This window comes from Cetorhinus maximus, unplaced genomic scaffold (assembly GCF_964194155.1).
Source record: "Cetorhinus maximus unplaced genomic scaffold, sCetMax3.hap1.1 HAP1_SCAFFOLD_839, whole genome shotgun sequence".
Taxonomy (NCBI): domain Eukaryota; kingdom Metazoa; phylum Chordata; class Chondrichthyes; order Lamniformes; family Cetorhinidae; genus Cetorhinus; species Cetorhinus maximus.
In genome coordinates, this window is record NW_027596781.1 from 35,042 (window position 1) to 97,567 (window position 62,526).

The window sequence follows — 62,526 nt, forward strand, 5'->3', positions numbered from 1 at the left end:
CCCTGCAAACCTCCCGATCTCTGTAACCTCCTCCAGTCCCTACAACCCTCCCGATCTCTGTAACCTCCTCGAAACCCATACAACCCTCCCTATCTCTGTAACCTCCTCCGGCTCTAGAACCTACCCTATCTCTGTAACCTCCTCCAGCCCCTACAACCCTCCCTATCTCTGTAACCTCCTCGTCCCGACAAACCCTCGCTATCTCTGTAACAACCTCCGACCCCTATGACCCTCCCAACTCTGTAACCTCCACAAGTGCCTACAACACTCCCTATCTCTGTAGCAGCCTCCGACCCCTACAACCCTCCCCATCTCTGTAAGCTCCTCCAGCCCCTACAACCCTCCCCATCTCTGTAAACTCCTCCAGTCCCTACAACCGTCACTATCTCTGTAAACTCCTCCAGTCCCTACAACGCTCCCAATCTCGGTAACCTGCTCCAGTCCGTACAACCCTCTCTATCTCCGTAAACTCCGCCGCCCCTACAACCCTCCCTATCTCTGTAACCTCCTCCAGCCCCTACAACACTCCCTATCTCTGTAACCTCCTCCAGCCCATACAGCCTTCCCTATCACTGTAACCTCCGCCGCCCCGACAACCTTCCCCATCTCTGTAACCTCCGCTGCCCCTACAACCCTCCCTATCTCTGTTACCTCCTCCAGTCCCTACAACCTTCCCTATCTCTGTAACCTCCTCCAGCCCCTACAACATTCCCTATCTCGGTAACCTCCGCCGCCCCTACAACCCTCCCTATCTCTGTAACCTCCTCCAGACCCTACAACCCTCCCTATCTATGTAACCCCCTAGAGCCCCTACAACCCTACCTATCTCTGAAAACTCCTCCAGTCCATACAGCTATCACCACCTCTGTACCCTCCTCCAATCCCTACAACCTTCCCTATCTCTGTAACCTCCTCCAGTCCCTTCAACCCTCGCTATCTCTGTAACAACCTCCGACCCCTACGAACCAAAGAACTCTGTAGCCTCCTCCAGTCCCTACAACCCACCCTATCTCTGTAACAACCTCCGACCACTACAACCCTCCCTATCTCTGTAAACACCTCCAGTGCCTACAACCCTCCCTATCTCTGTAAACTCCTCCAGTGCCTACAACCCTCACTATCCCTATAACCTCCTCCAGTCCCTACAACCCTCTCTATCTCTGTAACCACCTCCAGCCCCTTCAAACTACACTATCTCTGTAACCTCCTCCAGCCCCTACAACCCTCCCTATCTCTGTAACCTCCTCCAGTCCCTACAACCATCCCTATCTCAATAACAACCTCTGACCCCTACAACCCTCGCCATCTCTATAACCTCCTCCAGTCTCTACAACCCTCCCTATCTCTGTAACCAACTCCAGCCCCTACAACCCTCACTATTTCTGTAACCTCCTCCAGCCCCTACAACCCTCCCTATCTCTGTAACATCCTCCAGCCCCTACAACACTCCCTATCTCTGTAACCTCCTCCAGTCCCTACAACCCTCCCTATATCAATAACAACCTCCGACCCCTAGAACCCTCCCCATCTCTGTAACATCCTCCAGCCCCTACAAACCTCCCTATCTCTGTAACCTCCTCAAGCCGCTACAACCCTCCCTAACTCTGTAACCTCCTCCAGCCCCTACAACCCTCCCTATATCTGTACCAACCTCCGACCCGTACAACACTCCTAACTCTGTAACCTCCTGCAGAACCTTCAACCCTCCCTATCTATGAAACCTCCTCCAGTCTCTACAACCCTCCCTATCTCTGAAACCTCCTCCAGCCCCTGCAACCCTCCCTATCTCAATAACCTCCTTCAGTCCATACAACTCTCCCAATCTCTGTAAACTATTCCAGTACCTGCAACCATCCCTATCGCTGTACCAACCTCCGACCCCTACAACCCTCCCAATTCTGTAACCTCCTTTAGTCCCTACAACCCTCCCAATCTCTATAACAACCTCCGACACCTACAACCCTCCCCATATCTGTAAACTCCTCCAGACCCTACAACACTCCCTATCTCTGTAACCTCCTCAAGCCCCTAAAACCCTTCCTATCTCCGTAACATCCTCCAGCCCCTAAAACCCTCCCTATCTCTGTAACCTCCTCCAGTCCCTACAACCCTCGCTATCTCTGTAACCTCCTCCAGCCCCTACAACTTTCCCTATCTCCATAATCTCCTCCAGTCCCTACAACCCTCTCTATCTCTGTAACCTCCTCCAGTCCCTACAACCCTCGCTATCTCTGTAACCTCCTCCAGCCCCTACAACTTTCCTTATCTCCATAATCTCCTCCAGTCCCTACAACCCTCTCTATCTCTGTAACCTCCTCCAGACCCTACAACCCTCCCTATCTCTGTCACCTCCTCCAGGCCATACAACCCTCCCTATCTCTGTAACCTCCTCCAGAACCTTCAACCCTCCCTATCTCTGTAACCTCCTCCAGACGCTACAACCATCCTATTCTGTGTAACCTCCTGCAGCCCCTACAACCCTCGCTATCTCTATAACCTCCTTCATTCCCGACATCCCTCCATATCTCTGTAACCTCCTCCACTACCTACAACCCTCCCTATCTCTGTAATCTCCTCCAGCCATTAAAACCTTCGCTATTTCTGTACCTTCCACCGGTCCCTACAACACTCACTATTTCTGTAAACTCCTCCTGTCCCAACAACCCTCCCTATCTCTGTAACATCCTCAATTCCCTACAAACCTCCCTATCTATGTAACCTCATCCTGTCCCTACAACCCTTACTATCTCTGCAACCTCCTCCAGTCCCGACAACCCGCTCCATCGTTATAAACTTCTCCAATCCCTACAACTCTCCCTATCTCTGTAAACACCTCCAGTCCATACCACAACTATCTATGTACCCTCCTCCAGTCGCTACAACCCTCCCTATCTCTGTAACATCCTCCAGCCCCTATAACACTCCCTATCTCTGTAACCTCCACCAGTCCCTACAACCCTCCCTATCTCTGTACCCTCCTCTTGTCCCGAAAACCTCACTATCTCTGTAACCTCCTCCAGTCCCTACAGCCCCCGCTATCTCTATAACCTGATCCAGTCCCTACAAGTCTCCCTATCTCAGTAAACTCCTCCAGTCCCTACAACCCTCACGTTCTCTGTAACCTCCACCAGTCCCTACAACCCTCCCTATCTCTGTAACAACCGCCGACCCCAATGACCATCCCAACTCTGTAATCTCCTCCAGTCCTTACAACCCTCCCTATATCTGTAAAAACCTCCAACTCCTACAACCCTCCCTATCTCTGTAACCTCCTCCAGACCCTACAACCCACCCTATCTCTGTAACCTCCACCAGCCCCTACAACCCTCCCTATCTCTGCAACCTCCTCCAGCCCGTACAACACTCCCTATCTCTGTAACCTCCTCCAGCCCCTACAACCCTCCCTATCTCTGCAACCTCCTCCAGTCCCCAGAACTATTCCTATCTCTGTAACCTGCTCCAGCCACTACAACACTTCGTATCTCTGTAACCTCCTCCAGTCCCTACAACACTCCCTATCTCTGTAACCTCCTCCAGACACTACAACCCTCCCTATATCTGTAAAAACCTCCAACTCCTACAACCCTCCCTATCTCTGTAACCTCCTCCAGACCCTACAACCCACCCTATCTCTGTAACCTCCTCCAGTCCCTACAACCCTCCCTATCTCTGTAAACTCCGCCTCCCTTACAACCCTCCCTATCTCTGTAACCTTCTCCAGCCACTACAACCCTCCCTATCTCTGTAACCTCCGCCGCCCCTACAACCCTCCCTATCTTTGTAACCTGCTCCAGTCGCTACAACACTCCCTATCTCTGTAACCTCCACCAGCCCCTACAAACCTGCCTATCTCTGTAACCTCCTCCACCCCTACGACCCACCCTATCTCTGTAATGTCTGCCGCACCTACAACCCTCCCTATCCCTGTAACCATCTCCAGCGTCTACAACACTCCCTATCTCTGTAACCTCCTCCAGTCCCTACAATCCTCACTATCTCTGTAACCTCCACCAGCCCCTACAACCCTCCCTATCTCTGGAACCTCCTCCAGTCCATACAACTCTCCCTATCTCTGTAACAACCTCCGACCCCTACAACCCTCCCAACTCTGTAACCTCCTCCAGCCCCTGCAACCCTCGCTATCTCTATAATCTCCTTCATTCCCGACAACCCTCCCTATCTCTGTAACATCCTCCATCCCCTACAACACTCCCTATCTCTGTAACCTCCTCCAGTCCCTACAACCCTCACTATCTCTGTAACCTCCACCAGTCCCTACAACCCTCCATATCTCTGTAACAACTACCGACCATTACATCCCTCCCAACTCTGTAACATCCTCCAGGCCCTACAACCCTCTCTATCTCAAACAACCTCCGACCACTACAATCCTGCCTATCTCTGTAACCTCCTCCAGTCCCTACAACCCTCCCTATCTCTGTAACCTCCTCAAGCCCCTACAACCCTCCCTATCTCTGTTACCTCCTCCAACCCCTACAACCCTCCCTATCTCTGTAACCTCCTCCACCACTACAACACTCCCTATCTCTGTAACCTTCTCAAGCCCCTAAAACCCTCCCTATCTCTGTAACCTCCGCCACCCCTACAACCCTCCCTATCTCTGTAATGTCCTTCAGCACCTACAACCCTACCTATCTCTGTAACCTCCTCCAGCCCCTACAACCCTCCCTATCTCTGTAACCTCCTCCACCCCTACAACACTCCCTATATCTGTAACCTCCTCCAGCCCCTACAACACTCCGTATCTCTGTAACCTCCTCCAGCCCCTACAACCCTCCCTATCTCTGTTACCTCCTCCAACCCCTACAACCCTCCCTATCTCTGTAACCTCCTCCACCCCTACAACACTCCCTATCTCTGTAAACTTCTCCAGCCCCTAAAACCCTCCCTATCTCTGTAAACTCCGCCATCCCTACAACCCTCCCTACCTCCGTAACCTCCTCAAGCCCCTACAACCCTACCTATCTCTGTAACCTCCTCCAGCCCCTTTAACCCTCCCTATCTCTGTAACCTCCTCCGCCCCTACAAAACTCCCTATATCTGTAACCTCCTCCAGCCCCTACAACACTCCATATCTCTGTTACCTCCTCCAGCCCCTACAACCCTCCCTATCTCTGTAACCTCCTCCAGCCCCTACAACCCTCCCTATCTCTGTAACCTCCTCAAGCCCCTACAACACTCCGAGATCTCTGCCCTTCTCCAATTCCGGCCTCTTGACCATCCCCCGATTCCCATCGCTCCACCATTGGCGGCCGTGCCTTCAGCTGCCTGCGGCCCTGAGCTCTGGAATTCTCTCCCTAAACCTCTCCGCCCCTTTCTCTCTTTCTCTCATCTTTTATGAAAATGTACGTCTTTGACTGGTGATGCTCAGTCCTAATATCTCCTTTTGCAGCTCGATGTCAATATCTGTCTCTTTTAGGCTCCTGTGAAACGCTTTGTGGTTGTTTTACTATGTTAGAAATGCTATACAAATGCAGTCATTGTTTCTTAATATAACTGGACTCTGATTGTAACAGATTCTGGCTAAATATTCATTCACCTGGGACTGTCAACCATGTATGGAAACCAATTCTTTAACCAACTGTTAGAATTCTCTCGGGTCGAATATTTAATCACATCTCAATGTGATTACCAGAGTTTGAATTTTGCCAACATCAGTTATTGGCCAGAACAATGGGAGGAGAAACTGTCAGGAGGTTTTTCCCCCCCCCTTCCCCCGCCCTCTAACCCCACCAAGTGCCAGTCTGCAATTTGTTCCCATGTTTTGCTTTCAGAGAGGCACTGACCCCTAGTTCTGCTATTAACACCTACTGATGTCTGACCTTCATGCCATTATTAACACCTGCTTTCGTCTTTAACACAATCATTAGCACTCCATTTCTCTTGTGTCCAACACATCTTTGTCAAATCTCACCTGATCTCTCACCTATCTCTGTCCTTCTATTTTGTTCCACCCAGCCCCCACTCTCTTAAACAGTATTAAAAAAACCCAACACATTTCTAAAACAAAAAGAGAAATACCTGGAAAAACTTTCTCCCTTGGTTGTGTATACATGCATATGTAGGATTAAGATTGACCTAAACTCATGGTAAACAAAGGACTTGCATTTCTCTAGCGTCTTTCCCCCACCTCAGGACATCCCGAAGCATTTCACAGCCAATGAAGGATTTCTTTTGCAGTGAGCTCTCTGTTATAAGAAACACAGAAGCACACAGCAAGATCCCACAAACAGCAATGTGATTATGGCCCCAGACCATCTGCTTTTTTACTGATGTTGTTGGAGGGGTAACGGAGCTAGTTTTAATTCTGTTCCCCTTGGGATCAAACCCCAGGTTTTCCAGAAAATGAAACAGGTTATCTCTATAACCTCCTCCAGTCCCAACAACCGTCCCTATCTCTGTAACCTCCTCCAGTCCCTACAAGCCTCCCTATCTCTGTACCAACCTCCGACCCCTACAACTCTCCCAACTCTGTAACCTCCTCCAGTCCCTACAACCCTCCCTATCACTATAACAACCTCCGACGCCTACAACCCTCCCCATCTCTGTAAACTCCTCCAGACCCTACAACACTCCCTATCTCTGTAACCTCCTCAAGCCCCAAGAACCCTCCCTACTTCTGGAACCTCCTCCAGTAACTACAACGCCACCTATCTCTGTAACCTCATCCAGCCCAAGCAACCCTCCCTATCTCTGTAACCTCCTCCAGCACCTACAACCATCCCTATCTCTGTAAGCTCCTCCAGTCCCTACAACCCTCCATATCTCTGTAACAACCTCCGACCCCTACAACCCTCCCAGCTCTGTAACCTCCTCCAGTCTCTACAACGCTCCCTATCTCTGTAACTTCCTCCAGCCCCTGCAACCCTCCATATCTCTGTTGCCTCCTCCAGCACCTACAACCCTCCCAATCTCTGTAACCTCCTCCAGTCCCTACAACCCTCCCTATCTCTGTAAACTCCGCCTCCCTTACAACCCTCGCTATCTCTGTAACCTTCTCCAGCCACTACAACCCTCCCTATCTCTGTAACCTCCGCCGCCGCTACAACCCTCCCTATCTTTGTAACCTGCTCCAGTCGCTACAACACTCCCTATCTCTGTAACATCCACCAGCCCCTACAAACCTGCCTATCTCTGTAAACTCCTCCACCCCTACGACCCACCCTATCTCTGTAATGTCTGCCGCACCTACCACCCTCCCTATCCCTGTAACCTTCTCCAGCGTCTACAACACTCCCTATCTCTGTAACCTCCTCCAGTCCCTACAACCCTCCCTATATATTTAACATCCTCCAGCCCCTACAACCCTCCCTATCTCTGTAACCTCCGCCGCCACTACAACCCTACCTATCTCTGCAAACTTCTCCAGTCCCTACAGCCATCACTATCTCTGTACTCTCCTCCAATCCCTACAACCTTCCCTATCTCTGTAACCTCCTCCAGTCCCTTCAACCCTCGCTATCTCTGTAACAACCTCCGACCCCTACGACCCAACCAACTCTGTAACCTCTTCCAGTCCCTACAACCCTCCCTATCTCTGTAACAACCTCCGACCCCAACAACCTTCCTATCTCTGTAAACACCTCCAGTCCCTACAACCCTCCCTATCTCTGTAACAACCTACGACCCCTACAAACCTCCCAACTCTGTAACCTCCTCCAGGCCCTACAACCCTCCCTATCTCTGTAACCAACTCCAGCCCCTACAACCCTCCCTATTTCTGTAACCTACTCCAGCACCTACAACCCTCCCTATTTCTGTAACCTCCTCCAGCCTCTACAACCCTCCCTATCTCTGTAACCTCCTCCAGCACCTGCAACCATCCCTATCTCTGTAACCTCCTCCAGTCCCTACAACCCTCCATATCTCTGTAACAACCTCCGACTCCTACAACCCTCCCAACTCTGTAACCTCCTCCAGTCTCTACAACACTCTCTATCTCTGTAACCTCCTCCAGCCCCTGCAACCCTCCCTATCTCTGTTGCCTCCTCCAGCACCTACAACCCTCCCAATCTCTGTAACCTCGTCCAGTCCCTACAACCCTCCCTATCTCTGTAAACTCCGCCGCCCCTACAACCCTCCCTATCTCTGTAACCTCCACCAGCCCCTACAAACCTGCCTATCTCTGTAACCTCCTCCACCCCTACGACCCACCCTATCTCTGTAATGTCTGCCGCATCTACAACCCTCCCTATCCCTGTAACCTTCTCCAGCGTCTACAACACTCCCTATCTCTGTAACCTCCTCCAGTCCCTACAATCCTCACTATCTCTGTAAACTCCACCAGCCCCTACAACCCTCCCTATCTCTGTAACCTCCTCCAGTCCATACAACTCTCCCTATCTCTGTAACAACCTCCGACCCCTACAACCCTCCCAACTCTGTAACCTCCTCCAGCCCCTGCAACCCTCGCTATTTCTATAATCTCCTTCATTCCCGACAACCCTCACTATCTCTGTAACATCCTCAATCCCCTACAACACTCCCTATCTCTGTAACCTCCTCCAGTCCCTACAACTCTCCCTATCTCAGTAAACTCCTCCAGTCCCTACAACCCTCACTATCTCTGTAACCTCCACCAGTCCCTACAACCCTCCCTATCTCTGTAACAACCTCCGAACCCTACGACCATCCCAACTCTGTAACATCCTCCATTCCTTACAACCCTCCCTATCTCTGTAACATCCTCCATCCCCTACAACACTCCCTATCTCTGTAACCTCCTCCAGTCCCTACAACTCTCCCTATCTCAGTAAACTCCTCCAGTCCCTACAACCCTCACTATCTCGGTAAACTCCTCCAGTCCCTACAACCCTCCCCATCTCTGTAAACTCCTCCAGACCCTACAACACTCCCAATCTCTGTAACCTCCTCAAGCCCCTAGAACCCTCCCTATTTCTGTAACCTCCTCCAGTAACTACAACGCTACCTATCTCTGTAACCTCATCCAGCCCAGGCAACCCTCCCTATCTCTGTAACCTCCTCCAGTCTCTACAACTCTCCCTATCTCTGAAAGCTCCTCCAGCCCCTGCAACCCTCCCCATCTCTGTTGCCTCCTCCAGCCCCTACAACCCTCCCTATCTATGTAACCAACTCCAGTCCCTACATCCCTCCCTATCTCAATAACCTCCTCCAGTCCATACAACTCTCCTAATCACTGTACACTATTCCAGTGCCTAGAACCCTCCCTATCGCTGTACCAACCTCCGACCCCTAAAACCCTCACAACTCTGTAACCTCCTTTAGTCCCTACAAACCGCCCTATCTCTATAACAACCTCCAACCCCTACAACCCTCCCCATCTCTGTAAACTCCTCCAGACCCTACAACACTCCCTATCTCTGTAACCTCCTTTAGTCCCTACAACCCTCCCTATCTCTATAACAACCTCCGACCCCTACAACCCTCCCCATCTCTGTAAACCCCTCCAGACCTAACAACACTCCCTATCTCTGTAACCTCCTCAAGCCCCAAAAACCCTCCCTATCTCTGTAACAACCTCCGACCCCTACAACCCTCCCAACTCTGTAACCTCCTCCAGTATCTACAACACTCCCTAACTCTTTAACCTTCTCCAGCACCTGCAACACTCCCTATCTCTGTTGCCTCCTCCAGCCCCTACAACCCTCCCTAACTCTGTAACATTCTCCAGCCCCTACAACCCTCCCTATCTCTGTAACCTCCGCTGCCCATACAAACCTCCCTATCTCTCTAACCTTCTCCAGCCCGTACAACCCTCCCTATCTCTGTAACCTCTTCTAGTCCCTGCAAACCTCCCTATCTCTGTAAACTCCGCTGCACCTACAACCCTCCCTATCTCTGTAACCTCCTCCAGGCCCTACAAACCTCCTTATCTCAGTAACCTCCTCCAGTCCCTACAACCCTCCCTATCTCCGTAAACTCCGCAGCCCCTACAGCACTCCCTATCTCTGTTACCTCCTCCAACCCCTACAACTTTCCCTATCTCTGTAACCTCCTCCGCCCCTACAACACTCCCTATATCTCTAACCTTCTCCTGCCCCTACAACCCTCCTTATCTCTGTAACCTCTGCCGCCCCTACAACCCTCCCTATCTCTGTAAACTCCTCCAGCCCCTACAACCCTACCTACCTCTGTAACCTCCTCCAATCCCTACAACACTCCCTATCTCTGTAACAAGCTCCGAGCCCAAAAACCCTCCCAACTCTGTAACCTCTTCCAGTCTCTACAACCCTCCCTATCTCTATAACCTCCTCCAGCCCCTGCCACCCTCCCTATCACTGTAACCTCCTCCAGCCCCTACAACCCTCCCTATCTCTATAACCTCCTCCAGTCCCTACAACGCTCCCTATCTCTGTAACCCCCTCCTGCCCCTACAACCCTCGCTATCTCTGTAACAACCTCTGACCATTACATCCCTACCAACTCTGTAACATCCTCCAGTCCCTACAACCCTCTCTATCTCTAACAGGCTCCGACCCCTACAACCCTCCCTATCTCTGTAAACACCTCCAGCCCCTACCATATCTCTGTAACCTCCTCCAGTCCCTACAACCCTCCCTATCTCTGTAACCTCCTCCGCCCCTACAACCCTCCCTATCTCTGTAACCTCCTCCAGCCGCTACAACCCTCCCTATTTCTGTAACCTTCTCCAGCCCCTACAACACCTCGAGATCTCTGCCCTTCTCCAATTCCGGCCTCTTGACCATCCCCCGATTCCCATCGCTCCACCATTTGCGGCCGTGCCTAAAGCTGCCTGGGGCCCTGAGCTCTGGAAATCCCTCCCTAAACCTCTCCGCCCCTTTCTCTGTTTCTCTCATCCTTTATGAAAATGTACATCTTTGACTGGTGATGCTCATTCCTAATATCTCCTTTTGCAGCTCGATGTCAAAATCTGTCTCATTTAGGCTCCTGTGAAAGGCTTTGTGGTTGTTTTACTATGTTAGAAATGCTATACAAATGCAGTCATTGTTTCTTAATATAACTGGACTCTGATTGTAACAGATTCTGGCTAAATATTCATTCACCTGGGACTGTCAACCATGTATGGAAACCAATTCTTTAACCAACTGTTAGAATTCTCTCGAGTCGAATATTTAATCACATCTCAATGTGATTACCAGAGTTTGAATTTTGCCAACATCAGTTATTGGCCCGAAAAATGGGAGGAGAAACTGTCAGGAGGTTTTTCACCCCCCTTCCCCCGCCCTCCACCCCCACCAAGTGCCAGTCTGCAATTTGTTCCCATGTTTCGCTTTCAGAGAGGCACTGACCCATTGTTCTGCTATTAACACCAACTGATGTCTGACCTTCATGCCATTATTAACACCTGCATTCGTCTTTAACACAATCATTAGCACTCCATTTGTCTTGTGTCCAACACATCTTTGTCAAATCTCACCTGAGTTTTCACCTATCTCTGTCCTTCTAATTTGTTCCACCCAGCCCTCACTCTCTTAAACAGTATTAAAAAAACCCAAAACAAAAACACAATTACCTGGAAAAACTAGGCAGGTCTGGCAGCATCGGTGCAGAAGAAATCAGTCAACGTTTCGAGTCTTCATGACCCTTCGGCAGAACCCAACAAAAACCCAACACATTTCTAAAACAAAAACAGAAATACCTGGAAAAACTTTCTCCAGGTATTCCTGTTTTTGTTTTGGATTTCCAGCATCCACAGTTCTTTCCTTTGACCATCACATTTCTACATCTCTTCAGCTCTGGAGAAGAGCCATACGGACTTAAAATGTTAACTCTGTCTTTTCTCTGCGCAGCGCACTGACAAACCTCCTGAGTTTTTCTAGCACGTTCTGTTTCTGCCAGGAGACACGTTGGATGTGCCCCCAAATCTGGTGCGAATACTGGGGGTTGGCCAGAATATCGGGAGCGCCCACCACCCAGTAACATTTAATGATTTGAGGTTGTCTCGGTCGGTCTGTTCCCTTTCTAGTGTTCACTTCTTAAACAGTTAAATCCTCAAGACGGCGGTGATGTCAACTCTGGAGGGTGGATGAGAAGCAACTCAGTTCAACGTACATCCTGGTTACCGTGTAATATAACTCACACGGAAAAAGTAGACAATATACCAGGGAACAGCTCCCTTAAGCTCAGAAGTCACAGTACAGTCGGGAGTCCAACATCTACAGACACCTTGTCGGATCAGCTCCAGCCTACAATAAGTCAGGCTGTTTGGAATCGATAACTGTAATCGTCACTATACGATTGATGCCTGATTAATAACCTTGCATTTGGACTATACACTCGAGCCTGAATCACGAGGAGTTATTTAACTGCATGCGCAGGTTTCCCCCAACACCTTCAGAGTGCAAATAAGACCACACAGTGGGAGTTGCCCCCGCAGGTTAGCAAGGCAAGGCAAAAATCAAACCAAAAACTAGGGATTATTTCTGGAGGGATAGAATTGAAAAGTAGGGAAGTGACGGTAAGCCTGCATCAAAACTTGTTTGGACAGCACTCAGATTACCACGAGCAGTTCTGGTCACCATATTACAGAAAGGACATCGAGATACTGGAGAGGGAAGATTTACAATGATGATCCCAGAAATGTGAGGGTAAACTCACATGAGTTTATATGAGGACAGGATGGACGGGCTGGGTCTTTGTTCTCTAGAAAAGAGAAGGCTGAGGGGGGTGACCTCATCGAGGTATTTAAAATTCAGAAAGGTTTGGATGGAGTGGATACAGAGGGAGTGTTTCCTCTGGTGGGAGGGGAGACCAGAACTAGGGGTCATCCATATAAGATCGTCACTAATAAATCCAATGGGCAATTCCGGAGAAACGTCTTTACCCAGAGAGTGGGGGGAATGTGGAACTCGCTCCCACATGGAGTGGTCGAAGTGAATAGTGTCGATGTAGTTAAGGGTGAAGCAGGATAAACACATGAGGGAGAAAGGAATAGAAGGATATGGCGATGGGGTGAGATGGGGTGAGATGGGAAGAGGCTCGTGTGGAGCAGAAACACCAGCACGGAGCAGATGGGCTGAATGGCCTGTTTCTGTGCCGCATATATGAAATCCTGTGTCATCAAATCCTGTCTATGTCACTGTACAAAGTGCCTTCTCTTATCCAGGAGTAACGGAGCGAGTTTTAATTCTGTTCCCCTTGGGATCAAACCCCAGGTTTTCCAGAAAATGAAACCAGTGACCAGGCTGACATCAATAAATTCCTTTAAATGTACAATACAGGCTCTGTCCATGGTGTCAAGATAAGGCAATGGCAGAGAGTGTGGGGATGAGGTGGAATTGAAGAGAGAGGGAGCCTCCTCACTAACACTGTGCCTTTGTGTAAGATACCCTTGGTTGTGTATACATGCACATGTAGGATTAAGATTGACCTAAACTCATGGTAAACAAAGGACTTGCATTTCTCTAGCGCCTTTCCCCCACCTCAGGACATCCCGAAGCATTTCACAGCCAATGAAGGATTTCTTTTGCAGTGAGCTCACTGTTGTAAGAAACACAGAAGCACACAGCAAGATCCCACAAACAGCAATGTGATTATGGCCCCAGACGATCTGCTTTTTTACTGATGTTGTTGGAGGTGTAAATATTGGCCCCCAGGAAACCAGGAGAGCTCCCCCCTGCTCTTCTTCCTAATAGAGGCCATGGGATGTTTTCCACTCACCTGAGAGGGCAGACGGGGGTTTAATGTCTCATCTGAAAGATGACAAATCTGACAAGGCAGCGTTTCCTTGGTACAGGCCCTCCGACAGTGCAGCACTCCCTCAGTACTGACCGTCTGACAGTGCAGCACTCGCTCAGTACTGACCCTCCGACAGTGCGGCACTCCCTCAGTACTGACCCTCCTACAGTGCGGCACTCCCTCAGTACTGACTCTCCGACAGTGCAGCACCCCCTCAGTACTGACGGGGTGCTGCAGTACGGAGGGTCAGTACTGAGGGGGTGCTGCACTGTCGGAGGGTCAGTACTGAGGGGGTGCTGCACTGTCGGAGGTTCAGTACTGAGTGGGTGCTGCACTGTCGGAGGGTCAGTACTGAGGGAGTGCCGCACTGTCGGAGGGTCAGTACTGAGGGAGTGCCGCACTGTCGGAGGGTCAGTACTGAGGGTGTGCCGCACTGTCGGAGGGTCAGTACTGAGGGAGTGCTGCACTGTCAGAGGGTCAGTACTGAGGGGGTGCTGCACTGCCTGAGGTGCCGTCTTTCAGATGAGACATTAAAGCTGGGCCCCGTCTGCCGTCTCAGGTGGGTGTAAAAGATCCCATGGGCATTATGTTTAAGAAGAGTGGGTGGTGGGGGGGGGTTCTCCCCATGTCCTGGAACCAAAACCACTAAAAAGAAACTGATGACCTGGGTTATCCTCAGATTGATGAAGGATCTTGCTTTGTGCAAATTGGCTACCGTCTTCCCTGCATTACAACAGTGAGCAGAGTTCAGAAATTAAAGCACTTCATTGTTTGGGGCCATAAAGCGCGATGGGACGCCCTGAGGCGGTGAGCGGCTCTAGATAAATGCATGTCCCCCTTTCACTTATTCTTGCTGCTTAACAGTGGCGAAGGCGCCTTTAAGAAGTGGGCGGGGCGCGGATGACGTCAACCCCTGCCTTGTATGGTCATTGATGTGTGTCGGAAGGGACGTCCTCTCGTTGGCTGGGGACACAGTTTGAATCATCTTCTTGATGTAAATTTCTGGGAATGACTGAGGGCAGTTTGATAAAATCTCTCACACATTTTGCAGCCACAAGTCTGGACGTGAATCGAGGAGGCGAAAGCATCTCTGGTGAGTAGAGATTTAAATATATATAATATATATATGTAGACATATATTAGTGAACAAAACAACAGGAAACAAGTTTAGAAAAGTTTTCCAGAAGTTGGCCTTAAACTTTTTCCTGCCAGAGAAGTGTTGGTTTGCAATTGGCTATCAAATGGTAAGTAACCTGGTTACTTACATCTGTAAGTCTCTTTTTTTTTAAACCATGTTGCAGGAGAAAATATCTTTTTTCAGAGTTAGTTGGTGAGCTTTTTAAAGTTGTGCCTGTTGATGCAAGGTGCCTCAATCACTTTTTCTTCCGAACTGAACTTTGACCGGCACACGAAACAAAAACAGAAAATAGCTGGGAAAACCCATCAAGTCTGAGCACATCTCTGGCGAGAGAGAGAGAGAGAGAGATCAAGAGTTAACGTTTCGAGCCAGCGGGTCAGTTTAATGTGCTGTGTCCCAACGCTGAATACAAACTCTCTGTCTCTGCCGCCACGGGTTGATTTTAGGGACCATCGAACAATCGGCACTGTCTCCAGGAGAGGAGGTTGGGGGACATAAGCAGAATTGATGGCCGCGTTAGAGGAATGATATACTTTCTCAGTGGGGGAGTGGGTTTCGTTAAGGCACAGTTCATGGTTCAGCACCTCCCCACTTTTTTTTTTAGAAAAGGTGATGTTTTTGAGATGGTCCCTTAGGTGAACACGTGGATTCGGGTTCCAGTTTTGAAGTTTATACTGTGCTGCTTGTAGTTTGTAAGAGTGATTGATTGATTCATTCGGGATCACTCAGGGTGGATGGGTTGCTGCCAGCTCTGGTGGGTGGGGGTCGGTGGATGGGGGCGCGGGTCTGAAGAGTTCGAAATGAAAGTTAGATATTGGTGTGTGTTTGGGGAATCCCAATTTTTGAGTCCAGGAGAGTGTGTGTGTGAGAGAGAGAGAGAGCGTGTGTGTGTGTGAGAGAGTATGTGTGTGAGAGAGAGAGAGAGCGTGTGTGTGTGTGAGAGAGAGAATGTGTGTGAGAGAGAGAGAGCGTGTGTGTGAGAGAGATGTGTGTGAGAGAGTGTGTGAGAGAGTGTGTGTGAGAGAGAGAGAGCGTGTGTGTGTGAGAGAGAGAGTGTGTGTGAGAGAGAGATGTGTGTGAGAGAGAGAGTGTGTATGTGTGTGAGAGAGAGAGAGCGTGTGTGTGAGAGAGATGTGTGTGAGAGAGTGTGTGAGAGAGTGTGTGTGAGAGAGAGAGAGCGTGTGTGTGTGAGAGAGAGAGTGTGTGTGAGAGAGAGATGTGTGTGAGAGAGAGAGTGTGTATGTGTGTGAGAGAGTATGTGTGTGTGTGAGAGAGAGATGTGTGTGTGTGAGAGAGAGCGTGTGTGTGTGTGAGAGAGATGTGTGTGAGAGAGGGAGCGTGTGTGTGTGAGAGTGTATGTGTGTGAGAGAGAGCGTGTGTGTGTGAGAGAGAGATGTGTGTGAGAGAGGGAGCGTGTGTGTGTGAGAGTGTATGTGTGTGAGAGAGAGCGTGTGTGTGTGAGAGAGAGAGTGTGTGTGAGGGAGAGAGCGTGTGTACGTGTGAGAGAGAGTATGTGTGTGTGTGAGAGAGAGCGCGTGTGTATGTGAGAGAGAGAGAGTGTGTACGTGTGAGAGAGTGTGTATGTGTGTGAGAGAGAGTGTGTGGGAGAGGCTATGTGTGTGTGTGAGAGAGTGTGTATGTGTGTGAGAGAGATGTGTGTGAGAGAGAGAGCGTGTGTGTGAGAGTGAGAGTGTGTGAGAGAGTGTGTATGTGTGTGAGAGAGTATGTGTGTGTGAGAGAGAGAGTGTGTTTATTAAATTTCTTCTATTTGATGCTGTAGTTTTTGGAGTTATTTTCTCCCAGGGAGGAACAGGAGAGATTTGGTTTTCTTTTACTCGGCCCCTCAGGAAGTGTTAGCTCCGCCCTGCAATTGGAAAAACAAAAATGCCCCCGTGTGACCTGAAGACTGAGGGTAGTTGCGGTTTCTGTGGGGCCTGTAATGGACACTGGGGGAGGATGTTTGATATGGACACCTTCCTGGACAGTGGCACCAGAGTTACTCAGGGAAAGTAGAGCTTTTCCCCACCTCAGGACGTCCCAAAGCCTTTCACAGCCAACCAAGGACCTTTTTGTTGTGTGTGAGCTCACTGTTGTAATGTAGGAAACGCAGACAATTTACGCACAGCAAGATCCCACCAACAGCAATGTGATAATGACTCAGATCATCTGGGTTTTTTTTTTAGTGATGTTGTTTAAGGGATAAATATTGGCCCCAGGACCACGGGGAGAACTCCCCCCACCCCCCACCCCCCCCCCACCCCCTGCTCTTCTTCCAAATAGTGGCCGTGGGATCTCCCCGCGACGCCTCCCTTGGCCGAATGTCAGTCTGGATTGTGAGCTCCTGGTCTTTGTACTGGGAGGCTGGTGCCCACAACCCTGTGAGTCAGAAGTAAGTGTGCGACGGACTGAGACACTGACTCACTTTGCTGGGCCGACAGGGCTTCCATGGAGCTTGTGTCTCTGAATCCACCGCAGTTAGAAACAAAACAACATGTTTACAAAAATCAGCTGTTTCACCTGAGGACAGTTTTAACAATCTGAAGGATGGCAGACTTCAGTGCAATTTGGATGTGAGATTGACTCTCACTTTTACTGTTTTACGCTCGGACATTGAATGCAAAGTGTTCTGTCCGAGAGAGGGATGTCCTTCTCCTGCTGTGTGACTATGAACAACATCTGGAGTAAGGACTGGCTCCTTGTCCCTGTCTCCACGTCCTCCCATTTACCTTTATAACGTTTTCCGTTTTAATGTTGTGGGGCTAATATTCACCCCCCCCACCCCCCCCACCGCCCCCACCCCAATGAATATCGCTGTCAAATAAAAATCGGATCTGGGTCACTATCGCATTGTCCTTTGTGGGATCTTGCTGTGCGCAAATTGACTTTTGCTTTTCCCCCCATTACGATGGTGACCCCCACTTCATAAATGGAAGGGAGTCATTTGGCTGTGAGGCTCTTTGGGATATCTTGCAGCGGTTAAAGGCGTTACAGAAATGTGAGTTCTTCACCGGATATACAGCAGGCCATTCGGCCCATCTGCTCCGTGCCGGTGTTTCTGCTCCACACGAACCTCCTCCCACCCACCCCCCTCTCTCCATCTCACCCCATCACCCTATCCTTCCATTCCTTTCTCCCTCATGTGTTTATCCAGCTTCCCCCTAAAACACATCGATACTATTCACTTCCACCACTCCCTGTGGGAGCGAGTTCCACATTCTCCCCACTCTCTGGGTAAAGAGGTTTCTCCTGAATTCCCCATTGGGTTTATTAGTGATGATCTTATATCGATGGTCCCTAGTTCTGGTCTCCCCCACACACAAGAGGAAACAGTCTGTCTGTATCCAGGTGCGTGTTCCAGAAGGGTCTTGTCAGCAATGCCTACCACAGTCAAATAGCTCGCCAGCCAGCACTATTGTGGGGGGGGCAGGTAAAAGAGTTGCTGGTGGTGGGGGTGGGATGTTGTTGACACAAAGGGGTCATTCCAGCAGCCAGACCATGATCTCTATATTCCATCACCCTTCTCCCCACCCCCCTCCCTCACCCAACCCCAACATCCCCGACTGTAACACACTCTGAACAGGTTAATCTCTAAACACCCCCACCTTCCCCCCTGCAGATACACCAGGAGACGATGAAGGAGGAGATCGGAGCCGGAGTGTCCTTCCTGGTCAGCATGGTCAGGAATCGCAGCAGGCTACATCAGGAAAAGATCGAGGAGTTTGGGGAGAAGCTCACTGCGATACTGTACCGAAAATACCAGAATCACTGGTACCCAGCCAATCCCAGCAAAGGACAAGCATACAGGTAAGCAAACAGCAGAGCCGCCCAGTACAATGGCTAGAATATTACAGCACAGAAACGGGCCATTCAGCCCATCTGCTCCGTGCCAGTGTTTCTGCTCCACACGAGCCTCCTCCCACCCCCTGTTCATCTCACCCCATCACCATATCCTTCTATTACTTGCCCCCCGCCCGCCCCATGTTTTTATCCAGCATCCCCCTGAATGAGTATAAAATATTGGCCAGGGAGGACCCTCCTCACTATTTCTTGCATTGCGCTGAGGGACATTGTCCATCCACTTGCGAGAGCAGATGGAACAAGTCCTGGGTTTGAGTCTCCACCCCAGAGACTTCAGCCCCATAATCCAGGCCGACACTCCACAGCGCCAGTGCCGAGGGGGCGCCGCGCTGTCAGAGGGTCGGTGCCAAAGGGAGATGCTGGCCTTCAGGTGAAACTTTAAACCAAAGTTCCCGTCTGCCTCCTTGGTGGGTGTAAACGATCCCACGGCCACTATTTGGAAGAGGAGCAGGGGGAAGGTCCTGGGGCCAATATTTACCCCTCAACAAACATCACTAAAAAAACAGATGATCTGGGTCATTATCACATTAATGTTTGTGGGAGCTTGCTGTGCACAAATTGGCCGCCACGTCTCCGACATTACACAGTGAACATACTTTTGAATAAGTATTTCATTGGCTGTGAAAGGTTTTGGGACATCCTGGGGTGGTGAAGGCGCCAGAGAAATGCAAGTCTTTGTTTTGAAAAAAAAACAAAAAACTGCAGATGCTGGAAATCCAAAACAAAAACAAAAATACCTGGAAAAACTCAGCAGGTCTGGCAGCATCTGCGGAGAGGAAAACAGTTAACGTTTCAAGTCCGTATGATTCTTCAACAGAACTAAGGAAAAATAGAAAAGAGGTGAAATATAAGGAGGTTTAAGAGGGGGTGGGACAGGTACAGCTGGATAGAGGGCCAGTGATAAGGTGGAGATAGCCAAAAGATGTCATAGACTAAAGGGCAAAGAGGTGGTGACGGTGGTGATATTATCTAAGGAATGTGCTAATGGGGACATTAAGGGTAGAAAGCAGGACGAGCAAGGTACCAGGTAGCCCTAGTGGGGGTGGGGTGGGGGGGAAGGGATCGAAATAGGCTAGAAGGTAAGAGATAAAACAATTGATGGAAATACATTTAAAAATAATGGAAATAGGTGGGAAAAGAAAAATCTATATAAATTATTGGAGAAAAGGGGGATCGGAAAGGCGGTGGGGATGGGGGAGAGAGTTCATTGATTGTCTTTGTTTTTGTTGCTCGAAGTTGTCCCTGCAATACCGCCCTTTCCCCACCTGGTGGCGCCGCTGCACAGTTTTAAATTTGGATGAGCAGCTGAACCGCTTAAAGCCCCTTTAAAGCTGAGACAATGAAATTTTAGAGGCATCTTAAAGGAAGGGAGATGGAGGTGGAGAGGTTTCGGGAGAGAATTCCAGAGTTTAGGGCCCCAGGCAGCTGAAGGCACGGCCACCAATGGTGGAGCGATGGAAATCAGGGGATGCTCAAGGGGCTGCAATTGGAGGAAGGCAGAGATTTTGGAGGGTTGTCGGTCTGGAGGAGGTTCCAGAGATAGGGAGGGTTTTAGGGGCTGGAGGTGGTTACAGAGGTAGGGAGGGTTGTAGAGGCTGGAGGAGGTTACAGAGATAGGGAGGGTTGTAGAGGCTGGAGGAGGTTACAGAGGTAGGGAGGGTTGTAGAGGCTGGAGGAGGTTGCAGAGATAGGGAGGGTTGTAGGGACTGGAGGAGGTTACAGAGATGGGGAGGGTTGTAGGGGCTGGAGGAGGTTACAGAGATGGGGAGGGTTGTAGGGACTGGAGGAGGTTACAGAGATAGGGAGGGTTGTAGGGACTGAAGGAGGTTACAGAGATGGGGAGGGTTGTACGGACTGGAGGAGGTTACAGAGATAGGGAGGGTTGTAGGGACTGGAGGAGGTTACAGAGATAGGGAGGGTTGTAGGGACTGGAGGAGGTTACAGAGATAGGGAGGGTTGTGGGGACAGTTTTGAAAACAAGGATGAAAGTTTTAAAATGGAGGTGTTGTTGGACTGGGAGCTAATGTATGTCAGTGAGTGACGGGGTGAAGGCTGAACAGGACTTGGTACAACTTGGGAAAAGGGCCAGTAGGGTTCTGGATGGTCTAATGTCTGTCCTCTTGGATCCTTCAGTATATTTTTTCTCTCCCTGGTAGATGCATTCGGATAAACAGGAAACATAAAGCAGACCCATCCTTGTTGCTCGCTTGTCAAGACTGTGATCTGGAATATAACCAGTTGAGACTGCCCAAAGAGATTACGTTGTGGATTGATCCCCAGGAGGTGTGCTGCAGGTAAGTCTTCACCTGGATGGTTTAGCAACACAGTCACCGCAGAGACAAACACAAGGAGCTCATCTGGAGAATTGTGTCCGATTCCGACTGCCTCACACTTTAGGAGGGAAGGCGAGGCCTTGGGGAGGGTGAGGGGGAGATTGACTCGAATGGCGCCAGGGAAGAGGGACTTCAGTTCATGTGGAGAGACTGGGGAAGCTGGGATTGTTCTCCTTAGAGCAGAGAAGGTTAAGGGGGAGATTGAATCGAGATGTTCAAAATCATGAGGGGGTTTGGATAGAGTCAATAAGGAGAAAGTGTTTCCAGTGGCAGGAGGGTCGGTAACCAGAGGGACACAGATTGAAGGGAATCGGAACCAGAGGGGGAGATGAGAATTTTTTTTACACAGCGAGTTGTTGTGATCTGTAAGGCGCTGCCTGAAAGGGCGGTGGATGCAGATTCAACAGGAACTTCCAAAGGGGGAATTGTGTCTGTCTGTCTCTCTCTCTCACTGCTGTGCTCTCTGTCTCTCCTTCACTGTACGGTAAACCTTCCCTCGGCTGTGTTCTGCCAGTTTGTGTGGGTGTTTGTTGTTTATACCAGGTTGTTAGTGGCTGTGTCTCGCGTGTTGCTGCCTGACCCGATTCCCACTAAATCTTCATTTGAAATTCCTGCAGGTGTAGTGATGGGAGTCTGCCTTTCACTGTCGCTCAGTTTGAACAAGACTCCAGGAGGGCGGCGTCGTTAGACTCTGAGCAAGGCAGCGCGTCCTCGGAGTGCAGCACACCTGACTGCCACTCGGAGACTTCGTCAGATGAAGGGGAACATGCCAAAGGTCAAACAGTGAAGGAAACTGCAGCAAAAACAGCTGAAGCTACTGGCAAGGTAAAGAGAACATTGAGCACCCAGTGCTGGGAGGGGTCGGAGTGAATGGTTCCAATACTCTCCGGGCCGATCTCCCACCTTCTACCCCTGGAAACTCATCAAAAACTCAACTGCCCCCAGACCCTAACTCACATTGAGTCCCGTTCACCCATCACTATCCTGTCGCTCACTGACCTACACTGGCTCCTGGTCCAGCAACACCTCCGTTTTTAAAAAAAAATCTCATCCTTATTTCAAATCCTTCCTCACCCCTCCCTATTTCTATAAACCCCTGGAACCCTCCCTATCTCCGTAACCTCCTCCAGCCCCTATAACCCTACCTCTGTAACCTCCACCAGCCCCTACAACCCTATCTCTGTAACCTCCTCCAGCCCCTACAACCCTCCCTATCACCATAACCTCCTCCAGCCCCAACCCTCCCTATCTCCGTAATCTCCTCCAGCCCCTACAACCCTATCTCTGTAACCTCCTCCAGCCACTACAACCCTCCCTATCACCATAACCTCCTCCAGCCCCAACCCGCCCTATCTCCGTAATCTCCTCCAGCCCCTACAACCCTATCTCTTTTACCTTTTCCAGCCCCTACAACCCTCCCTATCTCTGTAACCTCCTCCAGCCCCTACAACACTATCTCAGTAACCTCCTCCAGCCCCTACAACTCACCCTATCTCCGTAATCTCCTCCAGCCCCTACAACCCTCCCTATCTCTGTAACCTCTTCCAGCCCCTACAACCCTCTGAGATCTCTGCGCTCCTCCAATTCTGGCCTCTTGACCATCCCCCGCTTCCCATCGCTCTGCCATTGGCGGCCATGTCTTCAGCTGCCTGGGGGCCCTAAACTCTGGAATTCTCTCCCTAAACTCACTCACTCCCTCCCGAACACAGTCTGTCTCTCTTTCTATCTGTGGGAACTGGCTGTGCAATTGTTGGCTGCCCACATTTCCTCTATTTACAACAGTGACCACACTTCAAATAAATTACTTCATTGGCTGTGAAACACTTTGGGACGTCCTGAGGTGTGGAAAGGCGCTAGAGAAATGCAAGTCCTTGCACGTGGCCTGTGGAGACGGGGCTGGGGATTAAATGGAGCTTGTGTGTTTGATTTGTCATGTTTAATTGATTCAATAATTTTATCCCTTAGGTTTCTGGAAGTTTCTCCCAGTGCACTGCTGCGTGGCCTCTGTACCCTCACAAGCCGGTGCAGTATGCCACATTCTATCAACCCGTCCCCCTCATCAGCTACTACTTGATACCCGGACTGGACAAGGCCCTGCAACCTCCCCCAGGCTTCCTCCTGCCTCAGGTGCAGGCCCACTGCTCGAAGATCGGCAAAAGGCACAAGTGATGAAGGTCCTGGCTAGCAGAGGGATCGGATACCTCGCTCACACTGAGCTGTGCCAACCCTGTGCTTAACTGCTCCATTCTAACACCCATGGGCATGTTTGCAAGTGGCTGAGCTGTGTGTGTGTGAGCGCGTTGTGTGTGTGAGCGCAGAGTGTGTGTGTCTGTGAACGTGGTGTGTGTGTGAGCGCGGTGTGTGTGTGTGTGTGTGAGCGCGGTGTGTGTGTGTGTGTGAGCGCAGTGTGTGTGTGAGCGAGGTGTGTGAGTGTGAATGAGTCAGAGAGAAATGTTGCTGTATATAACATTCACTACTCACGTGTGTGTGTAAGGCCCACACTGCCTATGTGTGTTTGTCGGGTTTACACTGCTGCTCCTGTGGGTCTGTGTATACTTTATATATAATTGAAGCCGTCTCTGTATTATTAATCTGTACTAAAAACTCAGGTATCTTTGAAAATATGAGGTGTGTCCACATTGCCTGACAGGTGATTGTTATTTATCATGTTTACAGGGGGAGTGTGTGAAATACCCCAGAGTCTCTGTTAATATGTATTTGTTAAATTATCATCTATCTGGCTTGTGGAATATTTAATGTTTTTGCACTTTTATTTTATTTCCTGCTGCTGATCACTCTCCATTCGCTCCTGTTGAAATCTCAGAGCCTCTCTTGGGTAAGAAACTTAGCTGTGATGCTTATCATAGCCAAATAGCCCATCAACATCCACTGAGTGAGGCTCCAGAAGGTGCCTGGCGAATGGATTGCTGAAGACATTAGGACAAACTCTAGCACTCAAAAGAGTGTGTTTTCTGTGCAATATACATTGAGCAATTTAAATTTTTTAAATCCAAAAATTGTTTAAAAGGGATTTGGGGAATTGTTTCCTGAGGATGAGGTGTTGAGGAACAACTCTGGATCCCTGGGATTTTTTAGCTCTTCTTCCTTAATGTGGGAATAGTGTTCCTGTATCTTTCTCCCAGGTTAGGGGAAGGGTCCCTATCTCTGAATGGCCTCCTGAATCAGCTTGCTGTGTTGATTCATACCAAAGGCCGCAGTGTGTTAACACAGTGAACCCCTGGTCTGCTGTCCTGCTGCCATTGCCCATTCCCACACTCAAACAGTGACTTGTGTTTCCACCCCAGTAACCCAGGGACACAAGCTCCCCAGTGGGGTGAGTGGAAGCCCCTTACCCAGACCCTCACCCAGTTCATGTCTCTCCAAGTCTTTACAGATATTGGAGAGAATTCACAGCGGACCAACACAGTGTTACTGCTCCCCAACTGGTGAATGGGAGAAACTTTTATAAAACTCAGTATTTATTGACCGTCAGTTAATCGCGAGTTAAATGGCTTATTCTGAATGTCTCATTAAATTTCTTTTTTCTTTTGTGTAAAATAAATTAAACCACTTTGTTCAAACAACATTCCCAGGGTGGTGTGAGTTTCTGTAAAGATTGGAATACTGATTTCCTCCTTTTGGACAACTTCATGTGTTCATCAGCTGAGGCAGTTTGGGACTTTCATGGAACAATACTGGTCACTCGTTAGGGTGGGGGAGGGAGTGGGATTTTTTAATTCATTCATGTGGGCGTCATTGGCCGGGCCAGCATTTATTGCCCGTCACTAATTGCCCCTTTAGAAGGTGGTGATGAGCTGCCTCCTTGAACTGCTGCAGTCCATGTGGTGTAGGAACACCCACAGTGCTGTCAGGGAGGGAGCTCCAGGATTTTGACCCAGCGACAGTGAAGGAACGGCCGATGGATTTGCAAGTCAAGATGGTGAGTGGCTTAGAGGGGAACTTCCAGGTGGTGGTCTTCCCAACTATCTGCTGCCCTTGTCCTTCTAGATGGTAGTGGTGGTGGGTTTGGAAGGTGCTGTCTAAGGAACCTTGGTGAGTTTCTCCAGTACATCTTGTAGATGGTACACACGCTGCCGCTACAGTGCGTCGGTGGTGGAGAAAGTGAACGTTTGTGGATGGGGTGCCAATCAAGCGGGGCTGCTTTGTCCTGGATGGTGTTGAGCTTCTTGGGTGTTGTGGGAGCTGCACTCATCCAGGGCAAGTGGGGAGTATTCCATCACACTCCTGACTTGCACCTTGTAGATGGTGGACAGGCTTTGGGGAGTCAGGAGGTGAGTTACTCACCGCAGGATTCCCAGCCCCTGGCCTGCTCTTGTAGCCACAGTGTTTATATGGCTAGTCCAGTTCAGTTTCTGGGTGGAGAGAAGGCACCAATTTCTCCCCAATTCCAGGGTTGGAGGACTTGTGGAAGAATTGACCCGAGCCACCAAAGCAGAACAGCAAACTGGAGAAACAGCAGACTTAACATGGACTTCAACAACTTCCAGTCATGAAAGTGCTTTTATTGTTTTAGCTCATTTTTATTCATTGATTTATCCCCTTTTTTACCCCACTTGCTATCCTTCTCGCTTCCAATGTCCCCTCGCCCCACCCCAAAGGACCATCTGTCACTTCTTCCATGTTGTTCTTTCACCGACTGCAAACCCTCGTTCTGCTATTAATACATTCTCCTGTCGGAGGGTCAGTACTGAGGGGGCTCCGCGCTGTCGGAGGGTCAGTACTGAGGGGGTTCCGCGCTGTCGGAGGGTCGACACTGAGGGGGCTCCGCGCTGTCGGAGGGTCGACACTGAGGGGGCTCCGCTCTGTCGGAGGGTCGACACTGAGGGGGCTCCGCGCTGTCGGAGGGTCGACACTGAGGGGGCTCCGCGCTGTCGGAGGGTCGACACTGAGGGGGCTCCGCGCTGTCGGAGGGTCGACAGTGAGGGGGCTCCGCTCTGTCGGAGGGTCGACACTGAGGGGGCTCCGCGCTGTCGGAGGGTCGACACTGAGGGGGCTCCGCGCTGTCGGAGGGTCGACACTGAGGGGGCTCCGCGCTGTCGGAGGGTCAGTACTGAGGGGGCTCCGCGCTGTCGGAGGGTCAGTACTGAGGGGGCTACGCGCTGTCGGAGGGTCAACACTGAGGGGGCTCCGCGCTGTCGGAGGGTCGACACTGAGGGGGCTCCGCGCTGTCGGAGGGTCAGTACTGAGGGGGCACCGCGCTGTCAGAGGGTCAGTACTGAGGGGGCATTTCAAAATGCATGTTTTGTGATGGCCAATCATATTCCACTTTTCCAAACAGGTCATGAGGTGTTTCAATGGAATCAATATTACAGACATCTCAATATGGTCATTAGAGAGAGTCTCCACTCCCCCTCTTCCCCCCACTCCCTCTCTTCCCCCCCACTCACTCTCTTCCCCCCTACTCCCCCTCTTCCCCAATCCTCTCTTCCCCCCCACTCCCTCTCTTCCCCCCCACTCACTCTCTTCCCCCCCACTCCCTCTTCCCCCACTCCCTCTCTTCACCCCCCCACTCCCTCTCTTCCCCCCCAACTCCCTCTCTTCCCCCACTCCCCCTCTTCCACCCCACTCCCTCTCTTCCCCCCACTCCCCCTCTTCCCCCACTCCCTCTCTTCCCCCCACTCCCCCTCTTCCCCCCCACTCCCTCTCTTCCCCCCCACTCCCCCTCTTCCTCCACTCCCTCTCTTCCCCCTACTCCCTCTCTTCCCCAACTCCCTCTCTTCCCCCAACTCCCTCCCTTCCCCCCCCACTCCCTCTCTTCCCCCCCACTCCCTCTCTTCACCCCCACAGCCCGTCTTCCCCCACTCCCCCTCTTCCTCCACTCCCTCTCTTCCCCCAACACCCTCTCTACCCCCGCACTCCCTCTCTTCACCCCCACTCCCTCTCTTCCCCTCCCACTCCCTCTCTTTCCCCCTCACTCCCCCTCTGCCCCCCCACTCCCTCTCTTCCCCCCCCCATCCCTCTATTCCCCCCCACTCCCTCTCTTCACCCCCACAGCCCCTCTTCCCTCACTCCCTCTCTTCCCCCAACTCCCTCTCTTCCCCCCCCACTCCCTCTCTTCACCCCCATCCCCTTTCTTCCCCCAACTCCCTCTCTTCCCCCAACTCCCTCTCTTCCCCCCCACTCCCTCTCTTCCCCCCACTCCCTCTCTTCCCCCACTCCCCTCTTCCCCCCCACTCTCTCTCTTCCCCCCCACTCCCGCTCTTCCCCCCCACTCCCTCTCTTCCCCCCCACTCCCTCTCTTCACCCCCACTCCCTTTCTTCCCCCAACTCCCTCTCTTCCACCAACTCCCTCTCTTCCCCCAACTCCCTCTCTTCCCCCCACTCCCTCTCTTCCCCCACTCCCTCTCTTCCCCCCCACTCCCGCTCTTCCCCCCCACTCCCTCTCTACCCCCCCACTCCCGCTCTCCCCCCCCCACTCCCGCTCTTCCCCCTCACTCCCTCTCTACCCCCTCACTCCCTCTCTTCCCCCACTCCCTCTCTTCCCCCTCACTCCCTCTCTTCCCCCACTCCCTCTCTTCCCCCACTCCCTCACTTCCCCCTACTCCCCCTCTTCCTCCACTCCCTCTCTTCCCCCAACTCCCTCTCTTCCCCCCCACTCCCTCTCTTCACCCCCACTCCCTCTCTTCCCCCCACTCCCTCACTTCCCCCCCACTCCCTCTCTTCCCCCCACTCCCTCTCTCCGCCCCACTCCCTCTCTTCCCCCAACTCCCTCTCTTCCCCCAACTCCCACCCTTCCCCCCACTCCCTCTCTTCCCCCCCCACTCCCTCTCTTCCCCCCCACTCCCTCTTTACCCCCCACTCCCTCTCTTCCCCCCCACTCCCTCTCTTCCCCCCCACTCCCTCTCTTCCCCCCTACTCCCTCTCTTCCCCCACTCCCTCTCTTCACCCCTCACTCCCTCTCTCCCCACCCCCCAACACCTTCTCTTCCCCCCCTCCATCTGTCCATGCTTCCTCTCCCCACCCCATGACCCTGGTTCCTCTCCAACCAGCCCCCTACCTCCCGGTCCCTCTCCAAACCCGCTGCCCCCCATCAACACTGAGGAGGTGCCGCGCTGTCGGAGGGTCGGTGCCAAAGGAGATGCTGGCCTTCAGGTGAAATTTTAAACCGAGATCCCCATCTGCCTCCTTAGTGCGTGTAAAAGATCCCACGGCCACTATTTGGAAGAAGAGCAGGGGGAAGGTCTCCCCGGTGTCCTGGGGCCAATATTTACCCCTCAACCAACATCACTAAAAAAACATGATCTGGATCATTATCACATTGATGTTTGTGGGAGCTTGCTGTCCGAAAATTGGCCACCACGTTTCCTACATTACTACAGCGAACATACTTTTCGAAAAGTACTTAATTGGCTGTGAAAAGCTTTAGCCATCCTGGGAAGGTGAAGGCGCCAGGGAAATGCAAGTCTTTGTTTTGAAAGTTGCTGAAGTTGTCTCTGCAATACCGCCCTTTTCCCACCTGGTGGCGCCGCTGCTCAGTTTTAAATTTGGATGAGCAGCGCCATCTAATGGCTGAACCCCTTTAATACAGGAACAACAACAAAAAACAACTTGCATTTATATAGCGCCATTAATGCTGCAAAAAAGTGCCCAAATGCACATCAGGGTTTTGTAAATGAGTCAAAAGTTGATCCAGAGCCACCTAAGCAGATACTAGGGACTAAAAGCTTAGAGAATGAAGTTTTTAAGGGGCATCTTAAAGGAAGGGAGATAGAGGATTAGGATGAGAATTCCAGAGTTTAGGACCCCAGGCAGCTGAAGGCACGGCCGCCAATGTTGGAGCGATGGAAATCGGGGGATGCTCAAGGGGCTGAAAGGAGCGCAGAGATTTTGGAGGGTTGTTGGGGCTGGAAGAGGTTACAGAGATAGGGAGGGTTACAGAAGCTGGAGGAAGTTACAGAGATAGAGAGGGTTATAAGGGTTGGAAGAGTTTACAGAGATAGAGAGGGATATAGGGGGTTGGAAGAGGTTACAGAGATAGAGAGGGTTATAGGGCGTTGGAAGAGGTTACAGAGATAGGGAGGTTTGTATGGGCTGCAGGAGGTTAAAGGGATAGGGACGGTTGTAGGGGCTGGAGGAGGTTACAAAGATAGGGAGGGTTGCAGGGGCTGGAGGAGGTTATAGAGATAGGAAGGGTTATAGGGGTTGGAAGAGTTTACAGAGATAGGGAGGGTTGGAAGAGGTTACAGAGATAGGGAGGTTTGTAGGGCTGGAGGTGGTTAAAGGGATAGGGACAGTTGTAGGGGCTGGAGGAGGTTACAAGGATAGGAAGGGTTATACGGGGTTGGAAGAGGTTACAGAGTTTCTCCAGTGCATCTTGTAGATGGTACATACGGCTGCAAATGTACGTCGGTAGTGGAGAGAGTGAATATTTGTAAAAGGGGTGCCATCAAGCGGGCTGCTTTGTCCTGGATGGTGTCAAGCTTCTTGAGTGTTGTGGGAGCTACACTCATCCAGGGCAAGTGGAGAGTTTCCATCAGAGACTCCTGACTTGTGCATTGTAGATGGTGGACAGACTTTGGGGAGTCAGGAGGTGAGTTACTTGCCGCAGGATTCCCAGCCCCTGGCCTGCTCTTGTAGCCATGGTGTTTATATGGCCAGTCCAGTTCAGTTTCTGGGTGGAGAGAAGGCACCAATCTCTCCCCGATTCCAGGGGTGGAGGTCCTGTGGAAGAATTGACCTGAGCCACCAAAGGAGAGCAGCTGGTGACACAGGATGTTCATCCAGGGAGAGTCCCGAACCTCGTAATCCCACCCCCCGCACCCACCAAGCCAAAGTCACCAACTGCAGCTGCACTGGGAAACTCTCCAAGATCATGTTCTACACTGATGACAGTAAAGATCATGGAAGGCAGGGAACTTTTGTATAAACTTAATAGTGTCCAAAATATAATTGTAAGTACCAATACATTATTGAACTTATTCAGTGTAATAAATAAATGTCCCTAAACTACCAAATTGGTCAATTCCTTTTCCTGATATCATGTTGATTTGGACATTCTGAAATTATCATCTCAGACTCACTGATGACAAGTTGGTGACAAGGACTCACGGTCAGTGGGAAGTGATTCTGATTTCAATCCTGAACTATGATCTCCACAAGGAAGCACTGAACGGTCTCCTTATTTAAGAAAGGACGTAAATGCGTTGGAAGCAGTTCAGAGAAGGTTTACCAGACCAATACCTGGAATGGGTGGGTTGGACAGACTCGACGAGTAAGATCCTGCGGGGTCTTGACAGGGTGGATGTGGAGAGGATGTTTCCTCTTGTGGGAGAATCTAGAACTTGGGGCTCATGGTTTAAAAATAAGAGGTTGCCCATTTAAGACAGAAATTAGAAATTTCTCTCTGAGGGTTGTCTGGAGGATCAGAATCTCCTCCAACTGGGAAACATATGAAATTAAAAATCCAGACCCACAGACCTGTTTTGACTTCATTTTGAAGATATAAAATACAAAATTTTTATTTGGAACAATATACTTTCATAAAGTATTTGAAAAAACATTACAAGGCATTTCGAAATGGCCATCACAAAAAATGCAATCATATTCCACTTTTCCACACAGGACATGAGGTGTTTCAATGGAATCAATATTACAGACATTTCAATATGGTCATTACCGAGAGTCAGACAGTGCAAAGCTATTCACTTTATCGACATACATCATGTTAACACTCTGAGGTGCTTCAATACAATGATGATATATTTAGTATTCACTGTACACTTTCCGTACAGCCCGAGGGGTCTATACAATTCCCAGCCCCTCGGTGCACTGTAGCTGAAAGGTCTTAGACAGCGACCTTTCCCCATTGCGCCTTTGTGGCGGCTGCCCCCAAGCTCTAATACATCCCTCAGCACGTAGTCCACGGTGCCTCATTGTGGGGGGGGGGAGAGAGAGATGGGGGGAGGGCTGGCACCCGCAGGGCAGTGGTGGTGTTGGGGGGGGAAGTCTCCACAGCGCAGAGGGTTATACGTTCATATGTAACAATCATCCATTCTGGGCTGATTTTCCCCTCCCTGACACAGGCTCAGTGCTGGGGAAACTCAGTCGGTGCTGGACAGTCCCGTTCCCCAGAAGGTTTTGTTCTCCAGCCGCTCCATCCTGATGCTCAGGTGCTGTTGTCACAAGGCCCCGTGTTTCATCTGGACAGGTCACCTCTGTCAAAGGAACATCCTTAGATGCTTCATTACGATTGTTCGAGTGTCGATTCCTAGGAGAGAAAATCCAGCAGAGTTCAGGTGACATTAAAAGAATCCAACACTTTGGACAAGTGTGTAAAGGAGCCGTTCAGGAGCACAGACCGATTAAATTACACTCAACATCCTGGGTACCAATGACAGCTGGAAAGTGGGTCACAGGAGCTGCACGGTGATGGAGCACAGAGTGTAGAGGAGAGGAGGCTTATAGGGGAGGCAATGGTCAAGAGCTGGACACTCCACAGGAGCTGTGCTGACCGACAGAGGGAGGGCCAGAGGACAGAGTTAGAGAACCCTGCAATAGTCCCTCCTCCCACTGTGAGGGGTGTAGATGGGGACAGGCGGTGAGCACGGAGATGTGGATATTGAGTGAGTGAAGGGAATGCGAGATGGCCTTCCCTGTGACTGAATCATCTAATATCCGGGTTAAAGGGCGGTGGTTTGGAAAGTGTAGGAGGAGACTGAACAACAACAACTTGTATTTAAATAGAACCTTAAACAGAACATATCCTACGTGCTTATGCAACAAAATTTGACACTGAGCTACACAAGGGTTCAGGCAGTGAGGTAGGCTTTAAGGAGCAAATGGTGTCGTTGGGAGGTAAGGAAGAGAGACAGACACAGACAGGCAGAGGCTGAGGGAGGGAATTCCAGAGTTCGGTCCCAGGCAGCTAAAGGCTCAGCCACCAATGATGCAGCGATGGAAAATCTGGGATTCTGAAGACACCAGAATTGGAGGAGTGCAGAGATCTGAGGGTTGTGGGGCTGAAGGAGGTTACACATGGGGAGGAGTGAGGCCACAGAATGTTTGATAAAAGGATGAGAATGTTAAAATCGGTCTATCTCAGTCCTAAATAAATTCAAGGATGAACAGCAGCAGATTTACAATCAAACCCTTGTGGCACGGGGACCCCCCAAACAACAGGGGAGTGGGGGGAAGGGGGGGGAGATACCAAAGTGAGTGAGTGAGTGCGGAACTGTGTGAAGTGCTGTCTTTCAGCTGAGATGTTAAACTGCCTGCTCGGCTGTCTAGCAGCCTCCTGTGCAGTGAAGTGTTCGGGCTCAGCACGCCGAAATTATTCACCGAAAACCGGTTTCTGGTTGTCTGGGCTGTAGCTGGGCCGGCGGGGCACAGCTGCCGTTCTCTGTAGCCGGCAGAGCCCTGAAACTGGTCGGTGACCGCGCCTCAATCCAACCTTGTGGCCCAGTGGGTGCAGGAGGCCCGGTGTTCATCGGGAGGTTTCACCATTTTCCCGGGCTCGGTTGGTGTCGGTGACCCAATATAGTACCGCTGGGGGCTCTGCTCTTTCCAACAAGCCTGACCACGATCACACATGTGGTTTTGGAGGAAAAGACTTCAGACCACAGGCATGAAAAATCCCGTTATAAGGATTATAAGCCTTATAATATAAGCCTCCCCTGGTTTTGGCAGCGTTTGACGCCGCTTGTGCCCCACCAGCACCTTCCGATGCAGCAAAATGTCCAGACACGGGTCGCCAAATTTATTCACCGAAACCGCTCTCCGGTCTCTGGGCTCTAGCTCGGCCAGGCAATGTGCTGTGGGCAGCGCACAGCTACCGTTTTCCATAGCCGGCCAAGCCATAAGACCATAAGATGCAGGAGCAGAAATAGGCCATTCAGCCCATCGAGTCTGCTCTGCCACTCAATGAGATCATGGCTGATCTGATAATCCTCAACTCCACTTTCCTGCCTTTTCCCCATAACCCCCGATTCCCTTTCTGATTAAAAATCTATCTCAGCCTTAAATATACTTAACGACCCAGCCTCTACAGCCCTCTGCAGATTCACTACCCTCAGAGAAGAAATTCCTCCTCATCTCTGTATTAAATGGGCAACCCCTTGCTCTGAGATTATGCCCTCTGGTCCTAGACTCTCCCACAAGGGGAAACAACCTATCAGCATCTACCCTGTCAAGCCCCCGAAGAATCTTTAATGTTCAAATAAGGTCGTCTCTTATTCTTCTAAATTCCAATTTGTACAGGCCCAACCTACTCAACCTCTCCTCATAACAAAAGCCCCACAAGCAGCTGTTGACCATGTCTGGCCCGGAGCTATGGCCCAGAAAGCAGTACTCGGTCTCTGTGCCATCCCACAGCCGGGCAGAGAGCCAGCGACAGGGCACTCGCACCGGACTGCGCAGCTCGGTCTGCACTTGTACTCACCGCTTGAGTGAGCCAATCCGATCGTCCAGCCCGGAGTTATGGCCTGGAAAGCGGTACTCGGTCTCTGTTCAGCCCCATAGAGAGAGCCAGTGATGGGACATTGACACCGGGCTCTGCAGCTCCCAGAGCCCTTCCATCTGCTGTTTAAAGTGAACCAATCTGGCTTCCCACCCTGGAGTTATGGCCTGGAAAGTGGCACTCAGTCTCTGCGCTGTCCCAAGGCCGGGCAGAGAGCCAGCCACCAGGCACCGGTACCCAAGTCCACAGCTCACCGGGCACCAGTACCCAAGTCCACAGCTCACTGGGCACCTGTACCTAAGTCTGGAGCTCGCTGAACACCATTGATCCCAGGATTGAGCCTAGTGAACCTTTGTTACACTCGCTGATCACTCCATCACTCCATCAAGTCACATATAACCTGCCTTGGAGAAGCACGCCAAAACTATACACAGTCCTCCGGGTTTGGTTCTATCCATGCCCTATATAAATTGCAGTGAATCTTCCTTACTCTTCTACTCCAAACCCTTGCAATAAAGGCTAACATCCTATTTGCCTTCCAAATCATCCGCATGTTAACTTGGTGATTTGTGTATAAACCCCTCCAAATGTCTTTTACTGATCTCCTTCCTTGTAAAAATATTCTATTTTCCATTTTCCAAATGTTCACAATTCCCACATTATACTCCATCTGACTCCATTTTTGCCCAATTACTTCACCGGCCTATATCTCTTTGCAGCCTCTTTGTACCCTCCTCAGTTTACTTTCCCATTGAGCTTTGTATCATCAGCAAAATTGGACATATTACACTCTATCCCCTCACCTAAGTCATTGATCTAGATTGTGAATAACTGATGATTCAGCACCAGTTACATTGTGAGCCCTAATCTTGTGGAACAGCCTGTTGTGTGGCACCTGATCAAATTCCTTCTGAAATTCCAAATATATTCCTCATCCACTGGTTCCCCCAGAGGGATAATATTTGCTCCTTTTCAATCCATGGGGAATGTTCAGCAGCTACAGGATGACAAGCTGGAAGTGAATGAATAATGCTGCTCAATGATAGGGTGGATTGAAGCATCCTCACAGCTCAGTAAATGGATAGTTTTAGATGTCAGCAACATTTAAGAAAACATTATAAACTAAAAGCAGGATTAAAATGGAAACAATGAAACATTCTTCAACTCACCATTTTTGTCGCCTTTGGAATACGCAAACCACAATTCCAGAAAGCAAAACTCCAACAAAAAAAACAACAGGAACTCCAATTCCAAATCCAGGCCGTGCTCCTGTACAAAGTGCAGGACCTAGAGACAGAATGAAGACATTAACAGACTGGGACACACTAACAAAACTAACAGCAAAGGCCTTCAGCACCTAGTGTTTCAGAACCAACCCCAGTAAAAACAGATCCCTGGTTAATTCTAGTCCTGGAGGGATGTGGGAGGTTAGATAACAATAATCACACACACACCAGGCCACCCCACAGCTCCGTGCACGCACCCACTGTACCACAATGTGATCGATACATGCTTTCCAATAGAGATAACTGGGCACTGATCAGCAGCAACCTCCCTTTGATTAAAGCCAACAACCTGCTGAAACAGAGATGGGGAATTTCAAAAAATAACTTTTTTTTGGCTGGGAATGCCATGAGGTTGGATGGGTCACCTGTTTGCACCCAGATCAATATGATTCTCCACTGAATTCAATGTTGACGATTCTCTGGGTCACTCCCTCCCGAATGTATACCACTGTGCCCACACCTCTGTTGGGTCTGTCCTGCTGGTGGGACAGGACATGCCCAGAGATGGTGATAGAGGAGTCTGAGATGTAGGGCTGATTATGTGAGTATGACTATATCACACAGCTCTCCCAACTTGGACACTAGTCCCCAGGTGTTAGTGAAGGGACTTCGCAGAGTTGACGGGGCTGGGTGTGTCTTTGTTGTTTCCTGATTCGATAACTGGGTCACAACCAGTGATCCGTTCAGTTTTATTCTGTTTTTTCTGTCTCATGGTTTGATACAAACTGATTGAAGTGGCCGAGCAAGTCAGGGGACAGTTAAAAGTCAACCAGGTTACTGTGGGACTGGAGTCACATAGAGACCAGACTGGGTAAGGACGGCAGGTTTCCTTCCCTAAAGGGACATTCATGAACCAGTTGGGGTTTTACAACAATCCAACAGCTTCAGGGTCACTTTTATTGGAACTAACTTTATATTTCCAGATTTTAAATTTAAATTCATTATTAATTGAAGTTCCCCATAGAGGGTCTGAATTCACATTGTCTGGGTGATTAGTCCAGGCCTCTGGATCTCTTGTCTAGTAACATAATCACTGCACTACCAAACCCATAACTCAGAGATTAAATACAGAACACCTGAAACAGAAACCGCTCACCTCTTACAGAGAGATGGATGTGATCAGTGTGCTCCCAGTGTAACCCTGCACCTGTTCTCTTGTAAATCTGACACTGATCCTGGTTCTGGTCTGACTTCCTGAGGTCAGAGATTAGAACTGACCAGTTGCCTTGTTCCAGTTGATCGGTGAACAACTGACAGTGTAAAACAAAGGGAGATCCTCTAAAGGAGGTGCAGGATCAGAGGGACCTCGGTGCATATGTACATTGGTCATTGAAGATGACTGGGCATGTCCAGAGTGCAGTTAATAAAGCACATAGTATCTTAGGGTTTATTAATAGGGGCATTGAGCACAAGAGTAAGGAGGTCATGTTAAACAAATAAGACACTAGTTAGGCCTCATCTGGAGTACTGCGTCCAGTTCTGGGTGCCATACTTGCGGAAGGGTGGGAAGGCATTGGAGAGAGTACAGAGGAGATTCACAGGGATAATTCCCGGATGAAGAACTGGAGCTATGAGGATAGATTGGAGAGGTTGGGACTGATTTCCTTGGAGAAAAGAAGGCTGAGGGGAGACTTGATAGAGGAATTCGAGATCCTGAGGGGTAAGGACAGGGTAAATAGTGAGAAACTGTTCCCACCCAGGAGAACATCAAGAACTAGAGGGCACAGATACAAAATAATTGGCAAAAGGATTAAATGTGATGTGCGGAAAGATTTTTTCACCCAGAGGGTGGTTTGAGTCTGGAACAAACTCCCTGAGAGGGTGGTGGAGGCAGGTTCGATCCAGGTATTCTAAAGGGAATCAGATTGCTCCCTGAAAAGAGAGAATGTGCAAGGTTACAGGGATAAGGCAGTGGACTGAGACTAGGCAGATTGCTCTGTCAGAGAGCCAGTGCAGACACAATGGGCCAAATGTCCTCTTTCTGCATTGTAAAGATACTGTGATATCTGTACAGGTACATTATCCTGTACTCCCCCCCTCACACATTCTGTGAATCAGCTGCTGCTGTCAATATTAACTTTCAAAAGGAAATTGGATGAATTATTAAAGGGAAGGATAATTACAGGGAGAAAACAAAATTTGAAGAACTGATTTGGCCTTGCGAGTGATGAAGTCATTTCAGAAGCAGCTTGCTGCTGCAGGGAGAGATCATTTGTCTCTGGGTGAATGAATTTAAAAAGGGACAAAGTGTCTCTTCCTCAAACCCGTTTCTCGATCTTGTGATTAAAGTGATACAACCCCACCCTCTGCTGGCGGATGGACGCTACTACACAAGCGGAGGGGAAATCATCAGGGATTCAGCAAGAGAGCAGGTCAATCAAAAATGACAGGGAAAAGTGTGGTTCAGTGTCTTCAGAGGAAAGCTGTAACGTACAGGTCGGGTGAAGTAGAAATTAAGTTTTATTTTTGATTGGAAAATCAGGGGAGAGCGCCAGCGCAGTACCCCCACATCTGGAGTCACATCTCGACCAGACTGGGTAAGGATGGCAGGGTTTCCATCCCTAAAGAGACATCAATGAACCAATTGGGGTTTTACAACAATCCAACAGCTTCATGGTCACTTTTATTGCAACTAACTTCAAATTTCCAGATTTTTATTTAATAAACTCAATTTAAATTCTTTAAGTGCTATGTTGGCATTTGAACTCTCATTCTCCGGAGCCTTAGTCTGGTAAGAGAACCACAGCACTACCAAATCTTCCCCACATGGTACATTTGGTCACTTCACCCCACCCCTCCCCTCCTCCTCCAATACCGACCCTCCGACAGTGCAGCGCTCCCTCAGTACTGACCCTCCAACAGTGCAGCGCTCCCTCAGTACTGAGGCTCAGACAGTGCAGCGCTCCCTCAGTACTGAGCCTCAGACAGTGCAGCACTCCCTCAGTACTGAGCCTCAGACAGTGCAGCACTCCCACAGTACTGAGGCTCAGACAGTGCAGCGCTCCCTCAGTACTGAGCCTCAGACAGTGCAGCACTCCCTCAGTACTGAGCCTCAGACAGTGCAGCACTCCCACAGTAGGGATGTGGTGTTTTCTGGGAACACTAGGATTTACGCACTGAGTATTTACGGAGTGGGAATTGAGACAGTTAAACGGTTTTAACTGTTTTCTGTGTGGATCCAGGATCACACGGATTTACAGGACCAGTCGTGAACAGCAGCAGATTGTTGGAGAGGGAACCGCACAGACTCCAGTGTCTGAATGAGTGACTCCTGTTCCTGGGAACAAACTGAACACTGCAATGGGGAGGAAGGGACTGGAAGGGGCTCATTCTCACAGACTCATTCTATGGTGAAATATCACACAGCATTTCAAACCTTCCAATGTTACTACCTGTCTATCCAGCATGATCAAATGTAAGAGCTGAAAACACATGCAGCAGTTTAGAAACAGATTTACCTGGTACAGGTGTGCTTGGTACAGGTGTGTTCAGTACAGGTGTGTTCGGTACAGGTGTAATCGGTACAGGTGTGTTCGGTACAGGTGTGTTCGGTACAGGTGTACTCGGTACAGGTGTGTTCGGTACAGGTGTGTTCGGTACAGGTGTACTCGGTACAGGCGTACTCGGTACAGGTGTGTTCGGTACAGGTGTGTTCGGTACAGGTGTGTTCGGTACAGGTGTGTTCGGGACAGGTGGACTCGGTACAGGTGTGTTCAGTACAGGTGTGTTCAGTACAGGTGTGTTCGGTACAGGTGTGTTCGGTACAGGTGTACTCGGTACAGGTGTACTCGGTACAGGTGTGTTCGGTACAGGTGTACGAACTCGCTCTAAAGAAAACATCATGTGTTTAGTATTGCGTGTGAAACAAACTGCAGAAATGTTCAAAGACTCTAACAGGCTTTAGGGAAACACATCCTGGGAGGAACGAGACTCAGGTCAATATGATCGGAAAGGGTCGGGAGCATGGTCGGCAGAGTGAAAAATCCAACAGGATTGCATTAACTGTGGGGGGTAGAATGGAAGTTTTCCAGAGTTACCCTGAGCAGGATCATTCCCAGCAGCCTACATCCCCCTGTGGAGGGAATCCCCCCAGGATCCTGGGTCTACTGGGATACACTTTCACAGTAAGTGCACTGGGTCTTGTAAAGGCTGCCTGAGAGGTGTGATATGCCCCACCTCCTGCACCCCAAAATCTGGAGACAGATGGAGCTTTTTGCTGGAGAGTGAGTGCAGCTTGATAGCTCCATTAACTCCTTCCATCACCCAGTTTGACAGCTCTGTCCTTCAGGGCTCCATCAGCTTGGTCAGTGATGGTATTACTGACCCACCCTTGGTGATGGACAGTGTTGTCTCCACTCAGTACATTCAGTGTCCGAGCCACTCTCACTGCTTCCTCCAAGTGGTGTTCAACATGGAGGAGTACTGATTCATCAGCTGAGGGAGGGCAGTAGGTGATAATCAGCAGAAGGTTTCCAGGTCCATGTTTGACCTGAAGCTGTGAGACTTCATGGGGTTCAGAGTCAATGTTGAGGATTCCCGGGACTACTCCCTCCGGACTGTATACCACAACTCTGGTGGGTCTGTCCTGCCAGTGGGACAAAATATACCCAGGGACGGTGATAGAGGAGACTGGGATTAAGGGTTAATTCTGTGAGTATGACTCTGCCAGACAGCTCTCCCAACTTGGACACCAGTCCCCAGATGTTAGTGAGGGGACTTTGCAATGTCGACTGGACTGGATTTGTCTGTATTGTTTCCTGTTTCGATGCCTGGGATGAAGCCAGTGATGATTTAGTTTTATTCTATTATTTCTTTCCAATGGTTTGATATCAATTCATTTTGATCTGCCCTCTGACCTCCTCGGCCAGCTTAACCAACCAGGTTACTGTGGGACTGGAGTCACGGAGACCAGACTGGGTAAGGACAGCAGGTTTCCTTCCCTAAAGGGACATTCGTCAACCAGTTGGGGTTTTACAACAATCCAACAGCTTCATGGTCACTTTTATTGCAACTAACTTTATATTTCCAGATTTTTATTTAATAAACTGAATTTAAATTCTGGAAGTGCCATGCTGGGATTTGAACTCTCATCCTCTGGATTGTTAGTCCAGGCCTCTGTATTACTAGTCTAGTAACATAACCACTGAATTACCGAACCCATACAGAGATTAAATACAGAATGTCTGAAACAGAAACCTCTCACCTGTTACAGAAAGATGGATGATATCAGTTTGCTCCCTTACAAAAGCTGCAGCTATTCTCTTGTAGATGTGACATATATACTGGTTCTGGTCTGTCTCCTTGAGGTCAGAGATCAGAACTGACCAATTGCCTTGTCCCAGTTGATCTTTGAACAGGTTTGTTCTGTTTCTGAATCGTGGATCTTGTTCTGTCAAATCGTCGTTCCCAGCGATGAACTTGTGTAAAATTTCACTCTTGGCTGTATCCCAGACTGCCAGTAAATCTGAGACTGGGACATTCCCTTTGTAGGTACAGGGCAGCACAACCTGCTCCCCAAGGAACCCAGAAACTGGGACAGACGAGTCACCTGGAAAAGATTGAAAGTATTTATCCACAGATATAACCTCCCTGCTGGTACATTACATCCCAAGCTTCACATGGTTACACTGCGATGCTCGATTTACAAGAAACACTGATCAGTAACTCACTGCTTTCATTTCTGTGAGAAGGTTAAAGCTCAGGCATTAAGGGCCTTCAACTAAACGCAGCTTGTGCTGGAGATTTGTAAGCACAGAGCAGCTGGACAGCACTTTGAATCACATGTTTTTCATTCGTACACATGCTGGGAGAACACATCAGGATATTGGTCACCTCCCCTTGGGAGAAAAATCACAGACTGGGGGTGCACAATGTGAGGTGGAACTCAGGAACAGAAAACTGACCCTGAAATGTGAGATTGGAATCCCAAGTCCTGATGACTCTACTCCCCATGTTCTTGGACATTCCCAGTTCTATTTGATCCCAGGAATGTCACAGACTCCTGATCCCAGTGCTGAGGACCCTATCCCAGTCCCAGGGGATCCCAGTCACCCATCCCAGTGTCACCGAGTGTTGCTCAGTGAACAAATCCCATTGTTCACATCACAGGGGTTAATCTGAAGACATTAACTGCCTTCCTTTCAGCTCTCATGATCATTATTTAATGAATAAACTATAGTTTTGGAGAAAGAAATCTGAATGAACATTCCAAATCATTTCAAAATGGTCATTACGCATAGAGCAATGAAATTAATATTTGACATAATGTTCCACTTGAGATACCTCAATCCCACTGTGATACAACTCTGTCACCCCCTCCAGTCCCTGCAAACCTCCCGATCTCTGTAACCTCCTCCAGTCCCTACAACCCTCCCGATCTCTGTAACCTCCTCGAAACCCATACAACCCTCCCTATCTCTGTAACCTCCTCCGGCTCTAGAACCTACCCTATCTCTGTAACCTCCTCCAGCCCCTACAACCCTCCCTATCTCTGTAACCTCCTCGTCCCGACAAACCCTCGCTATCTCTGTAACAACCTCCGACCCCTATGACCCTCCCAACTCTGTAACCTCCACAAGTGCCTACAACACTCCCTATCTCTGTAACAGCCTCCGACCCCTACAACCCTCCCCATCTCTGTAAGCTCCTCCAGCCCCTACAACCCTCCCCATCTCTGTAACCTCCTCCAGTCCCTACAACCGTCACTATCTCTGTAAACTCCTCCAGTCCCTACAACGCTCCCAATCTCGGTAACCTGCTCCAGTCCGTACAACCCTCCCTATCTCCGTAAACTCCGCCGCCCCTACAACCCTCCCTATCTCTGTAACCTCCTCCAGCCCCTACAACACTCCCTATCTCTGTAACCTCCTCCAGCCCCTACAGCCTTCCCTATCACTGTAACCTCCGCCGCCCCGACAACCTTCCCCATCTCTGTAACCTCCGCTGCCCCTACAACCCTCCCTATCTCTGTTACCTCCTCCAGTCCCTACAACCTTCCCTATCTCTGTAACCTCCTCCAGCCCCTACAACATTCCCAATCTCTGTAACCTCCTCCAGACCCTACAACCCTCCCTATCTATGTAACCCCCTAGAGCCCCTACAACCCTACCTATCTCTGAAAACTCCTCCAGTCCATACAGCTATCACTATCTCTGAACCCTCCTCCAATCCCTACAACCTTCCCTATCTCTGTAACCTCCTCCAGTCCCTTCAACCCTCGCTATCTCTGTAACAACCTCCGACCCCTACGAACCAAAGAACTCTGTAGCCTCCTCCAGTCCCTACAACCCAACCTATCTCTGTAACAACCTCCGACCACTACAACCCTCCCTATCTCTGTAAACACCTCCAGTGCCTACAACCCTCCCTATCTCTGTAAACTCCTCCAGTGCCTACAACCCTCACTATCCCTATAACCTCCTCCAGTCCCTACAACCCTCTCTATCTCTGTAACCACCTCCAGCCCCTTCAAACCACACTATCTCTGTAACCTCCTCCAGCCCCTACAACCCTCCCTATCTCTGTAACCTCCTCCAGTCCCTACAACCATCCCTATCTCAATAACAACCTCTGACCCCTACAACCCTCGCCATCTCTATAACCTCCTCCAGTCTCTACAACCCTCCCTATCTCTGTAACCAACTCCAGCCCCTACAACCCTCACTATTTCTGTAACCTCCTCCAGTCCCTACAACCCTCCCTATCTCTGTAACATCCTCCAGCCCCTACAACACTCCCTATCTCTGTAACCTCCTCCAGTCCCTACAACCCTCCCTATATCAATAACAACCTCCGACCCCTAGAACCCTCCCCATCTCTGTAACATCCTCCAGCCCCTACAAACCTCCCTATCTCTGTAACCTCCTCAAGCCGCTACAACCCTCCCTATCTCTGTAACCTCCTCCAGCCCCTACAACCCTCCCTATATCTGTACCAACCTCCGACCCGTACAACACTCCTAACTCTGTAACCTCCTGCAGAACCTTCAACCCTCCCTATCTATGAAACCTCCTCCAGTCTCTACAACCCTCCCTATCTCTGAAACCTCCTCCAGCCCCTGCAACCCTCCCTATCTCAATAACCTCCTTCAGTCCATACAACTCTCCCAATCTCTGTAAACTATTCCAGTACCTGCAACCCTCCCTATCGCTGTACCAACCTCCGACCCCTACAACCCTCCCAATTCTGTAACCTCCTTTAGTCCCTACAACCCTCCCAATCTCTATAACAACCTCCGACACCTACAACCCTCCCCATATCTGTAAACTCCTCCAGACCCTACAACACTCCCTATCTCTGTAACCTCCTCAAGCCCCTAAAACCCTTCCTATCTCCGTAACATCCTCCAGCCCCTAAAACCCTCCCTATCTCTGTAACCTCCTCCAGTCCCTACAACCCTCGCTATCTCTGTAACCTCCTCCAGCCCCTACAACTTTCCCTATCTCCATAATCTCCTCCAGTCCCTACAACCCTCTCTATCTCTGTAACCTCCTCCAGACCCTACAACCCTCCCTATCTCTGTCACCTCCTCCAGGCCATACAACCCTCCCTATCTCTGTAACCTCCTCCAGAACCTTCAACCCTCCCTATCTCTGTAACCTCCTCCAGACGCTACAACCATCCTATTCTGTGTAACCTCCTGCAGCCCCTACAACCCTCGCTATCTCTATAACCTCCTTCATTCCCGACATCCCTCCATATCTCTGTAACCTCCTCCACTACCTACAACCCTCCCTATCTCTGTAATCTCCTCCAGCCATTAAAACCTTCGCTATTTCTGTACCTTCCACCGGTCCCTACAACACTCACTATTTCTGTAAACTCCTCCTGTCCCAACAACCCTCCCTATCTCTGTAACATCCTCAATTCCCTACAAACCTCCCTATCTATGTAACCTCATCCTGTCCCTACAACCCTTACTATCTCTGCAACCTCCTCCAGTCCCGACAACCCGCTCCATCGCTATAAACTTCTCCAATCCCTACAACTCTCCCTATCTCTGTAACCACCTCCAGTCCATACCACAACTATCTATGTACCCTCCTCCAGTCGCTACAACCCTCCCTATCTCTGTAACATCCTCCAGCCCCTATAACACTCCCTATCTCTGTAACCTCCACCAGTCCCTACAACCCTCCCTATCTCTGTACCCTCCTCTTGTCCCGACAACCTCACTATCTCTGTAACCTCCTCCAGTCCCTACAGCCCTCGCTATCTCTATAACCTGATCCAGTCCCTACAAGTCTCCCTATCTCAGTAAACTCCTCCAGTCCCCAGAACTATTCCTATCTCTGTAACCTGCTCCAGCCACTACAACACTTCGTATCTCTGTAACCTCCTCCATTCCCTACAACACTCCCTATCTCTGTAACCTCCTCCAGACACTACAACCCTCCCAATCTCTGTAACCTCCTCCAGTGCCTACAATCCTCCCTATCTCTGTAACCTCCTCCACTCCCTACAACCGCCCCTATCTCTGTTACAACTTCCGACCCCAACAAGCCTCCCAACTCTGTAACATCCTCCAGTCCCTACAACCCTCCCTATCTCTGTAACAATCTCTGACCCCTATAACCCACCCTATCTCTGTAACCTCCTCGAGCCCATACAACCCTCCCTAACTTTGTAACCTCCATCGCCCCTACAACACTCCCTATCTCTGTAACCTCCTCCAGCCCCTAAAACCCACCCTATCTCTATAACCTCCTCCAGCCGCCACAACCCTGCCTATCTCCGTAACCTCCGTCGCCCCTACAGCCCTCCCTATCTCTGTAACCTCCTCCAGCCCCTACAACCCTCCCTATCTCTGAAACTTCCTCCAGCTTCTACAACCCTCCATATCTCTGTAACCTCCTCCAGCCCCTACAACCCTCCCTATCTCTATAAGCTCCTCCAGCCACTACGACCCTCACTATCTCTGTAACAACCTCCGAGCCCTAAAACCCTCCCAACTCTGTAACCTCTTCCAGCCCCTACAACCCTCCCTAACTCTGTAACCTCCTCCAGCCCCTACAAGCCTCCCTATCTCTGTAACCTCCTCCAGCCCCTACAACTCTCCCTATCTCTGTAACGTCCTCCAGCCCCTTCAACCCTCCCTATCTCTGTAACTTCCTCCAGCCACTAAAACACTCCCTATCTCTGTAACCTCCTCCAGCCCCTACAACCCTCCCTACATCTGTAACATCCTCCAGTCCCTACAACCCTCCCTATCTCTGTAACCTCCTCCAGCCCCTACAACCCTCCCTGTCTCTTTAACCTCCTCCAGTCCCTACAACCCTCCCTATCTCTGTAACCTCCTCCAGCCCCTACAACCCTCCCTATCTCTATAACCTCCTACAGTCGCTACCACCCTCCCTATCTCTGTAAGCCCCTCCTGCCCCTACAACCCTCGCTATCTCTGTAACCTCCTCCAGTCCCCACAACCCTCCCTATCTCTGTAACAACCTCCAACCATTACATCCCTCCCAACTCTATAACATCCTCCAGTCCCTACAACCCTCTCTGTCTCTAATAACCTCCAACCCCTACAACCCTCCCTATCTCTGTAACCTCCTCCAGACCCTACAACCCTCCCTATCTCTGTAAACACCTCTAGCCCCTACAACTCTCCCTATCTCTGTAACCTCCTCCAGTCCCTACAACGCTCCGTTTCTCTGTAACCTCCTCCAGCCCCTACAACCCTCCCTATCTCTGTAACCTCCACCGCTCTTACAACCCTCCCTATCTCTGTAACCTCCTGCAGCCCCTACAACCCTCCCTATCTCTGTAACCTCGTCCAGCCCCTATAAACCTTCCTATCTCTGTAACCTCCTCCGCACCTACAACCCTCCCTATCTCTGTAACCTCCTCCAACCCCTACAAACCTCCATATCTCCGTAACCTCCTCCGCCCCTACAATACTCACTATCTCTGTAAACCCCTCCAGTCCCTACAACCCTCCCTATCTCCGTAAACTCCGCCACCCCTACAACCCTCCCTATCTCTGTAACCTTCTCCAGCCCCTACAACCCTCCCTATCACTGTAACCTCCCCCGCCCCTACAACCCTCCCCATCCCTGTAACCTTCTCCAGCATCTACAACACTCCCTATCTCTGTAACCTCCTCCAGTCCCTACAATCCTCACTATCTCTGTAACCTCCACCAGCCCCTGCAACCCTCCCTATCTCTGTAACCTCCTCCAGTCCATACAACTCTCCCTATCTCTGTAACAACCTCCGACCCCTACAAACCTCCCAACTCTGTAACCTCCTCCAGCCCGTGCAACCTTCGCTATCTCTATAATCTCCCTCATTCCCAACAACCCTCCCTATCTCTGTAACATCCTCCATCCCCTACAACACTCCCTATCTCTGTAACCTCCTCCAGTCCCTACAACTCTCCCTATCTCAGTAAACTCCTCCAGTCCCTACAACCCTCACTATCTCTGTAACCTCCACCAGTCCCTACAACCCTCCCTATCTCTGTAACAACCTCCGAACCCTACGACCATCCCAACTCTGTAACCTCCTCCAGTCCTTACAACCCTCCCTATATCTGTAACAACCTCCGACTCCTACAGCCCTCCCTATCTCTGTAAACACCTCCAGACCCTACAACTCTCCCTATCTCTGTAACCTCCTCCATTCCCTACAACCCTCCCTATCTCTGTAACCTCCTCCAGTCCCTACAACCCTCCCTATCTCTGTAACAACTACCGACCATTACATCCCTCCCAACTCTGTAACATCCTCCAGGCCCTACAACCCTCTCTATCTCTAACAACCTCCGACCCCTACAACCCTCCCTATCTCTGTAACCTCCTCCAGACCCTACAACCATCCCTATCTCTGTAAACACCTCCAGCCCCTACAACCCTCCCTATCTCTGTAACCTCCTCCAGTCCCTACAACCCTCGCTATCTCTGTAACCTCTTCCAGCCCCTACAACCCTCCCTAACTCTGTTACCTCCTCCAACCCCTACAACCCTCCCTATCTCTGTAACCTCCTCCACCCCTACAACACTCCCTATCTCTGTAACCTTCTCAAGCCCCTAAAACCCTCCCTATCTCTGTAACCTCCGCCAACCCTACAACCCTCCCTATCTCTGTAACCTCCTCCAGCACCTACAACCCTACCTATCTCTGTAACCTCCTCCAGCCCCTACAACCCTCCCTATCTCTGTAACCTCCTCCGCCCCTACAACACTCCCTATATCTGCAACCTCCTCCAGCCCCTACAACACTCCGTATCTCTGTAACCTCCTCCAGCCCCTACAACCCTCCCTATCTCTGTAACCTCCTCCAGTCCCTACAACCCTCCCTATCTCTGTAACCTCCTCCAGCCCCTACAACCCTCCCTATCTCTGTTACCTCCTCCAACCCCTACAACCCTCCCTATCTCTGTAACCTCCACCACCCCTATAACACTCCCTATCTCTGTAAACTTCTCCAGCCCCTAAAACCCTCCCTTTCTCTGTAAACTCCACCATCCCTACAACCCTCCCTATCTCCGAAACCTCCTCAAGCCCCTACAACCCAACCTATCTCTGTAACCTCCTCCGCCCCTACAACACTCCCTATATCTGTAACCTCCTCCAGCCCCTACAACACTCCGTATCTCTGTAACCTCCTCCAGCCCCTACAACCCTCCCTATCTCTGTAACCTCCTCCAGTCCCTACAACCCTCCCTATCTCTGTAACCTCCTCCAGCCCCTACAACCCTCCCTATCTCTGTTACCTCCTCCAACCCCTACAACCCTCCCTATCTCTGTAACCTCCACCACCCCTATAACACTCCCTATCTCTGTAAACTTCTCCAGCCCCTAAAACCCTCCCTTTCTCGGTAACCTCCACCACCCCTACAACCCTCCCTATTTCTGTAACCTCCTCCAGCCCCTACAACACTCCGAGATCTCTGCCCGTCTCCAATTCCGGCCTCTTGACCATCCCCCGATTCCCATCGCTCCACCATTGGCGGCCGTGCCTTCAGCTGCCTGGGGCCCTGAGCTCTGGAATTCCCTCCCTAAACCACTCCGCCCCTTTCTCTCTTTCTCTCATCTTTTATGAAAATGTATGTCTTTGACTCTTGATGTTCAGTCCTAATATCTCCTTTTGCAGCTCGATGTCAAAATCTGTCTCATTTAGGCTCCTGTGAAACGCTTTGTGGATGTTTTACTATGTTAGAAATGCTATACAAATGCAGTCATTGTTTCTTAATATAACTGGACTCTGATTGTAACAGATTCTGGCTAAATATTCATTCACCTGGGACTGTCAACCATGTATGGAAACCAATTCTTTAACCAACTGTTAGAATTCTCTCGGGTCCAATATTTAATCACATCTCAATGTGATTTCCAGAGTTTGAATTTTGCCAACATCAGTTATTGGCCAGAACAATGGGAGGAGAAACTGTCAGGAGGTATTTTTTCCCCCCTTCCCCCACCCTCCACCCCCACCAAGTGCCAGTCTGCAATTTGTTCCCATGTTTTGCTTTCAGAGAGGCACTGACCCATTGTTCTGCTATTAACACCTACTGATGTCTGACCTTCATGCCATTATTAACACCTGCTTTCGTCTTTAACACAATCATTAGCACTCCATTTCTCTTGTGTCCAACACATCTTTGTCAAATCTCACCTGATCTCTCACCTATCTCTGTCCTTCTATTTTGTTCCACCCAGCCCCCACTCTCTTAAACAGTATTAAAAAAACCCAAAACAAAAACACAATTACCTGGAAAAACTTTCTCCAGGTATTCCTGTTTTTGTTTTGGATTTCCAGCATCCACAGTTCTTTCCTTTGACCATCACATTTCTACATCTCTTCAGCTCTGGAGATGAGCCATACGGACTTAAAATGTTAACTCTGTCTTTTCTCTGCGCAGGGCACTGACAAACCTGCTGAGTTTTTCTAGCACGTTCTGTTTCTGCCAGGAGACACGTTGGATGTGCCCCCAAATCTGATGCGAATACTGGGGGTTGGCCAGAATATCGGGAGCGTCCCCACCCAGTAACATTTAATGATTTGAGGTTGTCTCGGTCGGTCTGTTCCCTTTCTAGTGTTCACTTCTTAAACAGTTAAATCCTCAAGACAGCGGTGATGTCAACTCTGGAGGGTGGATGAGAAGCAACTCAATTCAACGTACATCCTGGGTACCGTGTAAAAGAACTCACACGGAAAAGGTAGACAATATACCAGGGAACAGCTCCCTTAAGCTCAGAAGTCACAGGACAGTCGGGAGTCCAACATCTACAGAAACCTTGTCGGATCAGCTCCAGCCTACAATAAGCCAGGCTGTCTGAATCGATAACTGTAATCGTCACTATACGATTGATGCCTGAGTAATAACCTTGCATTTGGACTATACACTCGAGCCTGAATCACGGGGAGTTATTTAACTGCGTGCGCAGGTTTCCCCCAACACCTTCAGAGTGCAAATAAGACCACACAGTGGGAGTTGCCCCTGCAGGTTAGCAAGGCAAGGCAAAAATCAAACCAAAAACTAGGGATTATTTCTGGAGGGATAGAATTGAAAAGTAGGGAAGTGACGGTAAGCCTGCATCAAAACTTGGTTGCACAGCACTGAGATTACCGCGAGCAGTTCTGGTCACCATATTCCAGAAAGGACATCGAGATACTGGAGAGGGAAGATTTACAATGATGATCCCAGAAATGTGAGGGTAAACTCACATGAGTTTATATGAGGACAGGATGGACGGGCTGGGTCTTTGTTCTCTAGAAAAGAGAAGGCTGAGGGGGGTGACCTCATCGAGGTATTTAAAATTCAGAAAGGTTTTGATGGACTGGATACAGAGGGAGTGTTTCCTCTGGTGGGAGGGGAGACCAGAACTAGGGGTCATCCATATAAGATCGTCACTAATAAATCCAATGGGGAATTCCGGAGAAACGTCTTTACCCAGAGAGTGGGGGGAATGTGGAACTCGCTCCCACAGGAAGTGGTGGAAGTGAATAGTGTCGATGTAGTTAAGGGGGAAGCTGGATAAACACATGAGGGAGAAAGGAATAGAAGGATATGTCGATGGGGTGAGATGGGGTGAGATGGGAGGAGGCTCGTGTGGAGCAGAAACACCAGCACGGAGCAGATGGGCTGAATGGCCTGTTTCTGTGCCGCATATATGAAATCCTGTGTCATCAAATCCTGTCTATGTCACTGTACAAAGTGCCTTCTCTTATCCAGGAGTAACGGAGCTAGTTTTAATTCTGTTCCCCTTGGGATCAAACCCCAGGTTTTCCAGAAAATGAAACCAGTGACCAGGCTGACATCAATAAATTCCTTTAAATGTACAATACAGGCTCTGTCCATGGTGTCAAGATAAGGCAATGGCAGAGAGTGTGGGGATGAGGTGGAATTGAAGAGAGAGGGAGCCTCCTCACTAACACTGTGCCTTTGTGTAAGATACCCTTGGTTGTGTATACATGCACATGTAGGATTAAGATTGACCTAAGCTCATGGTAAACAAAGGACTTGCATTTCTCTAGCGCCTTTCCCCCACCTCAGGACATCCCGAAGCATTTCACAGCCAATGAAGGATTTCTATTGCAGTGAGCTCACTGTTATAAGAAACACAGCAGCACACAGCAAGATCCCACAAACAGCAATGTGATTATGGCCCCAGACCATCTGCTTTTTTACTGATGTTGTTGGAGGGGTAAATATTGGCCCCCAGGAAACCAGGAGAGCTCCCCCCTGCTCTTCTTCCAAATAGAGGCCATGGGATGTTTTACACTCACCTGAGAGGGCAGACGGGGGTTTAATGTCTCATCTGAAAGATGACAAATCTGACAAGGCAGCGTTTCCTTGGTACAGGCCCTCCGACAGTGCAGCACTCCCTCAGTACTGACCCTCCGACAGTGCAGCACTCGCTCAGTACTGACCCTCCGACAGTGCGGCACTCCATCAGTACTGCCCCTCCGACAGTGCGGCACTCCCTCAGTACTGACCCTCCTACAGTGCGGCACTCCCTCAGTATTGACACTCCGACAGTGCGGCACTCCCTCAGTACTGACTCTCCGACAGTGCAGCACTCCCTCAGTACTGACGGGGTGCTGCAGTACGGAGGGTCAGTACTGAGGGTGTGCTGCACTGTCGGAGGGTCAGTACTGAGGGGGTGCTGCACTGTCGGAGGGTCAGTATTGAGTGGGTGCTGCACTGTCGGAGGGTCAGTACTGAGGGAGTGCCGCACTGTCGGAGGGTCAGTACTGAGGGAGTGCCGCACTGTCGGAGGGTCAGTACTGAGGGAGTGCCGCACTGTCGGAGGGTCAGTACTGAGGGTGTGCCGCACTGCCGGAGGGTCAGTACTGAGGGGGTGCTGCACTGCCTGAGGTGCCGTCTTTCAGATGAGACATTAAAGCTGGGCCCCGTCTGCCGTCTCAGGTGGGTGTAAAAGATCCCATGGGCACTATGTTTAAGAAGAGTGGGTGACGGGGGGTGGTTCTCCCCATGTCCTGGAACCAAAACCACTAAAAAGAAACTGATGACCTGGGTTATCCTCAGATTGATGAAGGATCTTGCTGTGTGCAAATTGGCTACCGGCTTCCCTGCATTACAACAGTGAGCAGAGTTCAGAAATTAAAGCACTTCATTGTTTGGAGCCATAAAGCGCGATGGGACGCCCTGAGGCGTTGAGCGGCGCTAGATAAATGCATGTCCCCCTTTCACTTATTCTTGCTGCTAAACAGTGGCGAAGGCGCCTTTAAGAAGTGGGCGGGGCGCGGCTGACGTCAACCCCTGCCTTGTATGGTCATTGATGTGTGTCGGAAGGGACGTCCTCTCGTTGGCTGGGGACACAGTTTGAATCATCTTCTTGATGTAAATTTCTGGGAATGAGTGAGAGCAGTTTGATAAAATCTCTCACACGTTTTGCAGCCACAAGTCTGGACGTGAATCGAGGAGGCGAAAGCATCTCTGGTGAGTAGAGATTTAAATATATATAATATATATATGTAGACATATATTAGTGAACAAAACAACAGGAAACAAGTTTAGAAAAGTTTTTCAGAAGTTGGCCTTAAACTTTTTCCTGCCAGAGAAGTGTTTGTTTGCAATTGGCTATCAAATGGTAAGTAACCTGGTTACTTACATCTGTAAGTCTTTTTTTTTAAACCATGTTGCAGGAGAAAATATCTTTTCTCAGAGTTAGTTGGTGAGCTTTTTAAAGTTGTGCCTGTTGATGGAAGGTGCCACAATCACTTTTTCTTCCGAACTGAACTTTGAGCTGCACACGAAACAAAAACAGAAAATAGCTGGGAAAACCCATCAAGTCTGAGCACATCTCTGGCGAGAGAGAGAGAGAGAGATCAAGAGTTAACGTTTCGAGCCAGCGGGTCAGTTTAATGTGCTGTGTCCCAGCGCTGAATACAAACTCTCTGTCTCTGCCGCCACGGGTTGATTTTAGGGACCATCGAACAATCGGCCCTGTCTCCAGGAGAGGAGGTTGGGGGACATAAGCAGAATTGATGGCCGCGTTAGAGGAATGATATACTTTCTCAGTGGGGGAGTGGGTTTCGTTAAGGCACAGTTCATGGTTCAGCACCTCCCCTCTTTTTTTTTTAGAAAAGGTGATGTTTTTGAGATGGTCCCTTAGGTGAACACGTGGATTTGGTTTCCAGTTTTGAAGTTTATACTGTGCTGCTTGTAGTTTGTAAGAGTGATTGATTGATTCATTCGGGATCACTCAGGGTGGATGGGTTGCTGCCAGCTCTGGTGGGTGGGGGTCGGGGGATGGGGGCGCGGGTCTGAAGAGTTCGAAATGAAAGTTAGATATTGGTGTGTGTTTGGGGAATCCCAATTTTTGAGTCCAGGAGAGTGTGTGTGTGAGAGAGAGAGAGCGTGTGTGTGTGTGAGAGAGTATGTGTGTGTGAGAGAGAGAGAGCGTGTGTGTGTGTGAGAGAGAGAATGTGTGAGAGAGAGAGAGAGCGTGTGTGTGAGAGAGATGTGTGTGAGAGAGTGTGTGAGAGAGAGAGATGTGTGTGTGTGAGAGAGAGAGCGTGTGTTTGTGTGAGAGAGATGTGTGTGAGAGAGGGAGCGTGTGTGTGTGAGAGTGTATGCGTCTGAGAGAGAGCGTGTGTGTGAGAGAGAGATGTGTGTGAGAGAGGGAGCCTGTGTGTGTGAGAGTGTCTGTGTGTGAGAGAGAGCGTGTGTGTGTGAGAGAGAGAGTGTGTGTGAGGGAGAGAGCGTGTGTACGTGTGAGAGAGAGTATGTGTGTGTGTGAGAGAGAGCGTGTGTGTGTGTGAGAGAGAGAGTGTGTACGTGTGAGAGAGTGTGTATGTGTGTGAGAGAGAGTGTGTGGGAGAGGCTATGTGTGTGTGTGAGAGAGATGTGTGTGAGAGAGAGAGCGTGTGTGTGAGAGAGTGAGAGTGTGTGTATGTGTGTGAGAGAGTATGTGTGTGTGAGAGAGAGAGTGTGTTTATTAAATTTCATCTATTTGATGCTGTAGTTTTTGGAGTTATTTTCTCCCAGGGAGGAACAGGAGAGATTTGGTTTTCTTTTACTCGGCCCCTCAGGAAGTGTTAGCTCCGCCCTGCAATTGGAAAAACAAAAATGCCCCCGTGTGACCTGAAGACTGAGGGTAGTTGCGGTTTCTGTGGGGCCTGTAATGGACACTGGGGGAGGATGTTTGATATGGACACCTTCCTGGACAGTGGCACCAGAGTTACTCAGGGAAAGTAGCGCTTTTCCCCACCTCAGGACGTCCCAAAGCCTTTCACAGCCAACCAAGGACCTTTTTTTTGTGTGTGAGCTCACTGTTGTAATGTAGGAAACGCAGACAATTTACGCACAGCAAGATCCCACAAACAGCAATGTGATAATGACTCAGATCATCTGGGTTTTTTTCATAGTGATGTTGTTTAAGGGATAAATATTGGCCCCAGGACCACGGGGAGAACTCCACCACCACCCCCCCCCCCGCCTTCCCCTGCTCTACTTCCTAATAGTGGCGGTGGGATCTCCCCGCGACGCCTCCCTTGGCCGAATGTCAGTCTGGATTGTGAGCTCCTGGTCTTTGTACTGGGGGGGCTGGTGCCCACAACCCTGTGAGTCAGAAGTAAGTGTGCGACGGACTGAGACACTGACTCACTTTGCTGGGCCGACAGGGCTTCCATGGAGCTTGTGTCTCTGAATCCACCGCAGTTAGAAACAAAACAACATGTTTACAAAAATCAGCTGTTTCACCTGAGGACAGTTTTAACAATCTGAAGGATGGCAGACTTCAGTGCAATTTGGATGTGAGATTGACTCTCACTTTTACTGTTTTACGCTCGGACATTGAATGCAAAGTGTTCTGTCCGAGAGAGGGATGTCCTTCTCCTGCTGTGTGACTATGAACAACATCTGGAGTAAGGACTGGCTCCTTGTCCCTGTCTCCACGTCCTCCCATTTACCTTTATAACGTTTTCCGTTTTAATGTTGTGGGGCTAATATTCACCCACCCCCCTCCCACCCCAATGAATATCGCTGTCAAATAAAAATCGGATCTGGGTCACTATCGCATTGTCCATTCTGGGATCTTGCTGTGCGCAAATTGGCTTTTGCTTTCCCCCCATTACGATGGTGACCCCCACTTCATAAATGGAAGGGAGTCATTTGGCTGTGAGGCTCCTTGGGATATCTTGCAGCGGTTAAAGGCGTTACAGAAATGTGAGTTCTTCACCGGATATACAGCAGGCCATTCGGCCCATCTGCTCCGTGCCGGTGTTTCTGCTCCACACGAACCTCCTCCCACCCACCCCCCTCTCTCCATCTCACCCCATCACCCTATCCTTCCATTCCTTTCTCCCTCATGTGTTTATCCAGCTTCCCCCTAAAACACATCGATACTATTCACCTCCACCACTCCCTGTGGGAGCGAGTCCCACATTCTCCCCACTCTCTGGGTAAAGAGGTTTCTCCTGAATTCCCCATTGGGTTTATTAGTGATGATCTTATATTGATGGTCCCTAGTTCTGGTCTCCCCCACACACAAGAGGAAACAGTCTGTCTGTATCCAGGTGCGTGTTCCAGAAGGGTCTTGTCAGCAATGCCTACCACAGTCAAATAGCTCGCCAGCCAGCACTATTGTGGGGGGGGCAGGTAAAAGAGTTGCTGGTGGTGGGGGTGGGATGTTGTTGACACAAAGGGGTCATTCCAGCAGCCAGACCATGATCTCTATATTCCATCACCCTTCTCCCCACCCCCCTCCCTCACCCAACTCCAACATCCCCGACTGTAACACACTCTGAACAGGTTAATCTCTAAACACCCCCACCTTTCCCCCGCAGATACACCAGGAGACGATGAAGGAGGAGATCGGAGCAGGAGTGTCCTTCCTGGTCAGCATGGTCAGGAATCGCAGCAGGCTACATCAGGAAAAGATCGAGGAGTTTGGGGAGAAGCTCACTGCGATACTGTACAGAAAATACCAGAATCACTGGTACCCAGCCAATCCCAGCAAAGGACAAGCATACAGGTAAGCAAACAGCAGAGCCGCCCAGTACAATGGCTAGAATATTACAGCACAGAAACGGGCCATTCAGCCCATCTGCTCCATGCCAGTGTTTCTGCTCCACACGAGCCTCCTCCCACCCCTGTTCATCTCACCCCATCACCATATCCTTCTATTCCTTGCCCCTGAAAGAGTATAAAATATTGGCCAGGGAGGACCCTCCTCATTATTTCTTGCATTGCGCTGAGGGACATTGTCCATCCACTTGCGAGAGCAGATGGAACAAGTCCTGGGTTTGAGTCTCCACCCCAGAGACTTCAGCCCCATAATCCAGGCCGACACTCCACAGCGCCAGTGCCGAGGGGGCGCCGCGCTGTCAGAGGGTCGGTGCCAAAGGGAGATGCTGGCCTTCAGGTGAAACTTTAAACCAAAGTTCCCGTCTGCCTCCTTGGTGGGTGTAAACGATCCCACGGCCACTATTTGGAAGACGAGCAGGGGGAAGGTCCTGGGGCCAATATTTACCCCTCAACCAACATCACTAAAAAAACAGATGATCTGGGTCATTACCACATTAATGTTTGTGGGAGCTTGCTGTGCACAAATTGGCTGCCACGTCTCCGACATTACACAGTGAACATACTTTTGAATAAGTATTTCATTGGCTGTGAAAGGTTTTGGGACATCCTGGGGTGGTGAAGGCGCCAGAGAAATGCAAGTCTTTGTTTTGAAAAAAGCAAAAAAACTGCAGATGCTGGAAATCCAAAACAAAAACAAAAATACCTGGAAAAACTCAGCAGGTCTGGCAGCATCTGCGGAGAGGAAAACAGTTAACGTTTCGAGTCCGTATGATTCTTCAACAGAACTAAGGAAAAATAGAAAAGAGGTGAAATATATGTTGGTTTAAGAGGGGGTGGGACAGGTACAGCTGGATAGAGGGCCAGTGATAAGGTGGAGATAACCAAAAGATGTCATGGACTAAAGGGCAAAGAGGTGGTGACGGTGGTGGTATTATTTTAGGAATGTGCTAATGGGGACATTAAGGGTAGAAAGCAGGACGAGCAAGGTACCAGGTAGCCCTAGTGGGGGTGGGGTGGGGGGAAGGGATCGAAATAGGCTAGAAGGTAAGAGATAAAACAATTGATGGAAATAAACTTAAAAATAATGGAAATAGTGGGAAAAGAAAAATCTATATAAATTATTGGAGAAAAGGGGGATCGGAAAGGCGGTGGGGATGGGGGAGAGAGTTCATTGATTGTCTTTGTTTTGAAAGTTGCTCGAAGTTGTCCCTGCAATACCGCCCTTTCCCCACCTGGGGGCGCCGCTGCTCAGTTTTAAATTTGGATGAGCAGCTGAACCGCTTAAAGCCCCTTTAAAGCTGAGACAATGAAATTTTAGGGGCATCTTAAAGGAAGGGAGATAGAGGTGGAGAGGTCTCGGGAGGGAATTCCAGAGTTTAGGGCCCCAGGCAGCTGAAGGCACGGCCACCAATGGTGGAGCGATGGAAATCAGGGGATGCTCAAGGGGCTGCAATTGGAGGAAGGCAGAGATTTTGGAGGGTTGTCGGCCTGGAGGAGGTTACAGAGATAGGGAGGGTTATAGAAACTTGGAGGAAGTTACAGAGATAGGGAGGGTTGTAGGGGCTGGAGGAGGTTACAGAGATAGGGAGGGTTATAGAAACTTGGAGGAAGTTACAGAGATAGATAGGGTTGTAGGGGCTGGAGGAGGTTACAGAGATAGGGAGGGTTGTAGGGGCTGGAGGAGGTTACAGAGATAGGGAGGGTTGTAGGGGCTGGAGGAGGTTACAGAGATAGGGAGGGTTGTCAGGCTGGAGGAGGTTACAGAGATAGGGAGGGGTATAGAAACTTGGAGGAGATTACAGAGATAGGGAGGGTTGTAGGGGCTGGAGGAGGTTACAGAGATAGGGAGGGTTGTAGGGGCTGGAGCAGGTTACAGAGATAGGGAGGGTTGTAGGGGCTGGAGGAGGTTATAGAGATAGGGAGGGTTGTAAGGGCTGGAGGAGGTTACAGAGATATGGAGGGTTGTGTGGGCTGGAGGAGGTTACAGAGATGGGGAGGGTTGTAGGGGCTGGAGGAGGTTACAGAGATAGGGAGGGTTGTAGGGACTGGAGGAGGTTACAGAGATAGGGAGGGTAGTAGGGACTGGAGGAGGTTACAGAGATAGGGAGGGTTGTAGGGACTGGAGGAGGTTACAGAGATAGGGAAGGTTGTAGGGACTTGAGGAGGTTACAGAGATAAGGAGGGTTGTAGGGGCTGGTGGAGGTTACAGGGATAGAGAGGGTTATAGAAGCTGGAGGAGGTTACAGAGATAGGGAGGGTTGTAGGGACTGGAGGAGGTTACAGAGATGGGGAGGGTTGTAGGGACTGGAGGAGGTTACAGAGATAGGGAGGGTTGTAGGGACTGGAGGAGGTTACAGAGATAGGGAGAGTTGTAGGGGCTGGAGGAGGTTACAGAGATGGGGAGGGTTGTGGGGACTGGAGGAGGTTACAGAGATAGGGAGGGTTGTAGGGACTGGAGGAGGTTACAGAGATAGGGAGTGTTGTAGGGACTGGAGGAGGTTACAGAGATATTGAGAGTTGTGGGTACTGGAGGAGGTTACAGAGATAGGGAGGGTTGTAGGGACTGGAGGAGGTTACAGAGATAGGGAGGGTTGTAGGGACTGGAGGAGGTTACAGAGATGGGGAGGGTTGTAGGGACTGGAGGAGGTTACAGAGATAGGGAGGGTTGTGGGGACAGTTTTGAAAACAAGGATGAAAGTTTTAAAATGGAGGCGTTGTTGGACTGGGAGCTAATGTATGTCAGTGAGTGACGGGGTGAAGGCTGAACAGGACTTGGTACAACTTGGGAAAAGGGCCAGTAGGGTTCTGGATGGTCTAATGTCTGTCCTCTTGGATCCTTCAGTATATTTTTTCTCTCCCTGGTAGATGCATTCGGATAAACAGGAAACATAAAGCAGACCCATCCTTGTTGCTCGCTTGTCAAGACTGTGATCTGGAATATAACCAGTTGAGACTGCCCAAAGAGATTACGTTGTGGATTGATCCCCAGGAGGTGTGCTGCAGGTAAGTCTTCACCTGGACGGTTTAGCAACACAGTCACCGCAGAGACAAACACAAGGAGCTCATCTGGAGAATTGTGTCCGATTCCGACTGCCTCACACTTTAGGAGGGAAGGCGAGGCCTTGGGGAGGGTGAGGGGGAGATTGACTCGAATGGCGCCAGGGAAGAGGGACTTCAGTTCATGTTGAGAGACTGGGGAAGCTGGGATTGTTCTCCTTAGAGCAGAGAAGGTTAAGGGGGAGATTGAATCGAGACGTTCAAAATCATGAGGGAGTTTGGATAGAGTCAATAAGGAGAAAGTGTTTCCAGTGGCAGGAGGGTCGGTAACCAGAGGGACACAGATTGAAGGGAATCGGAACCAGAGGGGGAGATGAGAATTTTTTTTACACAGCGAGTTGTTGTGATCTGGAAGGCGCTGCCTGAAAGGGGGGTGGATGCAGATTCAACAGGAACTTCCAAAGGGGGAATTGTGTCTGTCTGTCTCTCTCTCTCACTGCTGTGCTCTCTGTCTCTCCTTCACTGTACGGTAAACCTACCCTCGGCTGTGTTCTGCCAGTTTGTGTGGGTGTTTGTTGTTTATACCAGGTTGTTAGTGGCTGTGTCTCGTGTGTTGCTGCCTGACCCGATTCCCACTAAATCTTCATTTGAAATTCCTGCAGGTGTAGTGATGGGAGTCTGCCTTTCACTGTCGCTCAGTTTGGACAAGACTCCAGGAGGGCAGCATCGTTAGACTCTGAGCAAGGCAGCGCGTCCTCGGAGTGCAGCACACCTGACTGCCACTCGGAGACTTCGTCAGATGAAGGGGAACATGCCAAAGGTCAAACAGTGAAGGAAACTGCAGCAAAAACAGCTGAAGCTACTGGCAAGGTAAAGAGAACATTGAGCACCCAGTGCTGGGAGGGGTCGGAGTGAATGGTTCCAATACTCTCCGGGCCGATCTCCCACCTTCTACCCCTGGAAACTCATCAAAAACTCAACTGCCCCCAGACCCAACTCACATTGAGTCCCGTTCACCCATCACTATCCTGTCGCTCACTGACCTACACTGGCTCCTGGTCCAGCAACACCTCCGTTTTTAAAAAAAAATTTCATCCTTATTTCAAATCCTTCCTCACCCCTCCCTATTTCTATAAACCCCTGGAACCCTCCCTATCTCCGTAATCTCCACCAGCCCCTACAACCCTATCTCTGTAACCTCCTCCAGCCCCTACAACCCTATCTCTGTAACCTCCTCCAGCCCCTACAACCCTATCTCTGTAACCTCCTCCAGCAACTACAACCCTCCCTATCACCATAACCTCCTCCAGCCCCAACCCTCCCTATCACCATAACCTCCGCCAGCCCCAACCATCCCTATCTCTGTAACCTCCTCCAGCCCCTACAACCCTATCTCTGTAACTTTTTCCAACCCCTACAACCCTCCCTATCTCTGTAACCTCCTCCAGCCCCTACACCCCTATCTCTGTAACCCCCTCCAGCCCCTACAACCCTCCCTATCTCCGTAATCTCCTCCAGCCCCTACAACCCTCCCTATCTCTGTAACCTCTTCCAGCCCCTACAACCCTCCGAGATCTCTGCGCTCCTCCAATTCCGGCCTCTTGACCATCCCCCGCTTCCCATCGCTCTGCCATTGGCGGCCATGTCTTCAGCTGCCTGGGGGCCCTAAACTCTGGAATTCCCTCCCTAAACTCACTCACTCCCTCCCGAACACAGTCTGTCTCTCTTTCTATCTGTGGGAACTGGCTGTGCAATAGTTGGCTGCCCACATTTCCTCTATTTACAACAGTGACCACACTTCACATAAATTACTTCATTGGCTGTGAAACACTTTGGGACGTCCTGAGGTGGGGAAAGGTGCTAGAGGAATGCAGGTCCTTGCACGTGGCCTGTGGAGACGGGGCTGGGGATTAAATGGAGCTTGTGTGTGTGATTTGTCATGTTTAATTGATTCAATAATTTTTTCCCTTAGGTTTCTGGAAGTTTCTCCCAGTGCACTTCTGCGTGGCCTCTGTACCCTCACAAGCCGGTGCAGTATGCCACATTCTACCAACCCGTCCCCCTCATCAGCTACTACTTGATACCCGGACTGGACAAGGCCCTGCAACCTCGCCCAGGCTTCCTCCTGCCTCAGGTGCAGGCCCACTGCTCGAAGATCGGCAAAAGGCACAAGTGATGAAGGTCCTGGCTAGCAGAGGGATCGGATACCTCGCTCACACTGAGCTGTGCCAACCCTGTGCTTAACTGCTCCATTCTAACACCCATGGGATTGTTTGCAAGTGGCTGAGCTGTGTGTGTGTGTGAGCGCGGTGTGTGTGTGTGAGCGAGGTGTGTGAGTGTGAATGAGTCAGAGAGAAATGTTGCTGTATATAACATTCACTACTCACGTGTGTGTGTAAGGCCCACACTGCCTATGTGTGTTTGTCGGGTTTACACTGCTGCTCCTGTGGGTCTGTGTATACTTTATATATAATTGAAGCCGTCTCTGTATTATAAATCTGTACTAAAAACTCAGGTATCTTTGAAAATATGAGGTGTGTCCACATTGCCTGACAGGTGATTGTTATTTATCATGTTTACAGGGGGAGTGTGTGAAATACCCCAGAGTTTCTGTTAATATGTATTTGTTAAATTATCATCTATCTGGCTTGTGGAATATTTAATGTTTTTGCACTTTTATTTTATTTGCTGCTGCTGATCACTCTCCATTCGCTCCTGTTGAAATCTCAGAGCCTCTCTTGAGTAAGAAACTTAGCTGTGATGCTTATCATAGCCAAATAGCCCATCAACATCCACTGAGTGAGGCTCCAGAAGGTGCCTGGCGAATGGATTGCTGAAGACATTAGGACAAACTCTAGCACTCAAAAGAGTGTGTTTTCTGTGCAATATATATTGGGCAATTTAAATTTTTTAAATCCAAAAATTGTTTAAAAGGGATTTGGGGAATTGTTTCCTGAGGATGAGATGTTGAGGAACAACTCTGGATCCCTGGGATTTTTTAGCTGTTCTTCCTTAATGTGGGAATAGTTATTCCCATGTTCTTGTATCTTTCTCCCAGGTTAGGGTAAGGTTCCCTATCTCTGAATGGCCTCCTGAATCAGCTTGCTGTGTTAATTCATACCAAAGGCCGCGAGTTAAATGGCTTATTCTGAATGTCTCATTAAATTTCTTTTTTCTTTTGTGTAAAATAAATTAAACCACTTTGTTCAAACAACATTCCCAGGGTGGTGTGAGTTTCTGTAAAGATTGGAATAGTGATTTCCTCCTTTTGGACAACTTCATGTGTTCATCGGCTGAGGCAGTTTGGGACTTTCATGGAACAATACTGGTCACTCGTTAGGGTGGGGGAGGGAGTGGGATTTTTTAATTCATTCATGTGGGCGTCATTGGCCGGGCCAGCATTTATTGCCCGTCACTAATTGCCCCTTTAGAAGGTGGTGATGAGCTGCCTCCTTGAACTGCTGTAGTCCATGTGGTGTAGGAACACCCACAGTGCTGTCAGGGAGGGAGCTCCAGGATTTTGACCCAGCAACAGTGAAGGAACGGCCGATGGATTTGCAAGTCAGGACGGTGAGTGGCTTGGAGGGGAACTTCCAGGTGGTGGTGTTCCCATCTATCTGCTGCCCTTGTCCTTCTAGATGGTAGTGGTGGTGGGTTTGGAAGGTGCTGTCTAAGGAGCCTTGGTGAGTTTCTCCAGTGCGTCTTGTAGATGGTACACACACTGCTGCTACAGTGCGTCGGTGGTGGAGAAAGTGAACATTTGTGGATGGGGTGCCAATCAAGCGGGGCTGCTTTGTCCTGGATGGTGTCGAGCGTCTTGAGTGTTGTGGGAGCTGCACTCATCCAGGGCAAGTGGGGAGTATTCCATCACACTCCTGACTTGTGCCTTGTAGATGGTGGACAGACTTTGAGGAGTCAGGAGGTGAGTTACTCACCGCAGGATTCCCAGCCCCTGGCCTGCTCTTGTAGCCACAGTGTTTATATGCTATTCCAGTTCAGTTTCTGGGTGGAGAGAAGGCACCAATTTCTCCCCAATTCCAGGGTTGGAGGACTTGTGGAAGAATTGACCCGAGCCACCAAAGCAGAACAGCAAACTGGAGAAACAGCAGACTTAACATGGAGTTCAACAACTTCCAGTCATGAAAGTGCTTTTATTGTTTTAGCTCATTTTTATTCATTGATTTATCCCCTTTTTTACCCCACTTGCTATCCTTCTTGCTTCCAATGTCCCCTCTCCCCACCCCAAAGGACCATCTGTCACTTCTTCCATGTTGTTCTTTCACCGACTGCAAACCCTCGTTCTGCTATTAACACATTCTCCTGTTCGAGGGTCAGTA

General features: G+C 50.0%; 2 protein-coding genes across 2 annotated transcripts; both read left to right on the forward strand.

Annotated features, from left to right (window-relative positions):
* Window positions 1–18,431: 18,431 nt before the first annotated feature.
* LOC144674877 (protein BTG3-like) lies at window positions 18,432–23,178 on the forward strand. Its single transcript, XM_078536033.1, has 4 exons — window positions 18,432–18,604; window positions 20,815–20,952; window positions 21,609–21,816; window positions 22,957–23,178. Exons 1-4 carry the CDS (start codon window positions 18,432–18,434, stop codon window positions 23,158–23,160), a joined length of 723 nt encoding a protein of 240 aa, XP_078392159.1. The 3' UTR covers window positions 23,161–23,178.
* Window positions 23,179–54,966: 31,788 nt separating this feature from the next.
* On the forward strand, window positions 54,967–60,365 carry LOC144674875 (protein BTG3-like). Its single transcript, XM_078536031.1, has 4 exons — window positions 54,967–55,139; window positions 58,058–58,195; window positions 58,852–59,059; window positions 60,162–60,365. Exons 1-4 carry the CDS (start codon window positions 54,967–54,969, stop codon window positions 60,363–60,365), a joined length of 723 nt encoding a protein of 240 aa, XP_078392157.1.
* The last annotated feature ends 2,161 nt before the right edge of the window (window positions 60,366–62,526 follow it).

Coding starts and splice junctions, on each gene's coding strand:
- LOC144674877 (XM_078536033.1), top strand. CDS start 18,432: ATGAAGGAGGAGATCGGAGCCGGAGTGTCCTTCCTGGTCAGCATGGTC. Junction 18,605..20,814: donor AGCAAAGGACAAGCATACAG/GTAAGCAAACAG, acceptor TCTCCCTGGTAG/ATGCATTCGGATAAACAGGA. Junction 21,817..22,956: donor CAGCTGAAGCTACTGGCAAG/GTAAAGAGAACA, acceptor TTTATCCCTTAG/GTTTCTGGAAGTTTCTCCCA.
- LOC144674875 (XM_078536031.1), top strand. CDS start 54,967: ATGAAGGAGGAGATCGGAGCAGGAGTGTCCTTCCTGGTCAGCATGGTC. Junction 55,140..58,057: donor AGCAAAGGACAAGCATACAG/GTAAGCAAACAG, acceptor TCTCCCTGGTAG/ATGCATTCGGATAAACAGGA. Junction 58,196..58,851: donor CCCCAGGAGGTGTGCTGCAG/GTAAGTCTTCAC, acceptor AAATTCCTGCAG/GTGTAGTGATGGGAGTCTGC.